Below are 72,089 nucleotides of genomic sequence, written 5' to 3' on the forward strand. Positions count from 1 at the left end.
CTTAAACCCCTCAACAGAAGCAAGCCTATAAGGACCCCAGACATCTATGTGAACCAATTCACCTAACTTGGTTGATGTATGTTGACTATGTGGAAAAGATTCTCTAGTTTGCTTTGATTTATGACAAACATCACAAGGAGGAAGAGATTCATTTCCAAGTTTTAGAACACCTTTTAAAGATATTAAAGCTTGGTCTACTGGATGACCAAGTCTACTATGCCAAGTTAGTTTAGAAACATAACACTTAGACACATTATTTGTTGAAATACCTGAGGGAACACAATCAAGATAGTATAATCCCCCAGACTCTCTACCATTCTCCACCATCTTCTTTGATAGTGAATCTTGGATTTTACAAGTATGTTCAGAAAAAACAACCTCACAGCTACTGTCTTTACAAAGTTTATGGACAGACAAAAGATTAACATTGAAATCAGGAACAGCAAAGACATCAAATAAGGTAAGATGTGAGGACAATTGAAGATTCCCTATTTTATTTATAGAAGCTGATGAACCATTAGGATGTTTAACAGACAGATTCAGTTTAGACACATCTATAGCATCTTTAAGTTGTGAATCAGAAGCTATCATATGTTGATTAGCTCCCGAATCAACAATCCAGCTTTGAGAATCATTTGAACTAACAAAAGAATTACAACATTGAAACATAGACATACCTGCCATATTTGCAGTGGCAGACACATCATCACAAGCAGAATTCTCACTAATGAGACGCAAAAACTTAGAATATTGCTCACCAGTGAGAAAATGAGCATCACTCCCAAGACCAGACTCAGAAGAAACAGACTTGCTATTGTTAGCACTAGCAGAAGAAGAGTTGACAGAACCAGATTTGTTTTGACTATTACTTTCATTTTTAAATTTAAAATCCTTTGGATAACCAATTAGTTTATAACATCTTTCTATAGTGTGACCTTTAAGATTGCAATGTTTGCATTGTAATCCTTGGTTCTTAAACCTAACTTGATTCTGCCCTCGTTTAAAATCATTAACTTTGCTATTAAACACAGAAACTTGAGGTTTTGAAGAAACAGTAGACCCAAGAGACCCATTCTTTTGAAGAGACTCTTCTCTAGAAAGAATAGAGAAGGCAGATTTAACATTGGGTAAAGGTTCCATCAAAAGAATGTGACTCTTGACTTGATTATAAACATCATCAAGTCCACTAAGAAATTGCATTAGTTTCATCAATTTTGAATGATCATTAAGTTTTGTAGCTGCCTCACATACACATTCAGTTAAACTAGTTAAACCATCAAACTCCTTCCACAAAAAATCTAGTTTATTAAAATAATCAGAAAGAGAAGAACCATTTTGTTTTAATGTGTTAATCTGCTGATGAATATTAAAAATTACAGATCCATCAGATTTATTATATGTTTCAAACAATTCATCCCAAATATCTTTAGCATTATCTGAATACACATGACTAGCATATATAGTTTCAGAAATTGACCCTAGAATCCAATTACAGACAACAGCATTTACACGTTCCCATTTAGAAGCTTTAGATTTATCAGTACTTTCAAGAGTAATAGTACCATCCGCAAAGCCCAATTTATTTCTAGCTTTAAGACCTCTAGACATAGCACTACGCCACAATCGATAATTCTCATTACCAGTCAGCTTAACAGTTATAATAGACGTCACAGTATTATCAGAAGGATGGACATATAAAGGATCATCAAAATCTACAGGAGTTTCCTTAGGAACACCACTCCCATCATAAGTTTCACCGGCCATAGTAAATCACAAGAAACAATCAAGAAACCAAATAGCAAAAGAGATCAAGAACAAAAAACCAACACTAGTGTTGACTTAAAGTCCAGATGGTCACCACAGTATGTCGGGGCCCAAGACAATCAATACAGTGTGGAAAAAAACAGAACAGCTTCAAGAAGCAACAACAAATAACAGATGTACTCAAAACATCAAAAAAATTCCAGATCTACAACTAGAAAATAGAGAGAAGGGAACGAGAAACCCTCACAGTGCAATAGGCAAAAAAGATTGACTACGTCGACTCCCTAAATCCGTTTCCTACAAGGGTTTATCAGTGATGAAATCTGACCCCTAGAGGATTATTTCAGATTAATAGGGATTGATCGACTACGTTGGAGACTTTTAACCTACTTCACAGCAACGCTCAGTCAGATCTCGAATCACAGCATCCCTTTCACAGATCGTCAAAAGTAGAAACACGAGAAGACGAACAAGAAGCGACCGTCAGGATCAACGAAGACGAGCATTAAGCTCTGATACCATGTTAAAAAACTCACAAGACAAATTTCCCAACATCACCATTTCTCATATCAATTTAAGATCAAGAAACAGGTGGTTTTCAATTTACTTACAACTCAAAACTCACTACATAAAAACACTCAGTTTGTCACTCAACCTAATCTACTTCTAACGATCAAAAGATGAGAAAAATAGAATTGATTACAAAACCTTTTTTCATACTCAAATACAACAAATCAGACGTATATATCAAGCTAACAACAAGACTCTCGAGAGATAAGAATGAGAGAAAAAATCTAGATCTGATATCTTCTTTTGAACTTACCTTCTCCAGAACCTTCTCTCCCTCTATTTATATCTTGGATAAAACCCACAAATATAATCCGATCCAGATTCGACCCAAATTCAACCCGCAGTGTTTTTTCTATAACCTGCATACATTTATCATCCTTCCAGAATACAATATTTACACAATATACCCTTCACAACTTTCTTAAAATAAATATGAGATTGTAAGAAGATAAATGAACATTTTCAACATACATACAGCAGTGTACATTGTACATTTCACAAAACCCTCAAAAACGTTTATCCCAGCCTATCAGAACCCATTAGTTAAAACATCACCAAAAAAAATTACCCTCCTGCTATTAACCTTACAGTTTACTATTCAAAAAAAGATAGAAAAATAGTGATATATGTTTCTTTTGAGCCAAAAAAAAAAAAAAGAGGGAATGGGTATTACCAAGAAAACTCTATTTGCTGAGTATTTTCGTATGTTTTTCACCCATTATTTATTTATTTTTAACCCACCTCAAAGTTAACCCTATACTTTAGTTACCGTTTCAGTAAATGGTTTAAAAAAAAGAGAAAAAAGAGTGTAAGGATGAACCGATACAAGAAAGCAATCAGAAAAAATGAAGAAAAAAAAAAGAGTATGAACAAAGTTCAAGAATGGTTATCCAGCAGATGTGCATATTGTTGTTTGTCGTTTCTTGGCCAACAAAAAGAACAAAAAAAATAAGGGGGGGGGGGGGGGGGGGGGGGGGGGGGGGGCTACATCGATAAACACGGAAGAAAGAAATTATTTGGCACCTCCTTCCAATCCTCATTGAAAGGGCGTTGCTGTGTGAGAAGAAAGATAGCTATACTGATTCGGTATACTCTAAAGACGCAGCCCATCTCTTGATACTAGCTACAGCTCCATCAACCGGGTCCCACCTGGACCCTTTCACAGACGAGAGCCCCTCCGGTTAATCGACAAGCATCCGCAACAAGTCATAATTCCCGTCGCCGGAAAACAAAGCCAAGATGTCACCGGTCGGAGCACCGGTAGCCGCTTCCAGAGCAACAACAGCATCCTCAGTGCTACCATGACCGTCTGTCGACACGCAATGACAGCAGCCCGGACGTTAAATCGCCACTATCACCGTAGACCACCGCCTACCGTGGTCACCTTCAAAAACGAGTAAATAGAACAGCGAGGGCGGTAATCTAACTTCACAGACGTTGAGCCACTTATAGCTCCGTCGTCTCCAGCAGCTCCGTCTGCAACTGTCTCCAACTTCAGTTTTCTCAATTTGTAACCAGCAACCGGAGCTCCTAGACAAATCAGCCTCGCCGCTAAGCGAAGATTGACCATCACCTATTGCATCCAAGCTTTGACGAGGCACCCGCAAAAAGCAGTTGCCTGCCATTTCATCACCATGAAACACACCCGGAAAACTCGCATTCAACTGGTGACGCAGCAGATTTCTTGACCCACCAAGATCATTAGTTGGCGTGCCTGATACAAGTCCAGATGCGATTCTCCATTGCTTTTCCATATCCAAGTTCATCGACTCATCTGAAAGCAGTCGTCACTAACCGGGCTTTAAACACCAACGAGCAGCTTGAACGCAAACCACCTTCAATACCGGTCACCGGTGAAATATGCTCCAACTAACCAATAGCGATCTCTGGAACCACCTTTTGGCCACAACAGTTTCATCTCACGGCCATCGTTGGTCAACCGCCATCTCTCACTTCGATTAGTACTCACTGACCTGTTGGACTTGCTTCAAACATCACCACCAGCTGGAGCTATAGCATCTCTGGTCTCCCAAAGCAACAACATCCCCATCGCCATCCAGCTGCATCTCAAGGCCGCTCAACCCTTCGTCGGACCATACCGCGACCCCAAGCAACGACAGCTAGATCATCGCCGATATTGGCGACCGACGACTAGCAGACCGTCGTTGGAAGCCATATCATTGCTCTGATTTTCTTCAACAGCGGCCGACTTCCTCCTTTTGGGCATTTTCTTGAACCAAAGCGTGAAAGTGAAGAACTGTCGGGATATTCTTACTTGATGCGTTTCAAACACAAAAGTGGAATTCGGGCCTACAGCTTCTAAACCCTAAACCCTAACGGCCTAGATTGTTATATTTGGGCTAATAATCAATTTGGGCTTTTCAAGCATTTTAGTACCTAGGCTGCCTAAAAAACAATCAAAATGGCCCAGTTATCGTAAAAATATGCCTATCAATCTATCAGTCAATGCTCAGATGTTGTAATTTCGCCCAACAAGCCAGATTCTATAAAATACATTGCGGCTCGGACTCACCCAAAATTTTCAAAAAAAAAAAAAAAAAAACAGTTCGGGCTAATAGTTGAGAAAACCGGGCCCAAATAGATCTATTTTGGAGCTTTCATCAAATTAAAAATAGGCTGCCAATATTTATCCTAAGCTCTTATGACAAGTGGGCCTCCTCTTAGTTTATTTTGGGCTCCCTCCAAGTTGGCTCCTCCATTTCATTAGGTTGCACCAACAACAATAAAATTGGCTAATCTTACGAGACAAATTTGACAGTCAGCCGCTCAGTGTTCGTGTACTACAACCCCATCAAACAAATCCCAATTTTAGACCATTTGCTTCTGCGTTCCTATCCACACAACATTTTCAGTAAAATGAGAGAGAAGAGTAGTGAATTACTACTACTGCTACTCACAAAATATTTCAAACTTATCGCAATTTTAATTAATTTATTATTTCAAGAAAATATACTAACTATCAAATATGGTTGTGTTGTCTTTTCAAATAGTTGCTCTAGCGTCGCGACATTCACAGCTCGCCAACGAAGCAAAGCTCAGTCTGTAAAACATGAATAAGGGACTTGCAAAGTACAAACGAATAAGGCTCAAACATCCAAACACAAGCCAATATCATATATCCATTCATTTTCACTTCTCGACTTTTCTAAAAAGGGGGGAGTAGGAGGATTAGCATGACACTATGTAGAAGATATTTTTATTCCAAACAGCAAAGTTAAAGTAAGCAAAGAGTTGATACTATGCATGATAGCGTATTCCCAAGGTGACATTAATATTCGAGATCGAAAGAGCAACCTCGTGGTTTAACCCTCAGTAGTCTCATTTCCTAACTCTCGATAGTCGTAATGCTTATCTATCGCTAGCAGCTCGCTGCCCAGCCCTCAGCGACCATGTTGCCTAACTCTTAACAACAGTCCCACTACATACCAGCAGCTCCACAATCCTGCTCTCAATAGCCTCACTGCATATCTCTCGATAAAGTCATTAGAAGATAAGGCACAAATCATCACTACAACTAGTGATACGGCAGATCATCAGGTGCCACTACACTTTGGCTGCTCTTGATAACCTGGGCCGAATACATAGATTGTCGGCCGCTACACCCAATCATGCAAGGTCCATGTAACACCCTGTTTATTTATTTAATAAATAAATTAATTAATGAACGAATAGTAGTCCTAAAATAAATAATTATATGTCAAAGGTTGGTCTCGAGGAGTTAATTGTCACACTTTAAGAGATTGGGGGTTAAAAGAGTAACATATAGACCTTCATTAGAAAATAATTTGTAGATGAGGGGCTGTTTGGTAACTGTTAGACCTAATATGAGAGGAATTATAGAGGTTAGGGTTTATTGAATAAATATTGGAGTGAAATTGAAATTATTTCTGGATGGAGGGGTCGTTTATGCCATTATGGAACAAATTCTATAAGGGTGCCGGGTATAAAAGTGTTCCATAACCCCAAACCCTAGCCTCATTGTTCAGCCGCCATCTCCGGATCTTCTACTATCATCACCACCTTATGTCTCCCTCCTCCAACCGCTGCCACCGTTCAACTCATTTGTTTACCGGCCACCTAGCACCATCGAGTAGCTTGTCACCGACAACATAGAAGATCGGCGGGAAATGGGAGTTAAGTTGCACCAAATCGCCATTGAAGCATCACTTCACTTATTCTCATTTTCCGATCTAATCAGGTCGTCATTTGCTGCCGACGACACCGTGAATGACAAGGGCTACCGAGACCGAGTTCTTTTCGCTTTGAACGGTGAAGTGTGGGTTGCGAAGTCGATGTCCAGTTACGGGCAATGGGGGTTCGAGTTAGCCTAGTCGTCGTTGTTTGGATGTCGGACGACCAACTCCCTATCGTATTCTCCTTGTCCTAATGCTGGCCCACCAACAGGGGTAGTTGGTAGATAAGTGTGAGGTGAGTTACCTTCCACTAGGGGTGGGTCTAAGGCCATAATGCTGGCCCACCAACAGGGGTAGTTGGTAGATAAGTGTCTTTGTGATAATTATCTTGGTATGTTTATGTGATATGCTCATAAGATATGCTTATGTGATGTGCTTATGAGATATGTTTATGTGATATGCTTATGTGATATGCTATGTGTGTTAGTTGTAGCAGCAGGGAATAGTTTTTCCCTGACTCGGTCGTTAGGATTGAAGGGTAGGTCAGTACCCCAGAAATGTCTGACTGTATGATTATATCATGATATTATATGATAGTGGTAGGGGTGAAATAGTCTCCAGTTACCGGTTGAAAGATACCGATGGTGGATACCGGTTGAAAGATACCGATGGTGGATACCGGTTGAAAGATACCGATGGCAGTTACCGGTTGGAAGATACCGATGGGGTATACAGAACCCATGCAATGTTTATCTGTCTATTTATGATAAGATGTTAGTATGTGATCATTATGATACGATTTTAGTATGTGATCAGTATGTTATGATGTTAATATGTTATCAGTATGTTATGATGTTAGTATGTGATCAGTATGTTAGGATACATTATTATGTGATAGTGGTAGGGGTGAAATAGTCCCCGACTACCGGTTGAAAGATACCGATGGCAGTTACCGGTTGAAAGATACCAATGGTATTACGTGATATGTGGTATGATGGGGGAACTCACTAAGCTTCGTGTTTACGGTTTACAGTTTTGGTTTCAGGTACTTTGTTTCGAAGGAAAGGAGTCGGCTTGGTCGCAGTGCATCACACTATGTTTTCCGCACACGAGATCCTTGGGATGATACTCTGATATGGTTTCATAATGTTATATTTTGGATTATTAACACTTGGGTTTTATGTAATAACTTACTTAAAAATGAAATTTTTGGCCTTGAATTTTGGGATGTTACAGTCCAGTATCCTTGCCTTGAGTCGTCTGGCTTCTCAGCCTGACTCCACCACAACAGCAAGTTCCGTATGCAAGGTCCAGTATCCTTGCCTTCATTCGTCTGGCTTCTCATCCTGACTCTATTATTGCGGCGAGCTCCACCGGCAAGGTTCAACATCCTTTCCTTAAGTTGCTTGGCTTCGCAGCTCGACTCTATTCTAGCGGCAAGCTCTGCGTGCAAAATTCAATACCTTTGCCTGGATTCACCTGGCTCCCCAGCCCGGCTTCACTACAGCGGCATGCTCCGCCAACGAGGCTCAAAGGCTTGCAACCTTCACCTATATGATTCCACATGATGCTCTCACGCGTGATGTATCTACGATCGTTGGCAGCTAAGCCTGATCCATTCCATGCGATGATCTCCCGCATGATGTATCTACGATCGTTGGCAGCTAAGCCTGATCCTTTCCATGTAATGCTCTCCCGCATGATGTGTCTACGATCGTTGGCGGCTAAGCCCGATCCATTCCACGCGATGATATCCTGCGTGATGTGTCTACGATCATTGGCAGCTAATCCTGATCCATTCCACGCGATGCTCTCCTGTATAATGTATCTATGATCGATGGCAGCTAAGCATGGTCCATTCCATGCGATGCTCTCCCACGTGATATATCTATGATCGTTGGTTGTTAAGCCCGATCTGTTCCACCCAATGATCTCCCGCATGACATCTCCATGATCGCTGGTTGCTAAGCCCGAACTATTCTTCTAAGTCGCGCAACATAAGTCGTGTAATGTCGTGCATCGTAAGTCGCGCATCATAAGTACGCTTAACACCACATTTGGTGTCTCTTGTCTTATAATTAGCATGGTTTTCTTATGCTCGGACTATCAATAAGGCGTTTCCTACGTTACATCTTGTTATATCAAGGTTAATCTTTAAGAAGAACGTTATTGACAACAACGTTGTCACTTATAATCCATTAACATCTATGTTGTCTGACTCTTGGCAACTGTCTGGTTGTCTATTGTCATGGAAACAACCTCGTTGCTTAATCTTATAGCAACCTTTCCATGTGCACCATAGTCTGATATAACTGGGGGAAATCCAGCTAGGTATAGCTCGATCAAGAAACACCTTCAAAATGGTTATTAATGCTCATGCAAAATAGAATATGAAGATAATCACCGATGACATTCCCCCAAGACAATAGAAACGCGACGACATCCATATTGTACAGCAGCCCCGCTTCACAATAACATGATTAGCAGCTTTGCTATGTATGATCGCTACAACAGTTACGTTGTGTCACACCAACCGGATCATACTCCTCTCAATGAAGGAGTGCCAAGTTAGCTCAAGCTGCATAAGCAATGCTTGGCTCTTCGCACAACACCACGACTCTCGTGGGCGAGGTTCGACCGTTCTCTTTATTATTTAATGCATTGGTGCTTTGTCTAGTCTGATCTGATCGGACTAGGGAGGACTTGACGACACACAATTTATTTGACTGAGTCCAGTCCAATGTCATTGGCCGTGTACCAACCACATCAGACTGGGGGGGACTTGATGATATTTGGTCCATTAGCACGGCCTAAACAGCTCTAGCGTCGGCCTTGCATGGCGCTCCTTTACCAGCCTTACTGGGGACTCTCCTGAAGGCCCAGCCTGGCGCCCCCTTGCTGGCCTTTCCTGGTGCGCGCCCGCTAGCCCCGCCTGGCGCCTCTGGGCAGCTTTGCCTAGCTCCTTGCTAGTTGAGTCTGAATTGGGCCGGCCTAAGGCCTAACCTAATTCCCTTTGACCTAATTGTCCCCTATAAATAGAATAGCACCTCCTCCATGAAGGAGGACTCTTCCCCAAGTGGCTCAACCACCACTAGACTTCAGCCAATGGCTCAACTGCCACACTATACTCCGCCCGGGTGGCATAGCTGTCACCCGTCGCTGTCAGCCACAATACACCACCACCAACATCTAGATGGTTCTCTCCAGCTAAGGAGAAGCATCTCTGATCTATCAGTTGATCTAACTTTATCGTCGAAACCTACTCCCAAGGCATAGTCATTGGGACAGTTCTAACAGCCTTGTTTGTTGTGACCTCGCAGATCCTCTCTGGCACAGAAGCACACTCTGAGAGCAGGTGGTCGGAGTTCTATGTCACATCAATATACAAACACATATTTTACAAAAAAAAATGAATACAAACAATTATTTTATTATAAATACATTTGTATACAAACACATTTATAAAAAAAAAACCTAAAAAACACATATTTCTTAATAAACGTGTATATATATATATATATATATACACACACACACACACACACAAACACAAATATGTGTGTATCTATATTTTTTTCAAAAATCATGTTTGTACACATTTTTTTTATAAAAACGTATTTGAATAATTTTTTATATAATATGTGTTTATATATATTTTATATATAAAGTGTTTGAATAAAAATGCATTTATTATAAAGTAGGTGTTTATATATATATATATATATATATATATATATATATATATATATATACGCGTTTACTATGAAATAAGTGTTTGTATATATATATATATATATATATATATATATATATATATATATATATATATATATATATATATATATATATATATATATATATTATAATATGTGTTTGTATACAAATGTATTTATAATAAAATAAGTATTTGTATACATTTTTTTTTATAAATACAGATTTGTATATATTTATGTACTTATGAAAATACCAATTTTTATAAATAGGTATTTCATATACAAAAAAAGATTAATTTATATAGAAAATATAAGATTTTTTATGTGAAAATATGTTTTTTTATAAATATGATTCTATAAAGAAAAAATGTAATGGAAACAAAATTTTGAGAAAAAAAAAGTTGTAAAAATACTAAAGTTACGATGAATTAATGATAAAATTCTAAAATTTAGACCAAAAGGGTAAAATTTGGACAAAGTTTGTAATAAAATGTAAAATTTGGACCAAAAGTGTACATTTTGGTCCAAATTTGTAATAAGTTTTGAAATATAGGCCAAAAATGTAATTTTTGAAAATTGGATGACCTGATGACTAGGTAAAAGGGTCAAATTGAATACAATTATCATTTTTTGGGATTTAATTGAATAAAAAAGTAATAAAAATTAAATCGATTATAAAGTCAATATGTAAGAACTTTATTACAGTTTTTACCAAATTCTAAATCACGAAATACAAAGAAATTGTTCAAAAGACATTAAATATATGTAATTTGGAAATGATTTTGAAGAGTGACTAGTGTTGTCGGCGCAAAGAAAAAGATAAGAATAACGATTGCATTTTTTAAAAAAATAAATAACAATAAAACATTATCGGTTATAAATTAATACTTAGATTAATATATGGTAATATTTAAATAATTATTAAATTAAATATATATTAAAGTTAAACGGGTTGGTGTGTTAAAACAGGTCGATAACTTTTACCCAACCTAATTTATTTAATTAAATGGGTTAGACGTGTTGACATATTTAACCTAAATAGGTTGAAAATCTCAACCCAACCTGTTATTTTTGGTTGGGTTCAGGTTGGGTTGGTTGGTTGGGTCGATTTTTACCAGCTCTATCGGTATGGATTGCTTATGGGTTAAATGACTGCTCTTTGTTTCTTACGTACTGAGTTGTTATAACCGGGTCGGTATTGGGCTCATTGACCGACCCGGGTACACCATTAGTATGAACACATAGATTTCTGTTGAATGAAGTTTTTAACGTTAAATAATCTTCTCAAAGCTTGTTTTCAATAAAGCGGGGACAAATTCGATGAGTGATGCAATTTCATTCACGTATTTAAGAACAATATGAACAAAATAATTTCAAAGTAACGGTTCCTTGGATCAAGGAAAATTAGTCTGGTTTGTCTGTTCATCGTATTCCTATATAAAGAGTTATAATTGCATGGTCTACTTCATCATCCATTCATCCGTACAATCATCAGAACAAAATTAACCACACTTAAGAGCTTGAATAAAGATGATGAAGCATGAAACCGTTGTTCTGATAGTAGGAGCAGGACCTGCGGGACTTGCAACATCTGCATGTCTCAATCTTCTCTCTATTCCAAATGTCATTTTGGAAAGGGATGATTGTTATGCATCTTTATGGCAAAAGAAGGCTTACGATTGTTTGAAGCTTCACTTAGCTAAAAACTTTTGTGAACTCCCTCACATGCCATTTCCAGTTTCAGCACCCACATTTGTACCCAAATATACGTTTGTTCAATACTTACATAAGTATGTTACTGAATTCAATGTGGATCCATTGTACAATCGTAATGTCGAGAGTGCATGGTATGACAGGGTTACAAAGAGATGGGTTGTTAAAGCCAAAAATGGGGTTTCAGGTCTTGTGGAAGAGTATGTCGGAGAGTTTCTTGTGGTGGCAACAGGTGAAAACAGTGAAGGATATATCCCTAGTGTTAATGGTTTAGATAGCTTCACAGGGTCAATCATACACTCTAGTGAATATGAAAATGGAAAGAAATTTGGATACAAAAATGTGCTTGTTGTTGGTGCTGGAAATTCTGGCATGGAAATCGCTTATGATTTGTTCAACTGGGGTGCCCAAACGTCGATTGTTGTTCGTAGCCCTGTAAGTACTTTCTCTTTTTTCCATGTTATCTTACGTTCATTCATCTAAAGGTTCTCCCACTCGGTGTTTGAATATGCACTTGTGATATACTATAATTGGATTTTAAAATGCATTAATTTCATGTATTTTTAATGGTTTATTGTTGTGACAGGTACATGTCCTTACAAAGGAGCTAGTGCAACTCGGGATGTATTTACTGAAATATCTTTCGTGTAGTTTTGTGGATAAAATTGTTTTAATGTTTAGTAAGTTGTTGTATGGAGATCTTTGTAAACATGGAATACATAGGCCAACAAAAGGGCCATTTTATCTTAAACGTGAAACTGGAAGATCACCCGTTATTGATGTTGGAACAGTTGCAAGGATCAAAACGAGAGACATTGAGGTAAACCTTGTTATATATCTTCTTTTAATATCAAATTCATAACAGTTTAAACAATGACTAACTTTTATGATATGTTCTTTGTGTCATAAGGTGATGAAGTCAATTGAAGAGATAAAAGGTGATCAAATCAAGTTTTCAAATGGTCAAGAGAAACGATTTGATGCCATAGTCTTTGCTACTGGTTTTACAAGCAATGTGAGGAAATGGCTTAAGGTATATATCTAATGTGATTAGATTTATATTTACTTACGATTTTGTTTATGGTTAATCCAAATTTTTTTGGTTTGATTTAGCATGATGGAGGGTTGTTTAATGAAAAAGGAATGCCACATCTTAAGAGCCCGAATCGTTGGAAAGGGGAACATGGTCTTTACTGTGTAGGATTTGCAAGTGCTGGATTGTTCGGTATTTCAAATGATGCAAAGAATATTGCTAATGATATCTCCCAAATTGCTAAAAAGAAGTAAGCATTTATCAGGAGAACGAAGCTTTAAATGTATATTTGTATTGGACAATGTACTAATTTAATGATTTAGTACTGAACCAAATGTTTACTTTCTTTTACGACGTATTAATATTATAGGGTAATTTTGTTGATTATGTCTTTATGGAAAGTTACGTAATTTATTTCTATATTTTTATGAAATTTATAAAAAAGAAATGCAAATATCCTTTAATGCAAAATTTGAATTTGAATTTTTTTTGGAAACAAAGAAATATATTAAAGCAAAAAGCAACCCGGGGAGCTGGAAACTACAACCGGGTTGAAAAACAAACAAAATACAAAGAACAAAATTAAATATGGTTTAGGCCAAGCAACACCATTCAGCCCACTCACAATTAGGGGCGTTCAAAAATATCCTTATTCGAAATACGATTAGAAAAATCCGGAATCCGAAACAAAATTATCCGAAAATTCGGATATCCGATTTTTCGGATTCGGATACGGATAATAGCTTTAAGAATTTTCGGATATATCCGAAATCCAATATATATATATATATATATATATATATATATATATATATATATATATATATATATATATATATATATATATATGATTTTTTTTGTTTTTGATTTCTATATTTTTGCAATTATTTAAATGTAATAGGTTGCTACTTATATTTTAGTTTTCAAGCGTCCATATGCCTTTCATAATTGTATAATTTGTCATACAACAAAAACCAAGCATTCTTATCTATAATTCGAGTTTGAAGTTGGTGGTTTTGTGTTTAGCGTATATAACTCGTATCAGTTGTGCTGGAGCTAGGGCTTCATTTACATCGTCATCGGCTTGCAGGTGAAGACGATACACGTGTTCTCCTCTCCTTTGCATGACCGTTATTTGGCTCCAATCTAAGCGTCACCGCCTCTTTCAACCTAGAACACAGACTTCCCCTTTTTCTTCCGTTACCATCTGTTTCTCCACCGATTCTTCATTTTTGCTATTCTAATCCTCGAATTTCCGTTGGATTCTATTGATCCTCAAATTTGCGTCTTCTCTGCTTTTTTGTTCATTGTATCTTTATCTCCTCTTGAATCCATGAAATGAACAGTTCACGTCTCCGATGAACTCCACAAATCAATTCTTCCTAAACATTTAGGTTAGTGAAAGCAGCGGTATGAATACAAGGTTTTAGCCGATTTCCTCATTTGATTCAGCGACACCACAATCTCCAATTAACATGCTTCACGATGACGAAGACGAAGAACAACGACTACTCCAGATATATATGAAACACTTTCCCTTCAGAAGAAGCTTTCGTTTTTCTATAAACGAAATACACTTCGCTTTCCATGTTGTCTCCTACTAAAATCTCGATGTTCTTCGACATATCACTATCGATTTAGGGTTCGGCCTCTATACCATTGCCAATGTTCACTTGCAGTTTGCACAGCGGATCAGAATTAGAGCGTTCTCACAATTTCCTAATTCATGGCTTAAGTGATTGATTCCACCATAGAAACTCGCCGCCTTTCAACTCAATGAACTTTCCACATCTTCATCTCCTAATCTCCAAAAAAACATTCTCGATTCTATCTCTCGAACAGTTATGTGTATGTGGATGTGTGTGTCGGTTATGAAATGAAGTCACACAGGATTGATTTTACTTTTTTGGGGTATGTACATATAAAGCTCCTAAGAGCATCTCCACTCACTCCCATTTTTCATTATTTCCTCCATTTCTTCCCCCATTCTTCTCCAACCCTATCCCATTTATTCCCCCGGAGAAATGAATAGTATAACACAATATTTGGTGTTATACTATTCATTTCCCCCAAAATGGGGATGAACTTTGAATTGTCGATTTTAGTCCCTATTTTTTTATATTTATACATTTCTGGTTTTTTATCTACTAATTATAATTTAAATGTAATATTTAATACTTATAATATTGTGTTATATATTAATTAATTATATATTTGTTTATCAAATTCATATTAAATTTTAAATACATATTGAAATTTTAAAACACGATAACATATTTTACAAAAGCTTATAATTAAGTATTATAAAAATATTATTATTTATTTAATATTATTGTAATGAAAAAAATATAGATTATATATTTGTTAAAACCAAATTAATAGAATGGGTGTTTGACAATTTATATAAGTTTGAATAATGGAATATACTTTTTAGGGGTAAAATTGGGTAAAAAATAGAGTAGATGGTGGTGACGTAACTTAACATTAGAGCGAGAAGCCGATGAACAGTAACCTGCTCTGTCGGTTACTGTTCATAAGCACACCCCCTTTAATATATATATATATATATATATATATATATATATATATATATATATATATACTAGTAGTATACCCGCGCAATGTAGCGAGCGTCCTATAGGGACTATGAATAGTTTTTTTTTGGTAACTAATTTGGTTTTAGCCAATAGTTTTTGTTACGGTTATTAAGATTTAGGATTTATAGTTTATACCAATTTCTATTTGTGTTCTAATGGCCTGATTGTCATTAAACCTAATCGTGGAGTGAGTTCTCGTAATTAAACCTAATCGTTAGTTTAAGGTGAGCAACTATTTGTCTATTTATATTTGTTTAACAACTCAATGGTTAAGTTTAATGGTCGAGGGTTGAAAGTATGAAAAAAGATTTTAGGGTATCAAACAAAACACTGTAACGAAAATTGTATTAAGTACTTATTTTTAGGGTAAGTTAATATATTGAATGATTAACCATTATTATAAATGGTTTACTCTTGACGAGAACTTTTCTTAAAATGTATATTTTGCTTCCAAAAAATAAGCTTACATGAGCAACACATTATATTATAATATTTTTATAATATTAAGATTAATTATTATTCTTTGTATTGGATATTATCTTTTTATTATATCCTTTAAAAACTATAAATAAAAAATAAATATTAATTACTTTTATATATATGTATATATATATTAATTATTATTAACAAAATAAAGTGTAAAAAAAAGACATTGACATGAAATATTTTGGGTTTCATGAGTTTATTTCTATATATTATTGAATGAGTATAATATTATGTTTTTAAATGGCAAGTTTTATGATATTTTATTATCAAAAATAAACTACAAAGAGAATTTGAAAATTCAAAAGAAAATAATAATTAATAAGCATCGTGTAAATGAAAGGACCAATTTCCTATTAGTCTTTATTATTTTATTGTATTTTTTCGAGATCTTATATATCAAAACTTATTATGAACTCACATTAATAAGTTTAAGTGTAAAGTATGAAAAAGTTTTTCCCTATACATTTCATCCTCATCTTCATTATTTTAAATAACTATTGTTCCATCATGAACACCTTTAAATTTTCTATTTTTATGTATAATATACATTTCTTTTTTAAAAAAAAAAATTAGATTTAATCCCTACTCTTTCACATTACTTAGTGGTTTGTTATAAATTTATTGTTTTTGTCTTGTTAAGATGTAAGTTACACATATTTTTTATTTTCAAATAAATAAATCACTTGAGACATTTATATAAAAATAAGAAATTTAACTTATAAGAAATGGAAACAATATAATCTTCACTAGGTGTAAGACCCATGTATTACATGGGTTTAATTAAAAAAAAATATAAAATTTTAATAATTTGAAAAGTTTGAATTTATAAAAAAAATGAGAAAAATTTGAATTATTAAAATTAGTGAGACTTTAATGTATTGAATACATTACATATATAAACTTTTTCTAATAAATATTTTACATATATATTACCTTAGACATTAAATGTGGAATTTTAATTTAATAAAATAAAAAATACAATAAAATGACAAGTGGAAAATAAAAATTTTAAAAATTCTAGAAAATGCCATGTGTCCAAATGAATGAGAAGAGGACATGTGGCAAAAAACCTTCATTTATTATAGTAGATTTGTTACGCTTAAAATTATAAAAAGATTCAAAAACTAAGATTGCCAAAAACATATGGTGTATGTCGACGATTAATTAACATTGTATATTATTGAAACCAATAATTTAATTACAAAAATAAATGATAAACTAAGAGGTACAAATTAGATATCTAAAAATACACAAATTATTCATTAAAACATAAAACTCTTTTTTATATCTTCTATATAATTTAAACATTCATAAACATCACAAAATACATCAAAATTCAAGGTGTGCAAAATATAATTACGTCCAATATTGGAGTTTTCCACCCAATGATGGTATTTTGAAAAAATATTTACATAAGTCTTGCTGTTTCAAAACTATTTAAAAAAGTATGGCAAATTGTGTTTTTATATGGGTCCAACTTATTTTAAAAGAAAATAAAAACTAAACAAAACCATGTTTTTTCGAAAAGATTAACTTTCATGCAGGAGAGAAGGATTTCGTCGGCGGCACTACATATGATGATGTCAGGGGTCATCACCGTGGGAGGTTATCCAAAAAAAATACAGAGGAAAAGAGCATGTGTATGATCTTCTGTGGTTCTTATTCTCTCTTACAGGCTCCTTATCGTGAGCAATGGCAGCTCCTAATAGTATGGGTTAATTTTAGTTCCTATGATCGGAATAACAATTGTTTCTTGCCATGCTAATTACAGTTTTGGTGCGTGAATTGACGGTTTCCAGCCATCAACATTTTTCCGACAGCAAAACTCTGATAAAGAAATTACAATTGCAGAATACTCATAACCAAAAAATGTTAAACAAAAACACTACGGGTTGCATCAATGGAAGGTCTAGGACTACTATAGGATTAGCACTACCAGAAGAAACATCTATCTCTTAATTTGCATTTCTATAATTCTCATACAAGTAGCATTAGGAGGTCTACAAAGAACATTCCTTCAATAAACATCACAAAACTGTCATGATTAAATGATTAATAGACGTCATATCCCAATTAAAAAAAAAGAACAAATTTCATTATGTATTAAAAAAAAAAGAACAAATTTCATTATGTATTGTACTTATTAGATACAAGCGATGATGGCATCTCTAGAGAGTGTCTTCTTGTTTTTTATGCACTGATCAGTAGTAATCAAGGAAGAGGGAGATGGAGGGATTTGTGGTCTGGTTTAACAATAAAAATGATGAATACTCTAACGATAGAGAAAACATAAGAAGGCCATGGAATAAGAGGAAGATGAAGGGACCGGCGGTCCAGTTTCTTTACTTATTTTTGTGATATAAAAATTAAAAAATATTGGTAAACATATTGGAAACTAACATATATTGGTAATTTTCATACAAGTAGCATTAGTAGTTCTACAAAGAACATTCCTTCAATAAACATCACAAAACTGGCATGATTAAATGATTAATAGACGTTATATTTCAATTAAAAAAATAAAAAGAACAAATTTCATTATGTATTGTAACCCATTAGATGTAGGAGATGATGGCTTCTTCGGATCCCCAATGTCTTCTTGTTTTTTATGCACCGATCAGTAGTAATTAAGGAAGAGGGAGATACAGGGATTGGTGGTCCAGTTTAACAACAAAAATGATGAATACTCTGATGATGGAGAAAACATAAAACGGCGATGGAATAGGAGGAGGATAAAGGGACCACCGGTCGAGTTTCTTTACCTATTTTTGTAATATAAAACTTAAAAGATATTGGTTCAAAACTATTTCACTGTTTTTTGGTAAATATATTGGAAAATACCATATATTGGTAAATAATTTTTATGTTTACTATGATTTGGTAAAAAGAACTCGACGGAATCATGTATTTGAAACTACTAAAAAAAACTCGACGAAATCATCTTGTATAATGGTGGAGGTGGTGGCCGACAATGGTGGTGGTTGTGGAGGTTATCGGTTGAAATATATTAGGGATTCAAGAGCGTGGAAAGAGTTTGTAAAGAGATATTAGGGTTAGAAGGTTTGAGAGTATGGATGAATGAGGTTTAGGGTTAATAAAATACTTTCATGGATTATATAGTGTGTTGTATAAGTTTTTGATTGGCCAAATGTCTTTCATATAGATCAACATTATCTTTTAACCATAACCATTTTTAATCATAACCATCAAATATAATCTAATGGTTAAAAATCTACCTGCTTGTTTTAAGACTTTAGTCTTATAATTTAAAGGACCCCACAATATATATATATATATATATATATATATATATATATATATATATATATATATATATATAGAGAGAGAGAGAGAGAGAGAGAGAGAGATTATAAAGTAGTATATATTAATGAAAACACTTTACCGAAAATTGTATTAAATACTTATTTTTAGGGTAACTTAATATAGTGAATGATTAACGATCATTATAAATGGTTTACTCTTGACGAGAACTTTCCTTTAAAGGTATAATTTGCTTTCAAAAAATAAGCTTACATGAGCAACACATTATATTATAATATTTTTATAGTAATAAGATTTATTATTATTCTTTGTATTGGATACTATTATTTTTTATATCCTTTAAAAGCTATAAATAAAAAAGAAATATTAATTACTTTTATATATATTATAATTATTATCAACAAAAAAATTGTAAAAAGACATTAACATGAAAATATTTTAGGTTTCATGAGTTTGTTTCTATTATACCCCCAAACCGAAACAGTAAAAATGTTCGGGGGCGAAGGATGTCATGTGCAGTATCACAACAAATGTATAATAGTAATCAAAGTAAACAACAACCAATACATTGATAAAACAATATTTACATTGTGTTCAAACATTGTTTGTATGACACCAAAAGTGTATAGCAAAAGTATAAAAGATGCGACTCTATAAAGCTCCGTCTTCTCGAAAACCTGTGGGTGTACCTGTCTACTGGTTCCCTGAGAATACAAGTGATTTTGAAAGTGTATCAACAATTAAGTTGGTGAGTTCATAAGTATTTTGTTTTATAAGTCTTTCTTGAAATCATGTAAATGATAGGGAGTTCTCCCAGAAAATCCTATATTTTTCTGTAGTGAATGTAATGTAGTCTTAGGCCTTAAGACCAAAAAGTATGTATATTAGTGTACGCTGTAATAGTGTACTGGCAGTTTTATTAGTGAATGAAACCATATGAGTAATTATTTTCTCAAAAATGTACTGAAACTAGAAAAGCGGTATATCCTAGTCATGTTTGTATGAAACACCTTTTGTATATGTGCCTGGAATTCACCAGTTGTAGTGTGAAATAGTGTAATGCAGTCTTATTATTAAAATAAAACCCTTGAAGTAGTGTTAGCCCCTTAAACAATGGTTTAGTTGATACTATTGTGGTTTTCTTATAACCATGCTAAAATGACTAGTGGCCTCCACGACATTCTTCAGGTGTCGGAATGTTATGACATTTGTCACCCCAGGCCTACCGGCCTAACTGTAGCTAACAGTTAAGGTGCGGGATTGTCAGTCCCGTATAGATCTATACACAAATTCACGCTCTCCCTCAAGAAGACTCTAGTTATAATTTATAGGACTTTAACATGTACTCTAGTGGGTACAATGAAGTAGTGCTTCACAATCCTGTATTAGCTAGTTTACGTATAGTGTTATAGTGTTCTCTTGTACTTTAAAATGTATGTATTACCATGTAGTAGTGTAATTATAATGTAAAATAATTATACTTAAATAATTATTATAGTAGTGTATCCATGAAATAGTGAAATAGCGTGTATGTTCTATAAACCATACCTGCTATAGTTTATATAGTTATTTCTTGTATAGTGTTTTGAACTTAGTAGAATAGCGTAGTGCTTCCCAAACTATACCTATTATAGTTTGTATGTATGTTCTTGTAACAATTCTTAAATTTAGAAAGTAGTGTAGTGTTCTCCAAACTATACCTATTATAGTTTATATGTATGTTATGTTTGTAATGAAAATATTTCTGAAAAATTCTCCTTTGCTCAGCATGTTACAAAGGTTTAAAGTTTTATAGTCATATATATAGGGCATATATAATTGAAATTAAAAATACAGTCGGACAAGTGAATTTTCCATAAGCCCAAAACCAAACAAGGAACATGAGTTAAGGCGAAAACACCAATCATAAGCCTGTTGAATCTCATATATATATATATATATATATATATATATATATATATATATATATATATATATATATATATATATAGAAAGAGAGAGAGCTAGGTTCCAATGTGGATTGATATCTATTGTATGAACGTGTGGACAATGCTATTATATGAGAATGACAAAGAAAATATATTGTTTGATAATATGAATACGTTTAATCTTACATAACTACTGTTATTATCATACATTCTCACTAATTAAATCATATATAATGTTATTATAGACTTATTATTATTATTCTCATTCTGTCATAATATTTATTGTGTCGTATTCTGTAAGACTGAAAATGAGTGAAAAACAATGTGTGAGAACAAAAATGAATAAGAATTAGTGAGAATGCAAGAAAATGACGATAGTTGTGTGAGGTTGAACGTATTCACATTACTAAACAACTTATTCTCTTAGTAATTCTCATAGAATAGCACTATCCACACATCCGCACAATAGTTGTCCATCCACATTATAACCTAGCCATATATATATATATATATATATATATATATATATATATATATATATATATATATATATATATATATATATATATATATATATATATATGATGTTTTGGTAAAAACAATAGTTGAAAACAGTTGAAATAATTTGAAACGTCTGAAATAGTTAGAAAGTCTTTGGATGTTAACACAAATTTTAATTGTATTATACTTGTATTCCCCCCCCCCCCTCCCCCGCCCCCCTAAAAACTTGGAAAAATAGTGAAAACGTAGAGGTATGAACTCACCTCGAATGTAAGTTCGTGTTTGGATGCGAAGTGGTAGCGATGATCCACGGGTTAGAACCCGCGTACATTGTCGTGTCCTAATAATAATTATACATGATATCGTATTTAAATTAATAAGATATTAATTTAAATAAACTAAATAATAAATTAAGTGTTAGAAAACACTTAATTATGTAAGAAATACTTACAAAAAGTGTTAGGAATTAATTGAGGAGGTTTCTTGGCGTTTTCGGTGTTTTTGGGGGTTTTCGGAGTGATATGAATGTTTGGTAGTGTTCTTGGTGTTCTTGAGGAAAACTTGAAGATTTGAATATTGTTCTTGGTGTTCTTGGTGGAATTATGAAGATCTAGGCAATATTCTATGAAGATATGAAGGTTTGCGGCCTAAAAGTTGATAAATGAATTGTGTTTACGGTTGAAACTATATATATATATATATATATATATATATATATATATATATATATATATAGAAGGGGTTTACGGTCCTTAATGGGCCTTAAGAAGGTGTTTTCGGTCCTATATTATGGGCCTTAAGGTGTTTTCGGCCTTATAGTCAACAAAGGAGTGTTTTCGATTTTTGGTCAAAAAGGTAAGGGTTTTCGGTTTTGCTTTATTCTAAGGGGGTTTTCAGTTTTGGCTTTAGGGTTTGATTCCCAAAACTGAAATCTACATATATATACATGATATACTATGATTTTAAGTTAGGTATTAAGCTTGTACTAGCTTACTTAACATGGTTTTCCATACATATACTTACATGTAAGTTAAATAAGCATGCATTCTAGGCTTTCACAGTTGTATGGTCTCAATTTATGTTGTGAATTCATTTATACTTGGTTAATATTTAGGCTTTTATTTGAACAAGTTTTGCCTTACATTGAGTCGAAACAACGGGTTGTTACAGTTTCTATATATTATTGAATGAGTATAATATTAAGTTTTTAAATGATAAGTTTTATGACATTTTATTATAAAAAATAAACTATAAAGAGAATTAGAAAATTTAAAAAAAATAATAATAATAACCAACATGTAAATGAAGTGACCAATTTCCTATGATTCTTTATTATTTTATTGTCTTTTTTTCGAGATCTTATATATCAAAACTTATAATGAACTCACATTAATAATTTTGAAGTGTAACTTTTGGAAAACCGTTTCCCTATACATTTCATCCTCAACTTCACTATTTTAAATAACTATTTTTCCATCATGAACACATTTACATTTTCTATTATCTATGTATAATAGCCATTTATTTTAATATTTTTCAGATTTAATCACTACTCTCTATCTAAACACATTACGTAGTGGTTTGTTATAAATTTATTATTTTTGTCTTGTTAAGATGTATGTTACTCATATATTTTTTATTTAAAAATAAATAACATCACTTGAAACATTTAAATAAAAATAAGATATTTAACTAATAAGAAGTGGAAACAATATAATCTTCATTTGTTACGCTTAAAAATATAAAAAAGTTCAAAAACTAAGATTGCCAAAAACACATGGTGTTTGTCCACGGTTAATTAACATGGTGTATCATTGAAACATATAATTTAATGACAACATAAATGATAAACTAAGAGTTAAAAATTAGATATCTTAAAATACACAAACTACTCATTAAAACATAAAACTCTTTTTATATCTTTTATATAATTTAAACATTCATAAATATCACACAATACATCAAAATTTCTGATGTGCAAAAAATCATTATGTCCACTGTTGGAGTTTTCTACCTAAGGATGGTATTTTCAAAAAAATATTTACATAAGTATCATTATTTCATAACTATTTAGAAATGTATTGCAATGAGTGTTTTTATGTGGGTCCAACTTATTTTATAAGAAAATAAAAACTAAACAAAATCACGTCTTTTCGAAAAGAATAACTTTGACGCAGGAGAGAAGCGTTTCATCGGCGACCCTACATATGATGATCATGATGATCAAAGGGGTCATCATTGTGGGAGGTTATCCAGAAAAAACATAGAGGAAAAGAACATGCATATGATCATCTGTGGTTCCTGTTCTCTCTTACAGGTTCCTTATCGTAAGCAATGACAGCTCCAAATAGTATGGGTTTATTTTAGTTCCTATGATCGGAATAGCAATTGTTCTTGTCACTAATTACAGTTTTGGTGCGTGAATTAATAGTTTCCGGCCATCAACACTTTTCCGACAGCAAAACTCTGATAAAAAAAATTAAAATTGAAAAATACTCATAACCAAGAAACGCTAAACAAAAACACTACCGGTTGCATTGATGGATGGCCTAGGAAGACATCAAGATTAGCATTACGAGAAGAAACATCCATCTCTTAATTTGCAATTCTATAATTCTCATACAAGTAGCATTAGGAGTTCTACAAAAAACATTCCTTCAATAAACATCACAAAAGTGGCATGATTAAATGATTAATAGACGTCATATTCCAATTAAAAAAATAAAAAGAACAAATTTCTTTAAGTATTGTAACCCATTAGATGCAGGCGATGATGGCTTCTCTGGTGTCTTCTTGTTTTTTATGCACCGATCAATAGTAATCAAGGAAGAGGGAGATGCAGGGACTGGTGGTCAAGTTTAACAACAAAAATGATGAATACTCTGATGATAGAGAAAACATAAAACGGCGATGGAATAGGAGGAAGATAAAGGGACCAGCGGTCCAGTTTTTTTACCTATTTTTGTAATATAAAAATTAAAAAATATTGGTTCAAAACTATTTCACTGTTTTTTGGTAAATATATTGGAAACTACCATATATTGGTAAATAATTTTTATGTTTACTGTGATTTGGTAAAAAGAACTCGACAGAATCATGTATTTGAAATTACTACAAATAAAAAAAAATCAACACATAATCTTTATACTTTAACCACAATCATATACTTTAAACTGAGAATGAAAACATTACAAAAACAACACTTTTAAAAACTAATACTAAATCTACTAACAATCCTTGAACCTGAAATTGAAAGTTCCATAAACCTTTATTATATGGAACATATCTGCAACAAAACCAAAAAATAAGATTCGTGTGAGATATAAATTAGTGTTTAGTTGTATCCCATTGATTTTTCAACTACAAAAAACAGATCTAGTAAATCAGTATATGAATGTAACAAATCATTGTATTTTCTAATATATATTTTTACTTTCGTGTTTCTTATAGATCTAGACAGAAAAAGGAAATTAAGAGAGCAACCATGGATATATCAGGTTGTGGCAGTAGTGGTGGCTGCTGTAGACGATGCGAAGGTGATGGTGGTGGCGGAGATTAGGTGACTGTGGTGGTGGCTCTTGGTGGTTGAAGGTAGTTTCATGAGGGTGAGGCTCTTCGTAGTTTTGGATCGTCTTGTATAGTGGTGGAGGTGGTGGCCGACAATGGTGGTGGCTGTGGAGGTTGTCTGTTGAAAGATATTAGGGTTTAGAAGGTTTGAGAGTATGGTTGAATGAGGACTATGGTTAGTAAAATAATTTCATGAATTATATAGTGTGTTGTATATGTTCTTGATTGGCTAAATGTCTTTTCACATGGATCACCATTATCTTATGAACATAACCATTTTTAATCATAACCATCAAATATAATCTAATGGTCAAAAATCTACCTCCTTGTTTTAAGACTTTAGTCTTAAATTTGATGGACCCCACAATATACATATATATATATATATATATATATATATATATATATATATATATATATATATATATATATAAAGAGAGAGAGAGAGAGAGAGAGCGCTAGGTTCAAATGTTTTCTAGTAACTATTGTGCTCCTAAATGCACCAATCACAGATTAGCAAATAATTAAATAATTAATTAAATCAAAAAGGGTATTTTTGGTTTTTTACATTTGCAATTAAGGAAACAAAATAAATATATGTTGACCTAATATACATTCTTTATAACCATCAACATTCCTTTGTATCCCTCATCTTGCCACAGTCGTATCTTCTTCTTCCTCCCTCTCCTTCGTCGACTTCGTATTCCATCACCGAAATCGGTCTATAGCTGTCGCCGTACACCAACATCATAGCCTTGGTATGTTCTCGAACTGAATTACTAATTTTAAACCTAATTTCTGATTTTACAATCAAATTTCTTTTGAGAATGGTTAAAAATGAGTGATGAACAATTTGATCTTCGTCCATTTTTTCTTTATCACCGATCCTAAACCACATATCTTACAACATCAAGATAGATTCTTTAGTTACAACTAAATGAATATATATATATATATATATATATATATATATATATATATATATATATATATATATATATATATATATATAATTGATGTTGCACTCGTCCACATACGGTAAGATGGAAAAGGTTAAGGCTTTTGCACGTGATATCGTCGATGCACAATACAATGTTTGTATTTATGCCGATTTCAGTACCTTCAGTTAGGGGTGGCAAATTGTGCTATCGTTTCGTGTTTCTGACACGACATGACACGACAAAGTTTTTGGTAACACGAACACGACACGACACGATGTTGTGTTTTTCTTAACTAACACGACAAACACGACACGACAGATATAACATATACTAAAAACTAGTTTATTTAATGAATAATATATCAAATATAACACGATAAACACGACAAACACGATAAAGAACTGCTAAATCGTGTCAATTTCGTGTCGAATTTCGAACACGAACACGGCACGACACGACATCGTGTTTTTTATAGCTAACACGAACACGAATTCAAATTTTAGTTTCGTCCCAATTTTGTTTCGTGTCGTGTATTTTTGTCGTGTCGTGTCATAAATTGTCACCCCTACCTTCAGTTCCTGATGCCTGATGTGGCCGATAGCATTGAGATAGATTCTTTATTTTTATTTGGTATTGAAAAACTTAAACTTTGATGTTCTCGAAGAATTTATGTTTTTTTTTTATTTTGCTTCTGATCACACTAAGCCTTTCATAGGATTTTGGCTTGTTTGATGATAATGCCTAATAAGTGTTTGTTGAAATACCTGAAAGAGAATCTAAAGAATTTAACCTTGTGATATGCATTCTGTCAGAATTACTAGCTACACATGTTTTATGTAATTGTTTAAAAAGGTAATTAATTTGTCTGTGTATTATTTTGGTCCAATTTGTGATTTTGAATTCCAATTTCTACTGTCCCTCATTATTGTATATTTGGAATCTAAAATTAGTAGTAAATACAATACTTTTTGAATGTATTCTATGTATTCTGCCATAATAAAATCTATGTATTCTGCCAGAATGTATTTTATGTATTCTGTCATATTCTATGTATTTTACTAGAATATATAAAGTGATAGTTAATTGCAAGTAACATGTTTTTAACCAATATTAGTTTATGTTGTATTTGTGATAGGAATGGCTGGAAGAATGCGTTGAAGAACTAATAGGGATAACTTGAAGAATGAATAAAGTTTAATCATACTCACAATTTAAGAATGTTGTTATTTTTTAAGAATTTTATTCATTTTTGTTGATATTCTTTTAGAAGATGTATAATTATATTAAAATGTATAAGACTTTTAGTTTGTAAGAATATTTATGAATTTGTATATAAGCTTAGATGTAAAAGAATATGTTAGAATGTTGTTATTTTACAACCTCGGATTCAAGAATTTTGTTGTTCTTCAATAATATTCTAATAGAATAAAATTCTGAAAAAACATTATTCTAGCAAAAAAATATTCTGATAGAATAAAATCGGTTATGTTAAAAAATTAAATTAGAATTAAAATTGAATTAATTAAAAAAATTACATTTTTAAAATTAGGGGAATTAATTATCCCTAAAAATCCGAAAATTTCCTTTTATAAACGTAGTTAATTGTCCAAAATACTCTTTTGGTAAAATTTGTGTGATTATATGGTACATGTTATCTCATTGTAATATCATACACTCTCAAATTATGTCCATTTATTAATTTCATCCGTTGGTCCAATCTGTGCATTCTGGCACACATAGCTAGTAAAAACAAAATAACCTAAGCATATATATATATATATATATATATATATATATATATATATATACATATATATATATATATATATATATATATATCATACATCATACATACTTATAAAGCTAGCATTTTTTCTTGAATCTCATGCATTTGAAACCCCCCTTTTTAACTTCCTCAAACCACATTCATTTGAAACCCCCTTTTTTAACTAATGCAACTCAAAAGTTTACTTAATTATGATTTAACACTCAAAAGTTTTATAACTGATATTATGTTTAATTAGCATTTAGTGAAAAGTTTACTATAAAAAGGTCAATCTTTTGGGAAGACATGCATACAAATAATATACAAATTTTAGAAAGAAAACAAACATGAAGGTTTTTGTGTTGGGTTGAGGTCTTATGACCACTTTTGGAGATATGCTATTATATTAGAGTTTTTAATTTGTAAGTTTGTTATATTAATTCGTTTTTATATTTTCTTCGTTTTTAGATTATTATAATACAGTCGTTGTATATTGTGGTTTAATCGTTAATATATTGATCATATGTTATATATGGTAATGTCGATAATATTTAATTAAATATTTTAAATATGTTTTTTTGTTTTGTAATTGTACCGTTTCAAAAAGACAATTAATTAAAACTCATACAAATGTTATATTTTCCATCTCTCTCTTTGTATCTCTCTCTCTCTCTCTCTCTCTATATATATATATATATATATATATATATATATATATATATATATATATATATATATATATATATATATATATATATATATATATATTATACTAGATGTCAAAACACTTCAACCAAAATTCATTTAAAATCTAATATTTCAAATGCTTTTTAATAATGATTATAAAAATTTCAACATGTATTACTTAATTGATTGATTAATAAAAATACTAATGTTTTGAAACTCCTAACTCTTAAACTTATATTATTTAATTTTTTAGTCAACTAAAATATTTATTTTATGTTTGGTTACTCATATTTCTTTATGTAATTAGAAAACAAGGTGTACATAGAATGACTACTTCAATTTCACATAGGAATCGATACCACTAGAGATGTATGTTGTCTTTAACCGGTAATAGGAGATCCGCATACCCTTTTTAATTATTTATATTTACGCTTTGTAATATATATTTTATATTCCTATTCACCTTAATTTTTTAGGTACAAATTAAGGAAGAGGATTCTCGGCGCACCAACATAAAGTCAAACGTACGCCTTGCAAAATATGTAATTAAAATTAAATATCATATTTACTAATCGACTTATTTTAAAACTCTTGATGACATTTATGTATAATGATATATTTTGTATGAATTCATTCTTAATTTCAATGTTTAATATTTGAAAGTTCATATATGAAACTTTGGATGTTTTGGTGTAATATAAATAGTGTAATACAAAGTTTATTAGTTCAATATTGTTTATTTATAGCTCATTCAAAACAACGTATTTCTTATTTTATCCAAAAAATATTATCGGATATAAGTAAAGTAGATTATATTAATGTTATACAAAAACTTATAATATATATTGGATATTATAAAAGTAAAAGTAAAGTTTATGAGGTATGGAGTATATTAGATAGTATCAAATATAAGTTGATGGATTTTTATGTTATTTGATAATTCAGTTAATGCCCAAAACATGACTAAAAATGTAAATTTCAACATATTTCTATTTTTTCCCATAATTATTTTAACCAGTTAAATGCATTTTTAAGCAACGCGCGAGGTTACGCCTAGTGTGTGTGTGTGTGTGTATATATATATATATATATATATATATATATATATATATATATATATATATATATATATTCAGGATCCTTTGTGAACCCATATTTTCCGACGAACCACTCTTAAAATGCAAACTTTTTTGTGTGATACTTTTTGTTTCAAAAAAGGTAACATAAAGCACAAAACCGGTCCTATAGAAGCATATTCGCAAAAAAATAATAATAATAAAATCTCAAAAAAAATATGCATATACGACAGGTGCATATGTGCATTTTTTACGAAGATGTGAATTTTTCGACTTTTTTGCACATATGCACATTTTTTTCAATATTTTTTTCGTGAATATGCTTGTATATGACTGATTTGGTGTGTTATGTCACTTTGTTTGGAAAAAAATATGACACAAAAAAGTTTGCATTTTAAGAATTGTTGGTAAGAAAATATGGGTTAGCAAAAATTCCTAACACTAAAAATATATACATTAACTTACTTATTGGGATGAAATTATACAAGAATTAGAAAAATGAAAAGTATAATTTAAAATTCCATGATGCATGTTGCAATTAGACTTTAAACTAGGTAATACGTTTGTATTATATATAAGGGTATTGTCATTGTAGCCCAACCAATTTATCATTTTTGTTTTAAAAGGTCCTTCATCTTTATTTTTTTACATCTAAGGGGCGTCAACTTGTGTTTTACCGGTTAATTTGGGTAATGAATCTATTATAACCGGTTAAGTATGCTAAATAGGATAGAAACTCGTAAGCCTCGTCACTTCTACAAAACATACATCAAAATCAAAATGGGTCTTTGAAAATTCCACTTTACACACTTTCTTCTCCGTCGTCTTGTTTTTTTAATTATAGAAAATAATGTCCCTTCGCAGATGAATCCTAATTTCCAACATCAAGTTAGCATATAACATGTTCTGGCGACCAGACGACACCTTCAATTGTGAGTTAAAGGAGTTTCTTGACCGAAAAGTGGCGCTCAACACCATTCAGATGGATGGTGTTTACTCTTTTGATGTAGTTGACAGCGCCACCAGTCTCCTCAACCGGATTTATTGATGCTCCCCCGCCAGAAAACGAATTTTAACATCAACCCGAAGCTGGAGTCTTGGAACTCAAAAAAACACTAAGCAATACCAATATCGTCTTGGTATTAATCTTCTTCCACTAATCACTCATTTCTTTGCTAAAAGCGCCATCTATGACATGTTCTGTTGTCGTCTCACTGGATTAATCAAAGGCATGGTGGTTTAAGTAAACTACATGCGGTCACCAGAATACCTATATCCTTGTGCTTACGAAGATGGATGGGAAGCTATGAAATGAGTGTTTGCTTAATTCAAGATATGGTGCAGGGGGTATTTTTGGAACCTTACCTTTTATTAAGTTTATTTCCCAGTTTTAGAGTAAGACCAGTATACTATTTTATTTAGTATATATAGATGCAATCGTTGTTTTTTATTTATTATATATTAGGTGTGAAACCCATGTATTAAATGAGTTTATTTAAAGAAAAACTAAATACAAAATTCTAAACATTTGAGAAATTTGAATTTATAAGAAAAGTGAGAAAATATTAAATTATAAAAATTAAAGTGTTTTGTTTTATCTTTTATATTTAAACAAATAATTTAGATAAATAAATAAAGAAAATTAATAAATCTTTAATTTAGTAATTTTAAAATTAGAAGGAAATTTTATTAATGAAATTTATATGCATTTATTATTGCATTTAAATACTATCTACAATTTAATAAAATAAAAAACCATAAAATGGCATGTGAAATAAAAATTAATTTAAAATAACCATAAAATTACATGTGACAAAATAAATGAGAATATAACATATGTCAAAAAGATTTTATTTATTAGGAAAGGTAGATAGATAGATAGATAGATATAATCATTACTTTGTAAAATTATTCAGAATCAGTTTTTAATAAGAAGTCTTACTTTTGGCAGCAAGTAATTATATTTCCTCTGTTTTATGTTATTCCTAAGTTCTTATTCCCCCTATGTTCGTCCCCTTCTTCTACACTTCCTATTTATATGTTTCTTTTACCTTGGTCAACAAGGTGTAGATTACAGTGGGGTACATTCAAGATCATGGCATTTAAGTACTTCGACGGTGATAATATCCTCACGAAATTATCTCATAAATATTGGAAATTGGGTGGGCATTCATCAACCTGTAATCTTTGCTAATATATATGGTCCACAAGCAGTAAAGGATAAATCCAGAATTTGGAATGAGTTAAAAGAAATCATAGAAGCTAACGAAGGAGTCTGGGTGCTCATGGGGGATTTTAATGATGTCCGAAGACCAGAAGAACAATTTAACTCCAACTTCTGTCACCGTACAACTCGCGACTTTAATGATTCCATCAAGGAAGTCGGACTAATCGATCCTAAAATGGGTGGATTCCACTTCACGTGCTACCGTGATGAAGATTTGAAGCTTAGTAAGTTGGGTCGATTTCTTCTTTGCCCCAAGTTTCTTGACTTCTCCCCCACAGCTACTGTCACTGCTCTCCCTCGGGAATTATCTGATCATTGTCCGATCCTATTATCCAGTTCCACACCTGACTTTGGTCCACCCCCATTCTGACTTTTCAATTCATGGCTGTTACGAGATGGATTTGAGAAGGCTTTTATCTCTTACTGGAACAACTTCAGGGGAGACGGAACACCTGACCAATACCTACTAGCCAAATTGAAACATGTGAAGAAAGGATTAAAGAAATGGAGAGTTGTTGATCATCCCAAAGAGGAACTGGAACTACGTAAACACAAGGAGGTGATGGACAAATTAGACCTTGTGACTGAGATACGATCACTAACTACTGCAGAAAGAGAAAAAAGGCGAGATAGTTTCAAGAGGGTATCCGAGCTGGAGAAATACAAGGTACTGGATATTAAACAAAAATCCAGGATCAAGTGGGCGGTGGATGGTGATGAAAACATGCGGTTCTTCCATGGATATGTTAATAATAATAATCGAAAAAATCGGATTGAGGGACTTATGATCAATGGTAGCTGGTGCACTGATCCGGGGGTGATAAAAGCAGAATCATTCAGTTTTTTTGCTGAGAAATTTAAGGAGAAATGGCCTTCTAGACCCAAGCTGGTGAGCCGTCACTTTAAAAGCATTCTACCGACAGAAAACATAATGCTCGAAACCCCTTTTACCCTGGAGGAAATCAAAGAAGCAGTATGGGCGTGCCGAAATGAGAAGGCCCCGAGACCCGATGGGTTCTCGTTTAAATTTTTTTAAAAATATTGGGATGTGTTACTTGGGGACATTGCTGCAGTGGTGAAACATTTTGAAAAATATGGGATAATTGACAATGCCAGCAACTCATCATTTATCTCCCTAATTCCTAAAGTTAAAGACCCCATTGTGCTAAGTGACTTTCGCCCCATCAGCCTAATTGGCTCGATATACAAGATCATTGCGAAAATTCTTGCACATCGAATCAAGAAGGTGTTGGGGTCCTGCATTGACGAGGTACAATCTGCATATGTGTCGGGAAGGAATATACTAGATGGTCCTCTAGTGGTTAATGAAATTTGTTCGTGGGCAAAAACTGTAAAAAAAGAAGATACTATTATTCAAAGTCGACTTTAACAAAGCATTTGACTTTATAAACTGGGAATTTTTAGACTCAAACATGTAATCAATGGGGTTTGGAGTCAAGCGGAGGAAGTGGATTCTCGGTTGTTTGACATCAGCAAAATCTTCGCTTCTTATCAATTGATGTCCGACTGAGGAATTCTGCATCTCCAAGGGAGTAAGACAAGGAGATCCATTATCCCCATTCCTCTTTATAATAGCCATGGAGGGGTTGAGTGTGGCGATGAGAGCGGCCTGCGAAAGAGGGGTCTTCCAAGGACTGCAAATCCCTAATGGAGGACCGGTAATCTCGCATTTACTATATGCAGATGATGCACTATTCCTTGGTGAGTGGTCCGAACACAACATCAAAAATCTCGCCAGGATTCTCCACTGCTTTCATGTCTCCGCAGGTCTTAGAGTCAACTTTAACAAGTCTAGGGTATTTGGAGTGGGGGTAAGCATGCAAGAAGTTACAAGATATGCCAGACCTTTAGGATGCGAACCGTACAAACTACCATTCAATTATTTAAGGGTCCCAGTTGGGGCAAACATGAAGCATATCAAAAACTGGAAACCGGTAATTGAAAGATTTCAAAATGGAATTCTAAAACACTCTCATTTGGAGGCCGTTTAACTTTGGTACAATCGGTTCTTGGGAACATGCCGAGCTACTTCATGTCATTATTTGTGGCGCCTCAAGGGGTGATCGACAAACTAGAAGGTATCCGAAAGAAGTTTTTATGGGGGAGTTCGGAGGGTATCATAAAAATCCACTGGGCCTCTTGGGACATGGTTACTGCACCCAAAGAAGCTGGCGGGGTTGGAATAGGAACCATTAAATCCTTAAATGTGTCTCTTATAGTGAAATGGTGGTGAAAGCTAAAGGTGAGTCCATCAACCACTTGGGCAGCTGCAATCACAGGTCTGCATGCTCTTAATTCGAATCTGGAGGGTTACTATGCTAATAATAAACTACCTGGAGTTTGGAAGAATATAGCAGGGGTAAGAAAGGAATTGATGAAAAAAGAAATTGCAATTGAACGGATATTGAAGAAACAACCATACGGACATGAAAACTTTTGGACCTACAGTCTCACTTCTGATGGGAGTTTTACTATCAAAGCTCTTCGGAAAGTCTAGGAATCCTACCCTACTATCCCTATCGGGCGCTTCGAATGGACGACTGATATCCCCATCAAGGTGGTGTGTTTTGTATGGAGGGCACACATGGGTAAGATTCCTACAGCACTGGCTCTATCCAAGAGAGGGGTAAATCTGGAAAATATTTTTTGCAGTCTCTGTGGCGACATACAAGAATGCGCAGATCATGCTCTGGTTCGCTGTCAGTATGCTAGAACAGTGTGGGAACTGATTTTCAAATGGTGTGGGATTCCAACATTCAATCTCCTATCGGTGTGTGACGTAATAGACTATGCAACCAAATGCTTCGATTGCCCGCTATGGAGGAAACTACTACTCGGGATTTGCTATGGATCCCTCTGGAATATTTGGAAAGCACAGAATGTCAGAGTTTTTAAAAGGCAGTGGTTGCCTTCCGTCAAATGTGCAGATATCATACAGTCCACTACATTTCTTTGGATAAAAAAAATAGGGGGAAAAACTCTAGCTTGGATTGGAAAGATTGGTGCAGTAGTCCATTCCGTTGATTATAGTTCTTGTTACATGGTCACTTGTTATTCATTTTTGTTCTGTCTTGGTTTTTCCTTTGTAAACTCTTTATGCGACCTCTAGTCTCTTGCTAGAGGCTTGCCTTTTTATATATCTATTTGCCGGTTCCAAAAAAAATTAGCAAATTAAAAAATAAGGATATTTTAAAACATAAAAATCAAGTTTACATCTTTAGGATATTTTAAAAAAAGATCAAGGAACCTTTAAAAGAATGTGATAGTTTGTTGGGTCAAAGTGATATTTTCCTGGTATATAATCACTAGTTTTGAGTTCCCTACTTTCTTTATCTATATATAGTTTGGACAAATTTTCTAGAGTTATTTTTTATAACCCGAATGAGAAGAACATTTATGTCTTTTTACATACTTAGCCTAACAGGTGAACAATTTTTTGTAGTGGGCAACATTTTCGGATGCTGAATGCCGAGTTATGTCTTCAAATGATTTAAAGAAGAGAATTTTCTATGGAGGAGTGGATCACAGTTTGTGTAAAAATGTTTTTATTTATTTATTTATTTTATTTTTTGTCAAGTTGAGCGTAAACTATAATTTTAATCTCATGTGATTTCGAATTTGGAAATTCTTATCGAAATATCATGCATATGATTCTACATATACACAAATGCATTATCTTTCCACTATTAAGAAATTAGAATATGAAACCCTCAAAAAACCAATGACAAGTTTGCCACTAATTAGCAACATATCTTATTTTTTATAAAAAAATCTCTGTAACAATTATTTATTTTTCATTTGCTAAGCATTTCCACATCGCAATCAATAAAAGAAGGGAAATGATTCGTACATAACAATTTTTTTCCATACACAACAATTTGTGCATTAAAGTATTGTATTTTACAACCCCATAAAACAGGAATTGTTGTGTATGGATAAAAATTGTTGTGTACGAATCACTTTCCATATAAGAAACCCAATTAAAAAAAACAAAGTTTCTTATTGATAAAGACGTGGTATAACTAATTAACTATAACAACATATTCTTCATTAAATACCTGGACTTTTTTTTCTATAAATTTTAATTAACCTTAATTTGTATTTTTTTTCAAGGTAAGAACTAATCTAGTGCTTCCAAGGTGATAACAATGAAAATGTGAATATTCTAAGTCATATTTTGATGACATACTCATCTTACAACTTTGAAATCGGTTATTGTCAGGTAATATTTTTTTTATTAATTCTTTTAACTCCCTTGATATAATATTAGTTTTATTTATTTTTCTTAATAGATGAAATACAATAATAAACTTTTGTGGGGTATGAATGATTTCTTATCCCCAATTCCTTATGTCATGGAAGATGAATCAGAAACTTTTTGGTGTTATGTTTATTTAATGGAACGATTTAGACCAAATTTTAATCATGCTCAAAGTGGCATGAAATTTCTATTTTTTGCATTGTGAAAGGTTCTTTCTCTCTCACCTTTGCATGTGTGTTTTATATACGTTATACATTAAAGTTGTGTTTGTTAATTACACTGGAGGGTATTTATATTTTTTTGCATATACAAGAGATTGAGAGCTGAGTACTCGACTTTTAGTCAAAAGCCTAAAGTAGCTAAATTTGATGCAAACGAACAATCTAAATCCTTGAATTTAAATGCTTATGATCCTGGTAATATAACTAAGGTGCTGTTTGTTTTTCTTAAAAAATCTCTTCAAAACTCTTATTGCTGCGCGGCGCAGCACACGCGCAACACTTTTTGTCCCGCAGCAGTTTGTTTTTCGGAAGTCTTCGGGGCTTAAAACCTCTGCCCGTGTGCTTCTTGGGGAAGCACTTGTTATACCTCTCCCCACCTCTTCCCACCCCTTCAAACCTAAACTAAAAAAATCCAACCCCAAAAAACCATGGGTGCTTTTTTTGTTTTTTTTCCAAAAATTGAATGTGTTTAATATTACATTTTGTAATGGTCCTCATGAAGTATATTTAAATTTACATTTATAGTCCTTTACTTATATATTAAATTCTATTTTCATCCCTTTAACATTTAATACATTAAATTTATATCCCTTTAATTCTTTTCTCCCATTTAATTTACATAAGTTAATTAATTTTAATGTTGTTTTTTAAATAAGTGTCTAGAATTTCATTTTTTTATTTTCTTTTTAAATAAGTGTCTATTATTTTGTTTTAATGATGATATAAAAAATAAAATGGAAAAACAGATTGTAATAAAACATATAACATATTATATTTTATTATTTCAATGTTTTAAGACTACAATTATTAATTTTTTTGTGTTTAAAAACAATTTTCGGTTTATTAAATTAGTTTATTTTAATTTTTTAATGTCTGCAGCAGTCTGCAGATGTTAATAAAAACAAACACGCTTCTTATTACAGTCTGCAGCCGTTTGGTCCACCTTTTCTGCTGCAGAGGTTTGCAGAGATGGTCCGCAGACTTTTTGAATTTTTGCTTCGAAAAAACAAACAGCACCTAAATCAATGTAAGAAGAGGTTCCTAGAGACAGTGAAGTTGTTATTCATTTATTAAACAAATCACCATGCTAAAGTGTAAATTGAATTTTCAGCGAATCGACATTTTAACTTCTCTGTTAGTGTCATTTTGCATTTTCGTATTAGAGTTCAAATAATGTCGTTTATTTATATTGGGATAGGTTTTAAAAGTTGAAAGTATTGGAAAAGAAGATGGTTGTTTCCTAAAACTCGGCCCTCTGGCAAGTGGTAATACTTAATTTTCGGTCATTTGAGGTTGTGTAAATCTACTTCCTTCTTCATGTAATCAAGACTACTAGATATTGTGGTTTTATTTGGAAAATAGGTGTACTCATCGTTTTAAAATGTTACTTTTGATTGTTAAAATTTAGCTGAAAAAACATTATTTTTGGTATTTTATTAACTAGGTTTAGCCAACTTTTGAATCTGGAAGATAAATCGACTTATTTTGCAAGTTAATTTTGAATTTTCATCCATTTTGAAAATCTATTCAAATACAATAGATTCAGACGATTGATGGCAATTTACACAGAATATCAACATACTTTACTGTGGATACCAATTCAGGCAATGTACTTCAGATAATAATAATGTATGAAATACATAAACATACACACAAAATGAACACCTTCCACCCCACGCAATGCATGAATCCCTTCTAGTTAAGTTTATGATCAAAATAGAACCAATTAAAAGTAGATGATTAGTTCAAAATAGAAATCTTTGACTTTTCTATTGGTCAAACCTTAACATGGTATTTCAATATGGAAGTATGTTATAGAAAGAATGATAAAAACTTATTCACTAGTATATGTTAATACAATAAGTTATAGAATCTAAGTAAAGGAAATTGTATGTTCCAACATATAAAACTAATAAGTACTTAGTATGATATTTGGTTAACTAACATGTGATTTATCAAATAGATAAAAAGAAGCATAAAAACTGAACCATTTATATTGCGTGAATAATATGGAAAATAACAAGAATTAATATGTGTAACAAAGAAAGTAGATATGGATGCTTGAAAAGTCTAATAAAAAATGTTCCAAATTGGTAACTTGGAAATCAGAATACTAACTGGAACATATAAAATGTAAGTATGATAAATGATAAAAGCATGATTACTATGTTCCCTTGTTATATGATAATGCAAAAATTAAATAAAAGGCCATGTTTGGTCGAGAAAAGAAGTAAATTATTTACAGTGAAAAATAATCAAAGTTTCCATAAATGTTTGGATATTATATTTTTTTTATCACATAAGTAAAGTAGATATTTTAGTATGGAAATGAGTTTAAAATAATGTTGGAAGCATATTGATAACAAACTATATGGAAAATGGTATGTTAGACAAATTGTTTATGTTTCTAATAATTTTGTTGAGAATAGATTATGCTAATGAGCATTAAGTATAGAATCTCATAATTTTTTCAAGTGTATAAGCATTGGTATATACTTACAAACAAATTTTATCCTGAAATCTACATGAAAGGCATTCTAAAATACATGAAATTACCTTATAATGAGTAGGATACCTAAATAAGAATATCAAAATAAAAGTTTGTTTAAATGGTTTATTGGAACTTAATTTATGTAGAAACCACTTATGTGATGTATCGAAAGTAAAATAACAATTGGTAAAGCATAAATGAGTATGAAAATGACACTTTGGAAAAGACTACTAATTAGTCCACTTTAGGACAATTTGCCAAAAATAACAATTATGCCTTTACAAAGTATACAAACTATTGGAATAAGAGATGAATGATGATAGAACGACTATAATAACATAATCGTTACATTGTTATAAGATTTGAAGTAAATTGCAAAAATGAAGTAATATGGTTAAAAATAAATAAAGTGTGAGTTATAAGAATTAAATGACACTATATGGTATTTGGAAATGTCTATGATGTTCTTATTTTAATATTTAGTTGAGACTAAACTACATGAAAGGAAACTAGTGAAAGTTTTCTATGACAACAAGAATATTATATAAAGTTGTCTATAACAACGAGTCAAGTGTGATTACAAATAAAGTGTTTTAATCATATGCTTCCTCAAATACTTCAACATCTCTCTTAGACGTTTCAATATGGGGTTGTTTCTTCGATTCTAAGCATACAAAGACGAGACACATCCAATACAGGGATATATTTGCACGCATTAAGAGCATCAGCAATGCATAATTTAATGAGAAAGTTAAATGAGATGACGTGCCTAATTGGCATTCAATAGATTAAACTCTACCATTGTGAGATGTCATGTTGACATTCAATGGATATGGAGTTCAATGGTCATTGAACTCTTCAATGGAAAAAAATGAAACCTTTTAACTATTAAATATATATTTCATTGAACTCTGTTGAGTTCAATGCATTGTGGAAAAATTAATGTAGAGTTGTATAGTAAGTAAAATAATGATGTGTCAATTCATTAAACTCTAATAAGTATAATGCATTGTGGATACCCTAAGAAAGCATAAAAGGTCACATAATCCAATATGGGGTTGTTTCTTTAAGTATAGATACACACAAAAATTATAAGCACAATTATGAAACAAACTCAAAATTTAGAAAAGTCCCAAAAATCAGAAACAATCCCCAAATCAGAAGCATAGAGGATGTCTTTTACTAGTTCTAAGACGAAATTAGAAGTATAAAGGATTCGTTCTAAACACATATCAACATGAAATCGTAATCATAAAGGATTCATTCTAGACATCTAAACGAGATCACTAGCATGAAATTCATGGCTAGCTTTGGAGAAAGTTCCATGAAGAAAGAATAGTATTACTTACCTAGTGGGTAGTGGCGGTGGTCTTCGCCCGATAGCAAAGGAGGAGTTTGGTTACTGATGGTGGTGGTGTTAGTGTTCTGCCGCCAAAGAAATGATGAAGAGCAAGGACACTAAAAAGGGGCATGGAGAAAAGGCCAGAACGAATGATGAAGAATATTACCAAGCAAATACATGGCGACAGTAGCAAATTGGAGGCATAAGAGTCGGGAATATGGAGATCATCGTCATTGGCAGCAACAAAGTGTAATGTAGTGGCTCATAATTACGAAAAGAGAAAGGAAAAGGGGTTAATGTGATTCTGAGAAATCAATGGTGACCTTAGTTGCAACAAGGCAATAGCAGTGACTCCTTTAGTGGCGATAGCGGCGACATCATTAGTGGTGACAGTGAAATTATGGGGTGAAAGTGTCGTAGATTTTTTGGAAAGTCTTAGCGGCGACAAGTTGTCACCGCTGTTGCCCTATTGAGAACTAAGAAAAATCATTGGATTGTCTAGTTATCATGAGGATATAGCGAGAGTGACAACATCTTTAGCAACAAGAGGGGTATTAGTTGCGACATTGAGCGCCACCAGCTTATCTAACATGCAAGGTTCACTGTTACATTTAGATTCTTGATAATATTATTTATTTAAGATGCAAATTCATTATTACATACACATAATAGCTACAACGATAATAAGTTTTTTTTGAACCACAAATACAATATATTCCTAAAGGACCTAAACTACTTCTAAATCCACATATATCTCATACGATAATTGAGCCATCAACCTCAAGAAGGGAGGGCAACATCTGATACCGCTGGGCTAGAAGCCCTTTGGTTACAACGATAATAAGTAAAGAGCACTTGTACACATATAGAATAATATGAAACAAAGAAATGTGCCATTAATCACTCTCCTCTCTTTCTTTTATTAGTTTGTCGCATGTTAAAGTAAGTAACCCTAACAGGATTTCCAAGGTTGTTTTCGGTTGCGAAAGCTCGAATGTTGAAGCAAAATCGAGATGCAAGTGTTTCAATATTATCAAGTTGAGATTGTTGCTTGTACAGAACGAATATGTTACGATGGATACCAACTTCAGGACTAGATGCCTCGTATGGTACAACTTCGGTGCCTATAATATACTTAATAATTAATTATATGAAACTCATAAAAAAAACACATTGGTAATTCAATCGGGGTTTTTATAGAAACATGACACAAATTATATTCATCCGAAAATTACTTGTTTTACCTTGAGAATGTGAAGTCCCGCCACGAATGTTGATCACAATCCTAAAAACAACACATTGCTTAAGTGTTAATAAACATATGATGAACATTGTGACACTAAAAATAAAAATAGTAAAAAAAATGTATTGGTTTGTGATCATATAGTGTTTAAGATACGGAAAATCAACAATAGCTAAATTGATTGTTTATAGAGAGAGACGAACCATGAGACAACTTGTTTCAAACATGGATCACTTGGGTCTGGTGCATCTGGATCAATCATAATCAGCGTGTACAACTCGCTTGGTCCCCCTCCAATGAAAACCCTTGGAGCAATGTCAACATCACATGCCTTAAATTCACGACCATTGAACACCCTTTCGTTTCCATAATACACTGTCATAGGAAACGTAGGTAAAAGTGGTGGCATGTCTCCAACAACCTCTCTAATAACTTGAAGATATTCAAACATTTTACTCTGTGTTTGTGTATCTATTATGCTTATTTGAGCTCTTTATATAGAGGATGCCGGGGCTATGAAGGAGATGTGTCTTGTGAGTACTTGTCACATGAAAACATGAAGGTAGTCATAGCAAGTCACACATTATAAACCATGTAAAAGCAAGTTTTAACGCAACAAGAAAAGCATTAAAAGGTCAATTCTACTCCTTATATCCACCCTCATGACTCTCTTTTTCGACTTCTTACAAGGTAGAAAACAAACTAACCAAGATTGATGCTAGTTACGTCACCTTTACACTACCAACACATGCATGTAATACATGTTATATAATTCATGATGAGAAATATGAAACTTGACAAAGAAATGTTGTGCATTGTTGTGCAAAGTTGAGATGAGATGTGCAGTTCTATTGCGTGAAATATTGCCTGATGTGCTTTAATATGTGACAATTAAAGTTTATGCCATATAGGTTCTAATGGTGATTGCAATATGTTTTTCCATTGTAATGTTGAATTTGTAATCGTAAGAGTCAAGTTTACCGGCTTGATGTGGAAAGAACATTAGTATATTAATTAATAAATCCACTTACAAAATAAGCCAATTAAGAGGGTAATGAGTCAAATTAAGTCATTAATTTTAGTTATATAGTACCAGTGAAAAGGATTGATTAATTTTACCCTCAAATATCTTTTTTATCTTATTAAATTTATACGCTACACTGCCAACACATAACATTAATATTATAAAATCGTATCCAATTATGATAAAGCTATCTTATCACTTAATATGTTTGCCATCTTATTATTCTAATAGCTTTGAGCTCTAGTTAAAATGATCTCTCTAATGGTTCAGTTTTTTTTATAGCTTTTTCATGAATTTAACTTATTGATCCTTATTTATCTAAAAAAATTTAGCCAAAGAAACACCGATCATTGTATATTATCGACGATTATGGTTGGGGAAGTTTTGCCCTGCTTAAAGATTTTATCATTACGTGCCTAATGGGCACCACATCATGCCATAACAAATAGTCATAAGCCTCTTCCTCTTCTTATGGCAATGACCCCCATTAGCCGCAAAGTCTAGCCGTTCATCCATTGCAAAAATAGGCCTCGGATGATACCACACCAACTCATAATCCATTCCCTCGTAATTTTGGCAAAATCACACCCCATAAGTACATGGTTTGCACATTCTATTGCATTATTATAGTACATACAAATGGTGGGGTGACCTTGATGCCCCTAGTTGCAAGTGATGTTGCGGATGGAATTCTTCCTATGTTTCCCTCCTTATAAAACATGGAACCTTCAATTCAATGGGACTTCTTTCAACCATTCAATTATAGTGCCCATTACATCACGAGCATTTACTCTGAAGGGCATCAACAGTATATTGACCATCATAGGTGAGATCATATCGACATGCATTGGGGTCATTATTGGGATTAAACAAATCAGTGGCATATTCTAATTGATCCAAATCTTGGGACAAAATCGATGTAGTCTGATCATCCCTCCAATCCCAAACGAACTTGTTAGGTGTTACTCTATCAGCAACCAAGAATTTGTTTCTGATTCTCCAAGATGTACGGCTCAAGAAATAAAAATTTGAATTTCACAACACCCCATCATTCGTCCTCCAAAATTACGTATTATGGCATGATCCAATAAGTTTATTGAGAACGTTGTTGAATCCAAGCCCAAACCTCTTTAATCAGTGGAAGTCCCATCAATGTTGTTCCCCATGCTAGTAATTAATTTTCTTAACATCTAATCAAAGGCATTTTGTGTAAAATTATGTATACCACCAATGACCCGGCGCCAAAGAGAAAAATTATCCAGCCTCAATCTCACCATCATTTGACAATTAGTGCAATGTAAGTGTATGCAATGACCCTACATCGAGTCACCCTTTTCTTTTGAAGCTATGAATTTATCCCATGATACCCAATGGATTTTAGACTTGGAGTCATAACCTTCCCATAGGGATCAGCGCCACATTTATTTTCCAAAGCATCCACCACCCCCATTGGAGCTTTGAAGAGGAAGAGATAGTATGTTGGAAAGTTTTCAAGGACCACCTTTATAAGAGTTAATCCCTCCCTCCCTCCCCCCCGGCGGAAAATAAAGCTTTGGGTATTCATATCGAGAGATTTGAATTAAAAGTGATCAATGATGGGCTTCTAGTTCTTTATAAGACTCATAAAGTAAAAGTATTTGGCATTTTTAATATAGGAAATGAAGAACCAAAAGTACATTGCTATTTAAGAAAAGTCAAACAGGATTCGTAGTGCGTCACCTCATTGACATGGTGCATCGAATGTGAATTGTTTTTTAATCGTAACTCTCAACATTGTTGAGATAATACTCGATAACTGAATCTCCAATCTTGAGTAGTTTTAGAAGATTAATTCATATCATTTCGTATCATATTCGAAACATGTTTCCTTGGGCACATTAGTATTATTGCTTTAGATTTATGAACGCGACAATAACAAGGGTTATATGAAAATAGCAAGGTTTAAAAATACAAGTGCGACGTTTAAATTTGGGTTAATTAGGAAGATATGGGTTTATATTGATAAGGAAACAATAAACAAGATATTGAAAATGTTTTTAATTTCTAAAGAAATAAAAATGTAGAAGACACATGACGACGACGAAGACGATGGGAAAATATTTAATTTCACTTATTATAGTTATTTTATTTTGTTTTTTATTGTAATCGCTATTGATTAAATTGCTATCTAACTTTCAAGTTGATAGCCAAACAAAATGAAGCAAAACATTAATAATATTTTACCATTTATCTATTAATATATTTATTATTAATGGTGATAAAATTGTGGTTATCTACTATATAATAATAGAGACATTTTCAAACATCATATTCATTTGAAACTCTGACTAAAATTTTCATCATCATCATCATCCACATTTTTATTTATTTAGAGATAAAAGAAAACATTTTCAATATCTTGTTTATTGCTTCCATATCAATATAAACCCATCTTTTCGTAATTAACCCAAAACGTCACACTTGTATTTTTAAACATTTTTATTTTCTAATCTTCTTAATCTTACCTTTTATATAGCCCTTGTCAGTATCTCGTTTATAAATCAAAAGCAATAATATTAATGTTCTCATCCAAAGATGTTTTGAATAAGATACAAAATGATATGAATTACTCCTCTAGAACTACATAAGTACTTTCGGTTTCATATCAGCTAGGTCACCTGCTCTAGCGATCTACTTTTTGTTTTAAAATGGTGGAGGGTTTAAGGGTTTGAAGAAGAATATGATGAGATTGAGGAGGGGGACATCAAGTGTGGTGGTAGTACCTAATCTTAGATGGTTGTATATTTATGGATCTTTATTTAATTTTATAATAATAAAGAAATAAGTAAATTAGAAAAAGATACATATACTATTTACTAAAGGTATAGTAGTCATTTCATGTTTGGGAGAGACAAAAACCTTAAAGAATTGTCCATACTTATGACTTATTCTTTTTAAAACATAAAAGAATCACAAATAGAAAATGATACCTCATAATCCCCCTCTCAGGACTCTAAGGATAATCAAAATGAAAAGTACATGACATCTCATCACCAAAATATCCAATACGGTCATCATAATTTCTTAAACTCCTAAAAAATTAACACCATAATCCTTACATAAACCCTTGTATCCACCCACACTTTTCCTATCCTAATAGTTTGGGCATTTTTAGATAAAATACTCATTCAAAATCCACATGAACCTTATCCCATTACAATCGAAATGATATCTCTTTCATGCCCTTTCACATTATATTTCCTCACCCTCCCAAATTCGTTAGTATAAAAGAACTATTCTGAATACACGCACCTTTGTTTTGGTTTCATTTTCCATAAAGAAGAACAACTCTTTCCTTAATTATTAGAGCTCCCATATTCATTCCCTTTATTATTTTTATTTCACATGTGATGATTTACATTATCATCCTTCCACACACCATCTCATTTGTGAGCATCTGAATCTGACATGTTGTAAAAATGCTTCTACGAACTATAGGTGTTATTGAAGTTGGGCGCCATTCCAACCATCATGTGGATGTTGTCGAAGAGGATCAACATATATGGTATTTCAACCTCCAACAAGACCAAAGGTGTAAACCTTGGAGGGAAATTCGATGTAACATTATCTATGTCAACATGTTTTGTTTCACCCTCTTGAATATTCTAAGGCTCATTATCCTTGAGAAACAATTCGCCACAACACCAACATAACTGTAACACTCCAAAAATCACCAAAATTTTAAAAGTTTAAAATTTTAAAATCAACCATTAACCATCATTATTTACAAAAAGAGTCATTGTTTGAAAAATAAGTCATATCAGAGTGTCCCAAAAATCCATATCATAGAATAGGAAGATGTGTATGATCAGGCCTTCATTTTCCCACGATCCTCAAAAGTACCTAAAACAATAAACTAAAATTGTAAACTAAAGCATAGTGAGTTCCCCCAAAGTAACAACACACTACATAACAAACAAAGCATGCAAATATGAGCATTCATCCTAACTGGACCGCCTCGCAGGGCCTACAACCTATCTGGACTGCTCTCCGGGCCTTCGGCATGACTGGACCACCTCGCAGGGCCTACAATCTATCTGGACCACCTCGGGTCTCTTGGCCTTCGGAACAAAATAGGAACACCTCAACCCAAACATAATATGTGGGCATATGTAACAGATAAAAATAAACATAGAACCAACAAATACAGATCATCATGTAGATATACTAATCAGCCATATATTAGCATAGCACTATACTGACTAGGATAAATGATCTAGTGGGTCGGTATTGGTGCCTTCGACCCACGAGTACAATGAGGAAAACTCACCTCTAAGTCTTAACACAAGTTGAATAAACCTCTGCTCTGAAAACTGGCTTTACTCGACACCTATTATCCATAATATTGCCCAACTAAAATTAATATCAAATTACCCAAAATACCATTTGGTCAAGATTGGTCAAACCTAACAAACTAGCTGAGTAGGCGGGGCATACACAGATGTATGCGGGGCTTACTCTGTTTGACTGACGAGTCTGGTGAAGATTGTGTACAGCCAGTGTAGCCTTCAGTATGCCCAACATACGTTCCTGGTCAGCAACCCCTTGTCAAAATGGCTTAATACCTTAAGACTTTTCGTCCAAAACCAGATCCAAGTCCAAAATGTTTCCATTGACCATAAAGTTTCCAAGTTTATGGTCTTGCATGGCCAATAAGTGTTTAACACTAAAAACCCCAAAATCTCAAGCCATTATGACCACCAAATTCATGCATGGAGAAGAACTAAGAGCCAAGATCATATTTTTATTACTCTTACTACCCTAAAACATCCAAAAGGACAACTAACTAGGTCTAGGGTAGCTCATACCTAAAAGGACCAAGAATATGGGGCTAAAAAGCCTAAACTTTGAATATAAGCAAGATCTAATGATAGGATCAAAGGTTCTAAATAACGTAAGGCATGACTTTGCGGCAATGTCAACCCTCAAGCTTTTCCAAGCCTTAGCGAGCCACGTTGTTTGTAAGGCATGACTTAAGGCTGCAATTTTATACATAATTAATATTGTTATATGTATTTTTAACTATTATTCTATTTTATACACATATATGAGTTAAGGCGGCGTTTTGGTAAAGCTTGGCGGCAGACACAAGCCTTGGAGCCATTACACGCCATGGCGAGCTTTTTAGAACCTTGGATAGGATCATCAAGTTCATAACTTTATACCTCAAAATGAAGCTTGGAGGTGAGCTGTTTCTAGATCTATGAGGTTTTGGTCTTCCAAATTGATGCTTCTTTCTTCACCTTGCTTCAAAGGCACCACAAAACATACTTTTGAGCTCAAAGGAACACACAGAAGGGATTAGGGTTGCAAAGGACGAAATGAAGGTTGGAAGCCGGTGAGGGAGTGAGCACTTGAGATTTAATTATGTTTATATAGTGTCCGAACACTAAAAATAAGGTTTATGGATCAGACACGTATGCCCCGCGTATGTGAGTCCGCTACAAAAATGCCACTATGGACCATGTTGCAAGCTTTCTCATGCACAAGGGCTAAAGTGCAATAACTCTTCATACTTAGGGTTAAATTTGAAAGTACCACATCATCGGAATGTTACAACTCTCAACCACTTGAACTAGACTTCTTCCTCGAATTTCGTTGGTGCGAATAACTTCGGTGCTCACGTATCTCTGACTCGGGTTCCCATGTCCATTCGAAACCTTTCCGATGTTGCTATTGAAATTTGACTAATGATACCACATTTTTATGTAAGGTCTTCGTCTTCTAGTCTAGTATTTCCACTAATCTCTCCACATAACTCAGGTGATCATCAACCTGAATATCCCTTAAGGGAATAACTACCGAATCATCCACCACACATTTCCGAAGCTATGAAACATGGAAAGTGTTGTGGATCTGGATGAGATCCTCAGGAAAATCCAATATGTATGCTACCTTACCAACCCTGGCTAACACCCAAAATGGCCCAACATATTAAGGCCCCAACTTATCCCTATTCCTGAAGCGTATTACACCCTTCCAGAGTGATACCTTCAGTAAAACCATGTCTCCGGCCTAGAACTCCATCTCGGATCGTCACTTGTCGACATACCTCTTCTGCTGATTCTAAGCTATCTGAAGTCTCTGACTGATCTGCTAGATGAGCTCTGTCGCCTAAAGGACTACCTCATTCCTTCCCATGACCCTATGACCAACCTCCCCAACATGCTAGGGTGCGACACTTCCTCCCATAGAGGAGCTCGAAAGGTGGTGCACTGATACTAGAGTGGTAGCTGTCTTTGTAAGAGAATTCAGCTGAAGGAAGTTAGAAGTCCTGACTCCCACCAAAATCAATGACATAAGCTCTCAGCATGTCTTCAAGTGTTTGAATGGTCCAATCACTCTGACCATCCATCTGTGGATGATAAACAGTGCTTAGATGTAATCTCATACCCGATTCCTCATGGAACTTCTGCTAGAAACGAGATGTGAACCTGACATCTCGATCAGATACAATGTACACTAGAATACCATGCCGAGTAACAATCTCGGGTACATACTGTTGGGTTTTATGTACTATAACACTCTTATGGTGTACATACAACCCTAATGCTTCGGATCTAAGTTTTCTATAGTTATACATGCAACAAAAAATTATCCAAAGCATGAAACCTATAACTAGCATACAACATAGATATTTGAAATATAAAACTAGTTAGATAATTACCTCTTGTTGTAGCTTGTAGAATTTGGGCTTTCAAGAGCTTAGCACCTTAAGTGTGATGCCTCAAATGGTTCACAAAACACCATGAACAAATGGAGGACTTTGAGATAGAAGTTAGGAGCACACAAAATCGACTAGGGTTCTACTTGGAACTCTTGGGTGCCAATTTTGGAGCTAAGGGGTTACACTTATAGTGTGGAATTCCTAGAGTTTCAACTTGTAAACCCTAATCCACTTCCTTGGGCCTTTAATCTAATAATCCATATGATAAGCCTTGTGGACTAAGACTTCATGGACTCTCACATAAACTTAGTCCATCACTAATCAATCATGGATCATTGGCCCAAACTATATGTATAACTGATTTACATAATCACTCCCCTTAACTTAATTAATCTCTTTTGATCACTAAATTAATTCTTGACCAACATTAATTAAATAATATGATTTCTCAATTAATATATTATACTTGTAATATACTAATAAATCACAAATAACCTCTTTCTCAAATATCCATCCTATCAAATTGTTCCAGTGAATGCAAACCAACATGGACCATGCTACTATCCGGTCAAGTACATACCAAATATAGTTATGGGCTTAGACACCTAATCCAACACATACAAGTCGGCCAATTTCTTGGTTGATGAGCTCTCACAGATAGCTACGAAATGGGAACTCTTGGTCAACCGATCTACTATCACCCAAATTGCATCATGCCCCTTATCCGTCCGAGGTAAATTGATGACGAAATCTATAGTAATATGTCCCCACTTCCACATGGGAAGCTCCAGTGGCTGCAACTTGCCATGCAGTCTCTGGTGTCCAGCCTTGATCATCCGATATGTCAAGTACCTCTCGAGATACCATGTTATCTCCCTCTTCATGCTCGGCCACCAGTAACTGAGTATCAAATCCTGGTACATCTTGGTGGCTCCGGGGTGTATCGAAAACCTGGACTTGTGTGGCTCCTCTAGCACAGTCTGTCCGATCCCTCCAAATTCTGGCACCCAAACCCATCCATATCGGGTCAATAATCTGCGGCTGTTAGTGGCAAACCTGCCACTCTCACCCCTGAGCCTCTCATTCTTCCAATTTTCTTCCTTGACTCCCTTATTCTAAGCCTCTCTGATCAAATCCAACATTGGCGAGTCAATCGAAATCCTCATACACAGACCTCCAGTCGCAGAACTAGCTGCATTGCGGCTCAAAGCATTAGCCACCACACTCACTTACCTGAGATGATACAGAATCTTACAGACATATTCCTTGACCACATCTAGCCACCTAAGTTGTCTCATGTTCAGGTTTGGCTGGTCCATAAGACACCTCCAACTCTTGTGATCTGTGTAGATAGTACATTGAACTAAGGATGAGCATCGGAATTGGGTACCCGCTTTCAAAATCGGAACCGCCTCGGAACTGCCGGTTTTGGAACAGGAACCGCCTTATGTGGTTCCGGCTCCTGTTCCTAAAGTTATGGAACCACCTTACGTGGTTCCGGTTCCGGTTCTCATTTTTTCGGAACCGGTACCCGCTGGATACCCGTCGGAACCGGTTTATATATATATATATATATATATATATATATATATATATATATATATATATATATATATATATATGTGTGTGTGTGTGTGTGTGTGTGTGTATTAGTATTTCGTATGAATATATGTATGTTATTTAGACCAATTTAGAATTAATTGGTTTGATTTTGTCCGTATTTAGTCCAAATTGATTCAATTTGGATCGAACTAAATTGCGGTTTTATTGACAAAAGTTAATAGCTAACCGGTTTACCCGCTCTTCGAACCGGAACCGTTGGTTTGGGACTGGTTCCAAAAAATTAAGAACTACCTAGACCGGTTCCAGTTCCGGTTCCAGTTCTAACTTTCTAGGAACCTCTGGTTCCGGTTCCGGTTCCGATTCTCGCCAAATGAGGCGGGTACCTGCCTATGCTCATCCCTACACCGAACCCCATACATGTAGTGCCACCAAATCTTGAGAGCAAACACTACTACCCCCAACTCCAAATCATGAGTCAAATAACAGACCTCATGTGGCTTCAGCTTTCGAGAAGCATAAGCAATAACTATCCCATGCTGAATAAACACTACGTCCAAACTCATGATGGATGCATTACAAAACACCACAAAATCTTCAACACCTTCGGGTAGGGTCAACATTGGGGCCTCACACAATTTCTGTCTCAGAGTCTCAAATGTCACCTGCTGCTCAAGGCCCCACTGAAAATCCACGCCCTTCCTCGTCAGATGAGTAAGGGGTATTTCAATCTTGGAGAAATCCTAAATAAATCTCCCACTACATCATGGCCTCGGTCTTGCCGGATCGACCAAAATCCCATTTTGGTTAACGAGATGTCCCAAGAACTGGACCTATCGTAGCCAAAACTCACACTTCGAGAACTTGTCATACAACCGTTCTCGCCTCAACACTCTCAAAAACTCTCAAATGTGCTACTCATGTTGCTCCCTGGTCTTAGAATACACCAAGATATCATCGATGAAAACAATGACTGATCAATCGAGCATCAGCCTACATAAATAACTAGTTCTCCCCCACTTGGGGTTCAAAATATCACTCGCTAACCCTCACAATCGATCATAGCCCCCAATCTACTCAGCCAGCCCATCCCTACAATCACACACGTCTCCCATGGGAATAGGGATCAGATCAATCAAGTAAGGCACCCTAAAAATCTCCAAAACACAATCCTAAAAAACACTCGATGCAGAAATCCTATGTTCGTTGGCGATAGAAACCCGCAACGGATACTCCAGCTCTCCAAGGGTCATATTGAAACCCCTACTAAAAGACTGAGATACAAAGGATTGACTTTGCACTTGAGTCAAATAACACAAGAGCAGACAAAGAATTCACTAAGAAGGTATTTATCATAAGAATAAACATAAGCATGCCATAAAATAATTTACAGAATGATAAATGGAAACATACCAATAAAGACGTCTGGCACTGCCCTGGCCTCCTCTGCTGTGAGCTGGAAAGCGCGACCTCGAGCCCTTAGGGGCTCCGCCCTAATCTGGTGCCCATCTGTGATCCTCAACGTAGCTGGTGCTGGAGCCTGTGTCGGTCCCGCAGTGAGCAACATACAGTTGACCTTAATATGGCCAACCTAATCACAATGATAACAGATCCTAGTGCTCAGTGCAGGGACCTGTTGGCGACAATCCTTGTTGTTGAGAGAAAAACTTGGAGACACACTTAAACAAACGTTAGAACAAGTTAGTTGCGGAATAGTTAATCTCTAAGGATCTAAAAGCTCAACAATAATAAAGTTAGATAGTTAGATAGTTAGATAGTTAGTTGCGGAAAGTAAAGAAATATAAATGACAAAAGTTATATCAAGAATACACTTAAACTGATTCATAACAAGGAATGCAGTCACTCCAAGTTAGTAAGCGAGATCAAGTTTAGTGATTAAGTCTAGAAGACTTGCTCCGAAGAGAGGTTATGTTCCAGTAGCAGTTTGAGTGTGATGAAGATAAGAAAGATGATTGAATGAGAAACCTTGTGTATTAAGAAGTTAAGAGTTTTCACACTCAGATATATCACCGGTACATAATACATAAGAAAGAGTCTCTATTTATAGAGTTTAGAAAAGAACAACTCTATGAGCAGTTGTGCAAGACATGCTGGACAATAGAGTGAATTACATAGTAAAGGAAATAACTAAGACTACGGATAAGTAAGACTTGAATACTCCGGATGCTGATATGGTTGCTGATGGAGAATGGTTGTGGTCTCAGTTGTAGAGATTGACTCCGATGCTGAATTGGCTGCAGGTACTGAACCGTTGCGGTAGATAAGTTCAAAAGGGTCACTTTTATGTTTCAACACTTGTCATACTTGCCACACGTGCGACCCCTCTGGCCCCCAAATCTCACATCAGTGGCATTGAGCCACTTTGACACAGGCTGCGTCTGCACCGGATCCTGTCTCTGTTCCCTCGCCTAGAGCTTCATCTCAATTTCATGCCTCCTCAGGGCCTCCTGTAGCTCCATAAGTGTACCATAACGTTGAGTGGACATGAACTGGAGGATGTCCGTCTTGATCATGCTCAAGTACTAGGTCATCTGACCTTGCTCAGAAGTAGCAAATTCAAGGAAAAACAGAGCCCTCTCAGTAAACATCTTGGTGATCTCAGTCAACGACTTGGTCCCATTCCTCAGATCCAAATAATCATGGGCGAGCCTATCCCTCTCCACTAATGGAACATATCTCATGCAAAACATCTTAGAAAATTGCTCCCATGCTATAGCATCCCTCTACTTAGGGGTGTATAAACCAATCACCAATCTTTACCGGTCCTTCGCCCTAACCGAAGAAGGTTTAGGTCGTACTTGACCTTCTGGTCAGCAGGGCAGGAGCACGTAAAGAAATACCCCTCAACATCGGATAACCACCTCATCATAATGATCGTATCCTGAACTCCATCGAACATCAGGGGATTCATATTATCGAAGTCCCGGTATCGGAAGGCTCTCTCTCCACGAACCCCAGCGGCTGCAACATCCATGGTAGCTAAAGCACCAGCAGCCTCAGAAAGTGCCGCATAACGATTATCGTCAATTTCAATCATGGAGGTCTTGATAGACCCAAATAACTCCGATATCGATCCCCGGACAACATTAACAAACTCAACAGAAATCAACTCCCTAATCTGATCCTCAGTCAACCCTACCTATCCTGGCTTCCAGCTCCGGCTCCTGAATCTAATCCCCTCGTGAGCACCATACTGAAAATAAACTAGAAAATATCAGACAAGACGCATTTCATACCATACGATCTATTCTAAATGATGAAACCCTAGGGGTTGTGATTTCCATGTTATGCGTAATGGTCCTGTGTTTCCGATAGTACGGGCTCATACGACCTTCCACATCTACCCGTATTTGTCGCAGAATATCAACACAACAACCCTAACAGCACACACTAGGATATGCATACATCCTATTCTCACTCCCTAGAGAAAGGTTAGACATTCCTCAACTGGCCGACTGCTCACACATAAACCCATCCATGAAACTTCCACCAACCCTGCAACATTGGTGTATACTAATCATACATAACAAAGGATCCTATAGACAGTCGAATATTTGATTCTACCCTAATCCCTTCATCAAACAAGAACAGGAAATGAGGCCAAACCAAACATTTTCAGGCTATAGAATCTTAGTTATGTACAATTATGATGCATACACTAACTAACTACAGTAATGATGTCAATTCCAAACAAGAAATAATCCTAGGCTGTCAAGCATCAGATATCAAGCAATTCTATCATGCAGTTCCTGAAGATCCCTAGCCTACAACTATCATGTTGTTCTAACATAAACATAGTATCAATAATAGTGTGGGTAACTTGGGGTATACTTTCTTGCTCCATCTGATCGTACACATTGTATCCTTCCTTGGTTACTTTTGAAAACAATTTTGAAAATCATTTTAAAAACTTTTGTAGTTCCCTAGTTTGAGTCCGGATTCACAAGAATGTTCATCCAAATCTCTCAAACCGAGGCTCTAATACTGAAACACCATAAATTTTCAACAAATTTTTCATTTAAAAAAATCGCATACTTTTCATAGCATATTGTATAAAAATCTCGTTTATTCAATTTACAAAGCACAACTCCATTAATAATCCAGGATCCTCATAACTCTTTCTCTGATGTGTACAATCAAGCCGGTGCCGTCCCGCGATCCTGAGAAACCTGAAACACATAACACATACACGGTAAGCACAAAGCTTACCGAGTTCCTCAAAATACCACATACAACAAATTGGCACTCAAGGCTATACTCTGTAAGACCCTCCGGTCAATGTGTTTCAGCGGGACCCTCCAGTCCCATAGCTCGTTGGACCCTCTGGTCCGGTCTAACTCGTTGGACCCTCCGGTCCGGTCTGGTTGAGGACCCTCTGGCCTCATAAATCGATGGACCCTCTGGTCCGGTCTGTAAAGCTCCACATAGCATAAATCACAAAGAAATAACGCACAACATAAAACATAAGGCAGGATAACATAATACTCAATGTAAGCACATAAGACCTTCCAGTCACACATAACTACCACTCAAGGTAAAGTATAGTGAGAAGACTCACTTGACAAGCACCAAGTAAAGACCTCGCTCCCGAATATCGAACTAGCCTCCGCCTAACCCAAGGAATATATATCTCTAAGTGATACTCTAATCACAACTCTAATGACCGAAGGCTATTCTTTCTCTCATTAACTCTTTTGAAGTGGATAAAAGACCATATTACCCCTCCATGGTCTCTACTACTCATTTTGACCAAAACCCCAAAGTCAACAGAAGTCAAACTCGAGTCAACAGTCCATGTTTGACCCGACTCGCCGAGTGCACCCTTGCGACTTTTCGAGTCCACTTATTTTCCTCAGAAGTCTCGTGACAGTCCAACTCCGCTCGTCGAGTTGACCCCCAACTCGTCGAGCTATCGCATGATTCAACTCTTTGGGACAAACCCTAACCAACTCGTCGAGTCGGCTCATCGACTCGGCGAGTTCATTCAGACCAAATGTTCATTCAGACGATTTCAATCAGATCTATTACTCCAAGCACTAGATCTATCATCCCAAGGCTCAATAATCACATAAAGCTTCGATCTTTACGTTCATACATGAGGCTATAGCTCCAAAATGCTACTAGATACATTTCATGAAGGATTTAGCTCAACAACCCTCATTTGAATAACTAAAGCTGGGACACCTAGACTCTAAGGACCTTAGGAGGTCTAGATCTGAGGTTTCCAACCTCAACCCATGTCTCATTCAACTCATAGATTCAAATGGATGGAAGCAAAGCCCTACAACTCCCAAAATGAGATCTAGCACAAGGAGTGAGAAAGATGAGGACTTTGTACCTTATTTTAGCAGCTGAAACACTCAATACCACAAATCCACTTCCTTCCTTTGTTCCCCACCATGAAGCTCTTCTTCCTTCTTCATAGAAATGCACCAAGATTGACCAAAATGATTACACACTCACTTCACCAAGGTTAGAAGGGTTTAAGGGTTTCTCTCAGGCTCTCAAGGGAAAGTGTGGTTGCAAATGAAGGCCATAAGGGCCTTTAAATAGGTCACAAACCTGGACAATTAGGGTTTCTCTGCCCAGTACCTACTCGGCGAGTCCCTCCTCTGACTCGTCGAGTCCACTCATTAATCTGCGCGATCAACTCGACTCGACTCGGCGAGTTGGTCCCTCAACTCATCGAGTCCCTCCTCCAATCCCAAGATTAACATACACAATAATGTCTCTGAAAATCCAGATGTTACAGTTCTCCCCCACTTGAATTAGATTTTGCCCTCGAAATCGCTCCTCAACAACAAATTGATCTAATCCAATAACCGAACAGTACCATCGAAAGGATCTCATAACACACAACTATTTTCCCCTTTGGACACCTGAATCCAAACATGAACTCCTCCCTGGAAAATGACATACCCATCTGCCACTACGCTACCCCTTCTGACTCTAAAGAATATGGAAACTCTAGTAGCCTGACACACAGCTAGACCGCCCTCTCAAGATATCACCACGTTATTCGCTCCTTGAATAACAAACCCTGATAACTCACTGCCCCTCTGATTCTATAGTGGGGACTGATAAAAACAAGACCATGCCCAAAAATGGCTACCGATCACTCGTCCAGACATGATAAACAATCCAGATCATATACCAAGGAATGAAAGGATCCCATCACACCAGGGACCCACCCACTGCATTGCAATCACAACCGTTTTGAACAACGAACCCTCAACACCCTGACCTCAGGAACGAAAAATGATCATGGTTGTTCAGAAGCATCCTCTGACATCTAACAATCATAAACCTCAACTCCCTTCTCAATATCCATTTCAAGACTGAGTACCAGGTCATCTCCCGACCCAACAGATGAACCTCCAAGGTTATCCATTGCATTATCCCAACCGTCTTAATGGTTTCCTTCTCACAATAACTACAACGGCCCATTGTGACACACAAATCACGAAGTTCTCCTTACCCCAAGCGAATGTTACACTCCCAACTGAAGATCGACTCCACCCTGACCTCTGTCGTTTACCGCTCATAATTCCATGCATCTCGCGGTACCTCCCGTGCCTGAGTGCTGACCTACACAGGTCTAAGACATCCGATAATAAACAATACCCCTCAACATGGAACCCATCTCAGAATCTAGAATCTCATCTCACCTACCCAACGCACCACTAGATGCAAACTCAAACTCGAGAGTTTGGTCTGATCCAGAGTTGGAGCCACTCGACCCAAATGAGCACTCAACTCATGACTCATGATCCGCAACCCATGCGTACCCCACTTATCCACTTCCCTTTGGTTGCGAAACCACTACTCAATTCAGAATATAACGACTCCCGACAAATATGGAGACCCCAGTCTCGCCCCTGGTTCGACCACCAGGCTCCCACAACTCAAATATTAGGGCTACCCAAGCCTAAAACTCTTCTGCATCATGCTCTGATCAAAGGGTACTTCATCACAACATTCTCTCACTGACTAGTGGGTACTACGGCTCCCCGCAGTATCACAACAACCTCTCACTGAGTAGTGAGTACTACGGCTCCCCGTAGCGTCACCACAACCTCTTACTGAATAGTGAGTACTACGGCTCCCCGTAGTATCACCACAACCCTCACTGAATAGTGAGTACTATGGCTCTCTGTAGCATCACCACAACCTCTTACTGAATAGTGAGTACTACGGCTCCCCGTAGTATCGCCACAACCCTCACTGAATAGTGAGTACTATGGTTTCCCGTAGTATCACCACAACCCTTTGCACTAACTCGTTGAAACTGAAGCTCCCCGCAGTCTTACCGCACTTGCTCTTACCACTTCACAATCTCATCCTCAGCTCGACGCCACCCTGTGATCCTTAACTCATGCCCTGCGTACCAATCAAAGATAGGTGTACACACTTACCCAAATTATGCATTGCTATTTTTGACGACATTCTCCATAACAAAACGCCTTTCCCTGCTGCAATCCACATTCTCGAATAATCTCACTTAACATCAATTAGCCGAAGTGCTCCCACCGGAACTATAGATACTTGCTACACCATTTGCCAGATCTCGACTCATAACTCAAAATAATCTGGAAATAAGGACATCATACTTGGATACCTCGGAACCAACACAGAATCTCATGATGCTTTGCCCAAACCACCGATCCCACTCTCGAACCACTAGAACCTCAAAGAATTCCATCCCCCACTTTGAAATACAGAGGCATCGTCAATGGCTCCGAACATGCTGACGAAGACCTGAAGTTCTCCCTCAACTGGTCACTACCCGTACGGAACTACTCATATCGACCCTGAAATTGATCGACAAAACAACTTCTGCCCTTCCAGGGGTATAGATCACAGTCTATACCTTCACTTGCAAATCACCGCTATTGCATCCGCAATCCAGCGATCCGATCGCACTACAACTCGACATATGGTAATTATGACAATCAACAATCACCATGAATTTTTCCCAATCCACGGCCACCTGCTGTGGACCCATTCGTCCTTTCTTAAACACAAACTCTTACATCTTTAGTCTGGCACCTCAGATTCCCATAACCATTCCTATAACTACACATGATTGGATCGTTGATCCCCTAACTGGAGAACCAGTTGTCCCCCACTCAGGGTTCGAACAATCATTAATTGGCACATCCGCGGTCTACTCAGTAGATTGTCTCACCAGTCACGCCACACTTGACTCTTTAACGTATTTCGCAATCATGTCAGGGCCTTCCCAAAGGACACCAAACAATCACCAATATCCCGCTCCTGACAAAATCCTGGAATCCTCCACACGTGACTGTATTTAGCCACCTTAAAGACTCAGACTGACATACCATCAGAAACCCCACTGTTCCGAACCCAATCTATCTCAGATCCGGAAATACTGCCCTGCCACGCACTTTGACTCCAACTCATCAATCCTCCTCCCAAAATAGGAATGATCATAAAAGCATAGACATCATTCTCATTGTCGATACACCATGTAGACCACGAGGGTCACTGCCCTGATATACTCCTTTTAACCACCGGAAATTACTAATACAAGTACCTTTACCTCAACAAGGCACTTCTTTGCTCTCATCCGTCTTAGTCCCACTAATGACTCTCTCTCTTGGCATAAGAATACCTTACATCCAACATACTACCCCAATATTTTGGTGATAAGGTAACCACGCTTGCTACCCCATGGGGTCTACCTTCAACTCTAACCAAAAGCTCCATATCTCTCCAGCTTCCCGTAGAAAACTGAAATACCACCGCTCAAGTCACAGAAAGTGACATCTCCACTATCGGCTAGTCGCTCAGCCCAGACCGTATTCTCCCATAACGCACTATCCCTACTCATCCCTGAGTCTTGCGACTCCGACTGGCATCTCACCAACAATTCCTCGAAGCTAACTCGATTTCCCTTTCAAGGGATGATCCACTAAAACTCGTTTATCATGGCCCTCTGGCCCCATACTCTTTCACATCTGATCTCAGTCTAGACAACCACCACAGAATAACCGGTAAAACCAGAAGCACTAACCGCCACGTGTCCTGGTACTCAAACCATGTGACCACCTCTCGATCTGCTATGAATCATGGTACCCGAACCATGTTATCTCTTCTTAATCTGCTACGAATCATGGTACTCGAATGTAACATCCCAAAAATACAGGCCAAAAATTTCATTTTTAATTACGTCATTTTAAAACCATCAGTGTAATAAAACATTTGTAATATTATGTCATGACAAAACCAAAGTAGAAATACTCAAACATGTTATCATAAAACAATATCAGAGTGTAATCCCAAAGATCTCATGTGCGGAAAACCATAGTGTGATGCGATGCGATCAAGCCAGCTCCTTTCCTTTAAACACGAAGTACCTGAAACCAAAACTGAAAACCGTAAGCACGAAGCTTAGTAAGTTCCCCCATCATACCACATACCACACAATCATATAACATACATATACTGTCAGGCATATCTGGGTGCCCGACCTACCCATTCGATCCTTTCGACCGGATACTGCCTAGCATATCTGGGTGCTGGCCTCCCCTTCAGTCCTCTCGACCAGATACTGCCTAGCATACCTGGGTGCTGGGCTCCCCTTCGGTCCTCTCGACCGGATACTGCCTACATATCTGGGTGCTGGCCTCCCATTCGGTATCTTTCAACCGGTAACCGGGGACTATTTCACCCCTAACACTACCACATAAAAACATAGCAAAACACATAAGTCATATACTGCCTAGCATATCTGGGTGCTGTCCTGCCCCTTCGGTCTTGTCGACCGGTAAGTGGGGACTATTTCACCTCCTACTACTACCACATAATATCATATCACATATATCATAATCTGTCTAGCATAGTTGGGTACTAATCTACCCATTCGGCCCTATCGACCGGTAACCAGGGACTATTTCACCTTCTACTACCACTATCACATAACATCATATCATGCTAGCACATAAACATAACAGGTAGTAGCAAACATAGACAATTGTCACAAAGACAATCATCTAACAACAACTCCTAATGGTGGGCAGGCATTGTGGCCGTAGACCCACCTCTACTGGAAGGTAACTCACCTCACACTGCTGAAGTCCCATAGACACAATCCCACATTGCTGAAGTTCCGCAGACTCAACCCCAGCTGCTGGATGACAGATTCCCGATCTGTCAATATCGAAACATCACCCAATTAATAATTGGGTCCCACTACATAACCATAAACACTTACTTTTGATAACTACATTACCCCAAGCTTGGCTTATTCAAGCCCAAGGCCCAATCCGTAGGCCCAAAGTCAACTAGGAATTAAAGCCCAACACATGGCCCAATTTTCCAAATTGGGCCTAGGCCTATACATGGTCTTATTCTGAGGTCCAACATCATGTAATTATTAAGGCCCAAACTATGCCCCATATATGGCCCAATTTTCCAAATTGGGCCTAAACCCCTTACATGGGCCTTACCCTAGGCCCATTAAATTATTCTAGTTCAATTGCTTGCTCTTGGATGATCCATTATTATCTCAATCATTTAGGCCCAATAATAAACCCAAGTGAAATTAGGGTTTCACATAAAATGATGATTAGGGTTAAGTTTTCTCACTTAACCCATTAAGGACTTAATCCATTAAGTCCAATATTACTTAGATTAATTTCTTGCCAATGATTATTATTTAATATCTCCCGTTATTAAATAATTCTCGTGTCTCCCGATTAATTCCCCAAATTAGGGTTTTATAGGCATTAGGGTTTTTCAAACACAAATACTAGCCCATTATTAACTTGTTGGACTTTTAGGTTATTTAGGGCTTTATTGGGCCTATCAAGCCCACTAGAATATCATTGATCCCATTAGGGTTTTATTGGGTCAATTAGAGTCCATTAGACTCATTAGGGTTTTCACTAAGCCCATTTGGCTTCATTGGGCCCATTAGGCTAACAAGGCCCATTAGGGTTTCTAGCATCCCCAACCGAGTCTATCACAAGAGGCAAAGCGCACCATCACCCGACACGGCGGCCGGTGGTGGCAGCCACCACCCTAAGGTGGTGGTTTTCAATTTCTTTTCATTATACCATTCATGTTGCAATTACAACTCAAGATCTGAAATCACACACACACTAAAGAAAATACACCCACCCATGGTGGCAGCCACCACCTCACGGTGGTGGCAGTGGCTCTTCCATGAACTCCGACAAGACACCCAAACACGCGCACAAACTCCAAACTAGAGACCGGACCCCGAGAAAATACGCATCTACACGAACACCAAGCGGCGGTGAAGGGCAGTTTGACGGTCCTAGGGGTCGGCAGCATCCTTAGCGACCAATTTGAGCGGCGACAGATGACGGCTTCGGCTTCAACAACAACGATACAAGGCGGCGGCGATCGATCCCGACGATGGCGGTGGCGAATAGTAAGAAGGAGAAGAAAAGGGGAAGAAGAAGGCAGCGACAACATCACACGTCGGCAACATGAAGTAGTAGCGCCTAGAGGCTGCCCTCTACCCCTCATCAGTCTTCAATGTTGTCGGCGACAAGGAGGCTCAAATATGACGATACAGCGGTGTCGGAACCGAGCTGGCGGACTCATGGCTACACCGGCGGCCGAGGGGGGGGGGGGGTTCCCATGGTGATGGCGGTTACCAGGAGGCTCCGAATGGGTGGTTTGACTGGTCGGGAAACTATTATTAAGGTGGTGGCGGTCCCACCGACTCCAACAGCCACGGTGGTCGCCGGCGGTGAGGATGACCTCAAGGCTGGTGCGGCGCCGGTAATGGGAGAAGAAAGAATGTCGGCTGCCATAATACTTAGGGTTAGGGTTCTTCGATGTCATCGCAATATATATACCCGGATTTATTACAACTTTCCCATAATTACACACTTGGTCCCTCCCCTTGGGATCTTTTCAAGATTAATCCAATAATTACCCTTTAGACCTCGACATCTAAAATTCTTCTCAAAACAACTCCGTAATTTACTAAGCAACCCTTAACTTCTCAATTATGCCCAGTAACTCCTCGAGACCAACTCTTATTATATAATTATTAATTTTAGGGCTACCATTTGTTCATTTATTTATTTATTTATCAAAAAATAAACAGGGTATTACAACTCTCCCCCACTTAAATTAGATTTCGTCCTCGAAATCATTCCTTACCATTCCTTACTCGCCCAACCACTCTAGTAGCATGGTCACCAATCTGGGCACGCCCTAGCCTTCCCAGGGTAGCCACGACCAATCCTCGTAAAGCCCTAAAATCCGCAGGTGTCAAATTCCTTGCAATAAGACCACATGTACTCTATCTGAAACCTGCTGTCTCGAGATGGTCTGAATCCCTAGTAGACCACTCATACTAAATCATTATTGGTGGAACCAGCCCGCTTATCCCTCAACTGACTACTTAACTTCTGATAGCATGTGGTTCCCACCATAAACCTGGGTCACAAACCCAATTACCTCTGTAGATCACTTATTCTCGGCTAAGGCTCAGCTAATCCCTGTGTGGGTGACTTGTCACTCCCCAATAAACCAGCTATTTCGTGCGCATATGCAACTAAAACACACATATTATCCCTGCCCAAACGTTGAAACTACCCGAACACTGAACTTCATGAAGCAGTATACGCTGCTACATAGCTACTTACCAAAAGCTATCGAGACCTCCTGGGTCTCAATTCGCTTGCCAATCCTCTGAAATACTGGGTTTCCACCCGGATGCAGAGCCAAAGGACTTCCTACTTAGTCGCCTCACACGACTTCTGAACAAGATCCTTCTCTGGAACTAGTTATCATGCCACTGTGACTCAAACGACTTTCTGATCTAACCGATCGGGTCCATGCATCACATCCTGTCATCATCCAATTAAAGAATAAAAGTGATCGCTACCTAACCAATGGAAGCCTTACATCACCAACGCCCTTGCGCAGCCCATTACTTCCCTGATCTCACAATTGTAGTAGCGTTCCTACAGTCTTATCACTGGCTCAACCAGATCAAATCAATCTGGGTAATACCGAAGTCCAATATGGGGATTTCCATATCCTCACTGCCGCACCCGAACTGGTGGGTACCACTGTTCCTTTCGCATTCTAACAACACGCTCATGCCATCTACCAACCTAGTGAATGCTACGGCTACACCCGCAGACTTATAACACTCTAGTACTATCTGCTAACCTGGTGAATGCTACGGCTACACCCGCAGACTTACAACACCCCTCACACGATCTGCTGCTAGTGAATGCTACAGCTACCCCCGTAGTCTTACAACACTTCCCATGATAACTGACTGCTAGTGAATGCTACGGCTACCCCCGTAGTCTTACAACACTTTCCAAACTATCTGACTGCTGGTGAATGCTACAGCTACCCTCGTAGTCTTACAACACTTTCCATACTGGGTCGAACATGCACTCGACCTAACACACAACTAAACTTGAGTCGTAACCGGAACTCAAATCTGGTTCCCGAAACCTGTTATCACGTGACCCCATTGTATCAGTACCGTACCCATGCCCATGATCAAAGCGTCACATCAAACCACGAAATCATCTACACCCTCTGGCAAGGTGAGAATCAGTGCCTCGCACAACCGATGTCTGAGAGCCTCGAAGGCTGCCTGCTGTTCAGGCCCCCAATGAAGGGTCGTCGACTTCTTGGTCAGTCGGGTCAAAGGACCCACAATCTTGGAGAAGACCCGTATAAATCTCCGGTAATAACCCGCTAGATCCAGGGAACTCCGAATCTCAGATGGAGACCTCGGAATCTCCCACGGCATCACAGCCTCGATCTTGGCCGGATCAACTAGAATACCCTTCTGGTTGACAAGGTGACCAAGAGATTGCACCCCGTGCAACCAGAACTCGCATTTGGAGAACCTTATAAAAAGTCTCTCCTTCGCTTAGATTCAACTAAGTCTTTACGGCCTGCGAGAATTGAGGGATTCCCAATCCTTCTCGCTTTCTAGTATCCCACTGATGACAACCTATGCTTACCAATGCTAGCGTTTAATCACCGATTAAACCTTAAGATCGTCTTTCCTATGACATCTTGAAGAGTACTCTTGAAATTTGGTCCAATCTGACACCTTAATCCACCTGCCATGCTGTCAATTGAAGACCTTAATCTTCACTCTAGCTAATGAATCCTCGTTTCCACTCCCAATCTTGCAATACCACTGAACTCTAGCCGAACACAGCCCATGCGAAAATACAATTATCCTGAACATGCGATGACCAACCACTTATGCATCTAACACCCGCGACTGACACTACCCTTTTCATGTCACCAGCTCTATCCTAGCAACGGTAGTGCCTTGAACTCCAAAGTTCATCCATAGACAATTACCGACCATACCTGAACAATGATAGAACCCCTGAATGCTGACTTCACTGTAGAACTATTACTCTAACCATGACCGAGGATCTTCCCAAACAATACTCCTGCACAGATCTCAACAAAGATCCGAAATGATAACGGTACACGCGGAACCCGCTCCGCAAGATGCATCCCTTTGTGGGTTCATCAATGACTTTTCGGCTTGCAGGATGGCATATATGATCCTTGATAACCCAAACACTAGCAGGAAACCGACCTGAGATCTAACCTATCCAAACTTACTCATAACTCCAACGCGATTCGTATCCCAAATATCCACCTAATATCATAGAAGATGACATACCCGCAACATCTGGAGGAAATACTAGTCACCTTCTGCAGACATGACCAACGCTGCCACACCTGTGGCATCCTAAACCCTTGGAGTGACAAACTCCCTCGTGTACTCTCTCATATGCATTGTATTGACTCTGGCCCTGCTGGCCTTTCACCCAATGATCGGAGGTGACGGGTCTCTTCCCGCGACCCCTCAACTATACGCACCTGGTACGAACCTCTCTTCTTGAAGCGCTCCAATTCGGTCTCGTATCTATAAACTCTTGGAAGTCATATCCTTCAGGGTCTGACACCCTTTCATGCTCGCTAGCTCACTAGCCAATGGCCAAGCTGCAACACTAGAACATCCTTTGTCCCCAAACTGAGTCACAAACTCTTCCCTGAAGCTTCTTAGATTCTCCAAGACTTTCACTGATTCGAGTACGGATCATGTGCTTTCAGTAGTATGGGCCCAATACTACCTTCCACACCTATCCATACTTTCCTCAGCAATCCTCCCGAATCCTCCAAGTCACTTCCTCAAACTGGTACACCCAAATCTAACTGAGCCTCACTACTAACTCACTGAAATATATCCTAGGCTTCCCTAGGCTCCCGAACTCACCCAGTCCTCAGCTACTGAAAGATTCCCAGTAATGTCAACTAGCTACCTCATGAATATAGCCACATGCAACATAGATCAAATAATCCTTCAAGTAACAGACTCATCCCTATAACGGTTAGACTCAAACGAGAGCTGCACAATAGGGTCAAATCTATCACTCTGAGATTATCCAGCTTGTGCCACATGTGACTTAGCATATTCACTTAATAGCTAACTCACATTGCTAAGAGTCCCACAAAGCACAAAGCAAGCAGCATTCAGACAATGGAAAATCTAACCATCATATTCCAATAAAATCATTCTATCCTCTAATTAGGAATCTGTACATGCAATTCAAAGGCTCATACAATCAGGCATAACCTAAACAGGCTATCCTATTACTAACTGATTAGTCCTAGCATGCAAGTCTACAAGCACATACAATAGGCATATAAGGCATCCTCCTAGATCCTTAGCCCTAATCTAGCATGCAATTCTCATAACCATATCATAACATAACATGTATGGGTATCTTGGGGAAAAACTTACTTGAGCTCAAATGATTGCACGCATCACACACTTTGTTCTTCTCAAAGTACTTTTCTCTTTTCAGATTCTTTTCAACTCCTTTTATAAAATGGTTTTACTTTTGACAAATTTTCATACCAAGCCCTTAGTTTGAGTTCAGACACACCGAGAGTATGTTCGAATCCCTCAAACCAAGGCTCTGATACCAACTTGTAACATCACAAAAATACAGGCCAAAAATTTCATTTTTAATTACATCATTTTAAAACCATCAGTGTAATAAAACATTTGTAATATTATGTCATGACAAAACAAAAGTATAAATAATCAAACATGTTATCATAAAACAATATCAGAGTATAATCCCAAAGATCTCATGTGCGGAAAACCATAGTGTGATGCGCTGTGATCAAGCCGGCTCCTTTCCTTTAAACACGAAGTACCTGAAACCAAAACTAAAAATCGTAAGCACGAAGCTTAGTAAGTTCCCCCATCATACTACATACCACACAATCATATAACATACATATACTGTCAGGCATATCTGGGTGCCCGACCTACCCATTTGGTCCTCTCGACCGGATACTGCCTAGCATATCTGGGTGTTGGCCTCCCCTTCGGTCCTCGCGACCGGATACTGCCTAGAATACCTGGGTGCTGGGCTCCCCTTCGGTCCTCTCGACCGGATACTGCCTACATATCTGGGTGCTGGCCTCCCCTTCGGTATCTTTCAACCAGTAACGGGGGACTATTTCACCCCCTAACACTACCACATAAAAGCATAGTATAAACACATAAGTTATATGCTGCCTAGCACATCTGGGTGCTGGCCAGCCCCTTCGATCTTGTCGACCAGCAAGTGGGGACTATTTCACCCCCTACTACTACCACATAATATCATATCACATATATCATAATCTGTCTAACATAGTTGGGTACTAATCTACCCATTCGGCCCTATCGACCGGTAACCGGGGACTATTTCACCCCCTACTACCACTATCACATAACATCATATCATGCTAGCACATAAACATAACATGTAGTAGCAAACATAGGCAATTGTCACAAAGACACTCATCTAACAACAACTCCTACTGGTGGGCCGACATTGTGGCCATAGACCCACCTCTACTGGAAGGTAACTCACCTCACACTGCTGAAGTCCCATAGACACAATCCCACACTGCTGAAGTCCCACAGACTCAACCCCAGCTGCTGGATGACAGATTCCCGATCTGTCAATATCGAAACATCACCCAATTAATAATTGGGTCCCACTATATAACCATAAACACTTACTTTTGATAACTACATTACCCCAAGCTTGGCTTATTCAAGCCCAAGGCCCAATCCGTAGGCCCAAAGTCAACTAGGAATTAAAGCCCAACACATGGCCCAATTTTCTAAATTGGGCCAAGGCCTATGCATGGTCTTATTCTGAGGCCCAACATCATGTAATTATTAAGGCCCAAACTATGCCCCATATATGGCCCAATTTTCCAAATTGGGCCTAAACCCCTTACATGGGCCTTACCCTAGGCCCATTAAATTATTCTAGTTCAATTGCTTGCTCTTGGATGATCCATTATTATCTCAATCATTTAGGCCCAATAATAAACCCAAGTGAAATAAGGGTTTCACATAAAATGATGATTAGGGTTAAGTTTTCTCACTTAACCCATTAAGGACTTAATCCATTAAGTCCAATATTACTTAGATTGATTTCTTGCCAATGATTATTATTTAATATCTCCTGTTATTAAATAATTCTCGTGTGTCCCGATTAATTCCCCAAATTAGGGTTTTATAGGCATTAGGGTTTTTCAAACACAAATACTAGCCCATTATTAACTTGTTGGACTTTTAGGTTATTTAGGGATTTATTGGGCCTATCAAGCCCACTAGAATATCATTGAGACCATTAGGGTTTTATTGGGTCAATTAGAGTCCATTAGAGTCATTAAGGTTTTCACTAAGCCCATCTGGCTTCATTGGGCCCATTAGGGTTTCTAGCATCCCCAACCGAGTCTATCACAAGAGGCAAAGCGCACCGCCACCCGACACGGCGGCCGGTGGCGGCAGCCACCACCCTAAGGTGGTGGTTTTCAATTTCTTTTCATCATACCATTCATGTTACAATTATAACTCAAGATCCGAAATCACACACACACTAAAGAAAATACACCCACCCATGGTGGCAGCCACCACCTCACGGTGGTGGCAGTGGCTCTTCCATGAACTCCGGCAAGACACCCAAACACGAGCACAAACTCCAAACTAGAGACCGGGCCCCGAGAAAATACGCATCTACATGAACACCAAGCGGCGGTGAAGGGCAGTTTAACGGTCCTAGGGGTCGGCAGTACCCTTAGCGACCAATTTGAGCAGCGACAGATGATGGCTTCGGCTTCAACAACAACGATACAAGGCGGCGGCGATCGATCCCGACGATGGCGGTGACGAACAGCAAGAAGGAGAAGAAAAGGGGAAGAAGAAGGCGGCGACAGCATCACACGTCGGCAGCAAAGGTGAAGTAGCAGCGCCTAGAGGCTGCCCTCTACCCCTCGTCAGTCTTCAATGTTGTCGGCGATAAGGAGGCTCAAATATGACGATACAGCGGTGTCGGAACCGAGCTGGCGAACTCGTTGCTGCACCGGAGGCCGAGGGGGTTTCCCATGGTGATGGCGGTAACCAAGAGGCTCCGAATGGGTGGTTTGACTGGTCGGGAAACCAATATTAAGGTGGCGACGGTCCCACCGACTCCAATAGCCACGGTGGTCGTCGGCGGTGAGGATGACCTCAAGGCTGGTGCGGCGCCGGTAATGGGAGAAGAAAGAATGTCGGCTGCCATAGGGTTCTTCGATGTCATCGCAACATATATATACCCGGGTTTATTACAACTTTCCCATAATTACACACTTGGTCCCTCCCCTTGGGATCTTTTCCAGATTAATCTAGTAATTACCCTTTAGACCCTGACATCTAAAATTCTTCTCAAAACAACTCCGTAATTTACTAAGCAACCCTTAACTTCTCAATTATGCCCAGTAACTCCTCGAGACCAACTCTTATTATATAATTATTAATTTTAGGGCTACCATTTGTTCATTAATTTATTTATTTATCAAATAAATAAACATGGTATTACATCGAACCATGTTCTCTCTTCTCAATCCGCCTCAAATCATGATACTCGAACCATGACATCACCTATCGATCTGCTACAAATCATGGTACTCAAACCATGGCATCACATCTCGATCTGCTACAAATCATGGTACTCGAGCCATGACATCACCTCTCGATCTGCTACAAATCATGGTACTCGAACCATGGCATCACCTCTCGATTTGCTACTTATATCCTCCGGAATACTCCCTGCATCGAGTATGGGTCCTCTGCTTTCAGTAGTACGGGCCCATACTACCTGTCACATCTACCCATACTCTCTACACGGACCATCTTAGAGTCCCTAAGTAGCTGCTCAACCTTCTCAATCACCAATTCCCGACACACGTGCTTGCTTCCCAGCGAAATGCTCTACTCTGTCAGCGTACTCATCTGAATATGGTCACTTCCTAGGCTCTTCCTAGGTTTTCATACTTCTCCACCCTCAGCTGCTGAGAAACTCCTTATGGTGCCAGTCATCTACCTCCTGAATATCGTCACATTCACTTGGTAGCTGACTCCCACCATCGGGAGTTCCACAAAGCATGAAGCAAACAACATTTGGGCATCGAATAAACTCGCAAAACTCACTCAAGGTGATAACTCCACTTGCTCTACTCATACTCAAAATATATCACCGAACTCAGCAACTCTACCGCCTCGCGGGTAGCTAACTACTCTCTCGGTAGGCTCCACCAATGCTCAACTAGTATCTCTCCTAGATTACTCCTCTACTCAAATCCCTTTCTAAAAGGATTCCTGCTGCATACTCTTACTCAACACATACTCGAAAGCACATCACAGATAACAGCAACTCCTAGGCTAAGGCATCACAAATCAGGCCACTCTAGTCCTAAAATATGAAATACCAAGCCTATCTCTAGCATTCATAATACCTCATAACATATCTCATAATACAAAAGTAAGGGTATTTTGGGAAATCACCATTCGGGCTCTGGCTGATTGTACACACTACTCTTCATTGTCTTCTCTTACAAACTCTTGTTCGCTCTAGCAAAATCAATTTTTTGAAATTCTTTTTCAAATCATCAGTTTGACTCCAGATTTACCCGAAGGTGCATCTGAATCCCTCAAACCAAGGCTCTAATACCAACTTGAAACACCGTAAATTTTCAACAAATTTTTCATTTAAAAAAAAACGCATACTTTTCATAACATATTGTATAAAAAATCTCATTTATTCAATTTACAAATCACAACTCCATTAATAATCCAGGATCCTCATAACTCTTTCTCTGATGTGTATAATCACGCCAGTGCCGTCCTGTAATCCTGAGAAACCTGAAACACATAACACATAGACAGTAAGCACAAAGCTTAGTGAGTTCCACAAAATACCACATACAACAAATTCACCACTCAAGGCTATACTCTGTAAGACCCTCCGGTCAATGTGTCTCAGCGGGACCCTCCAGTCCCATAGCTCGTTGGACCCTCTGGTCCGTTCTAACTCGTTGGACCCTCCGGTCCGGTCTGGTTGAGGACCCTCTGGCCTCATAAATCGTTGGACCCTCTAGTCCGGTCTGTAAAGCTTCGCATGGCATAAATCACAAAGAAATAATGCACAACATAAAACATAAGGCAGGATACCATAATACCCAATGTAAGCACATAAGACCTTCCAGTCACACATAACTACCACTCAAGGTAAAGTATAGTGAGAAGACTCACCTGACAAGCACCAAGTAAAGACCTCGCTCCCGAATCTCGAACTAGCCTCCACCTAACACAAGGAATAAATATCTCTAAGTGATACTCTAATCACAACTATAATGACCGAAGGCTATTCTTTCTCTCATTAACTCTTTTGAAGTGGATAAAAGACCATTTTACCCCTCCATGGTCTCTACTACTCATGTTGACCAAACCCTAAAGTCAACAGAAGTCAAACTCGAGTCAACAGTCCATGTTTGATCCGACTCGCCGAGTGCACCCTTGCGACTTGTCGAGTCCACTTATTTTCCTCAGAAGTCTCGTGACAGTCCAACTCCGCTCGTCGAGTTGACCCCCAACTCGTCGAGCTATCGCATGATTCAGCTCTTTGGGACAAACCCTAACCAACTCGTCGAGTCGGCTCATCGAATCGGCGAGTTCATTCAGACCAAATTTTCATGCAGACGATTTCAATCAGATCTATTACTCCAAGCACTAGATCTATCATCCTAAGGCTCAATAATCACGTAAAGCTTCGATCTTTACGTTCATAC

General features: G+C 36.7%; 2 protein-coding genes across 2 annotated transcripts; one reads left to right on the forward strand and one right to left on the reverse strand.

Moving 5' to 3' along the window:
- Positions 1-11,731: 11,731 nt before the first annotated feature.
- LOC145075735 (putative indole-3-pyruvate monooxygenase YUCCA11) lies at positions 11,732-34,522 on the forward strand. The gene is made up of 7 exons (XM_079021866.1): positions 11,732-12,349; positions 12,501-12,734; positions 12,825-12,947; positions 13,028-13,197; positions 32,443-33,018; positions 33,121-33,355; positions 34,262-34,522. Exons 1-7 carry the CDS (start codon positions 11,732-11,734, stop codon positions 34,520-34,522), a joined length of 2,217 nt encoding a protein of 738 aa, XP_078877992.1.
- A 6,718-nt stretch (positions 34,523-41,240) lies between these two features.
- On the reverse strand, positions 41,241-42,034 carry LOC145075736 (CEN-like protein 1). The gene is made up of 3 exons (XM_079021867.1): positions 41,787-42,034; positions 41,585-41,679; positions 41,241-41,464 (listed from the first exon to the last, which is right to left on the reverse strand). Exons 1-3 carry the CDS (start codon positions 42,032-42,034, stop codon positions 41,241-41,243), a joined length of 567 nt encoding a protein of 188 aa, XP_078877993.1.
- Positions 42,035-72,089: the final 30,055 nt, after the last annotated feature.

The sequence above is a fragment of the Lactuca serriola genome, chromosome 9 (genome assembly GCF_051521515.1).
Source record: "Lactuca serriola cultivar US96UC23 chromosome 9, Lser_US96UC23_V15, whole genome shotgun sequence".
Taxonomy (NCBI): domain Eukaryota; kingdom Viridiplantae; phylum Streptophyta; class Magnoliopsida; order Asterales; family Asteraceae; genus Lactuca; species Lactuca serriola.

Coding starts and splice junctions, on each gene's coding strand:
- LOC145075735 (XM_079021866.1), top strand. CDS start 11,732: ATGATGAAGCATGAAACCGTTGTTCTGATAGTAGGAGCAGGACCTGCG. Junction 13,198..32,442: donor TCCCAAATTGCTAAAAAGAA/GTAAGCATTTAT, acceptor GAACAACTTCAG/GGGAGACGGAACACCTGACC. Junction 33,019..33,120: donor AAGGCCCCGAGACCCGATGG/GTTCTCGTTTAA, acceptor TGACAATGCCAG/CAACTCATCATTTATCTCCC.
- LOC145075736 (XM_079021867.1), bottom strand. CDS start 42,034: ATGTTTGAATATCTTCAAGTTATTAGAGAGGTTGTTGGAGACATGCCA. Junction 41,680..41,786: donor TTGAAACAAGTTGTCTCATG/GTTCGTCTCTCT, acceptor TTTTATTTTTAG/TGTCACAATGTTCATCATAT. Junction 41,465..41,584: donor CGGGACTTCACATTCTCAAG/GTAAAACAAGTA, acceptor AGTATATTATAG/GCACCGAAGTTGTACCATAC.